The 72089-nt window shown below is 36.3% G+C and overlaps 1 long non-coding RNA gene across 1 annotated transcript; it reads left to right on the top strand.

The window, feature by feature from the left end:
• The first annotated feature begins 29558 nt into the window (after window positions 1–29558).
• LOC128315613 (uncharacterized) lies at window positions 29559–42729 on the top strand. The gene is made up of 3 exons (XR_008298555.1): window positions 29559–31267; window positions 32770–32926; window positions 37162–42729. It is a non-coding gene; the product is annotated as an uncharacterized LOC128315613 (long non-coding RNA).
• Window positions 42730–72089: the final 29360 nt, after the last annotated feature.

Here is a 72089-nt window from a genome sequence, read left to right as displayed (position 1 = left end):
TATGAGAACTGAATTTTCTCTTCCAAAGTGTCAAATATGTGAAGAGAAGAGAAACCCAACTTTCATTGAGTTCTGAATTAACAACTTTTTCCTCCAATAGAAAGAACACTATGAATATTGAAGAGGAAAGTACCGGACAGGAATGCTTTAAATGAATGATGGATTTGCAGCATATGTGATGGAATGCTCTATTGTTTTTTATATTTTTGAATAGAGGGCTACTTATCAAAGCTTGCTTTTTATGGTCCAATGAGTTCATTGCAGAAAAAGTGGAGAAAAGTGATTTAATAATTCTGGAATCAATTATTTTTTTCCCTTTGAATTTGTTTTACCCCTTTTGGAATTCTTTGGATATTTTCATCTAACTCCTCGCTATTTTATGCTGTGATAAAAAAGAACCTCTAAGCATTTAATCCTACTGGATAGAAAAAAAAGTAATGAACAAAGACGGAAAGACAGTGATGATTTCAATAGGCAAGCCATGAAGGAAGAATAAGAAAGTAGGAAATTGCTTCAAGAGAAGATAAGTTTACGTAATGCTCAGGCATCGAGTGCAATGCAGTTTTTGAGAACAGTGTTGAAGAATGAAGCATGAGGAACTACTCAGTTCGGTTATCTGACCTGGCAGCAGGGGAGTTACAGAACTTTGACTCTGGAAGGTGTGGTAAAGACAGTTGGGTCAGAGGCTGCAAACTAGCTGTTCACAGGTGTGCTGAATTTGATCTGCAGCAGACTCTGGAGTCCTTCTGGATGTGAATGCCTCTAGACAGAGTGAGTGTGTTCCAGTCCTCCCAGCCTCACCAGCTCCAACTACAGTCTCACATCCAGCTGCTGCTTCCCTCAATTTTATAACCTGCCCTCTGAACATACTTGAGTTTGCAATTCCCGATCTAGCCCAACTCTCCTATTTTTTAATTGTAGCAACCAAGGCCTAGAGAGAACAAGTGTTTTTCAAGATTACCCAAATGGAGGCAAAATGACAGATAAAAACAAGTGAGCTGTCACTCCTCAGTTGGAGTTTAATATGTATAGGTCCACAGTATCTTTTCAGCAGTTCTGAAAACTGAATTTTTCATAATTCATTTAAATGCAAAACCTCTTGTGAGTTGATGCAGCCTATTAGTGAAAATATTATGTTTCATTGCAAAACATACGTACTTACAATACTATATAGGTATGTTTATAATATGCGACATGCATTGTATTTTTACCTTTCTAAAATCTAAAAAAAGCACAATTTTGAAATAGATCTCTAGCAACAAAGGTTTAAGAAAAGGGCTTAGCACAACCCACTCAGATAAAGAGAGTCCTCAACAAAATGTAATTTGTGTGTGTGTGTGTGTGTGTGTGTGTGTATAATCTCCCGAAGCATTAACAGTAATTAGTGGGAATTAGTTTCCTCTTAGCTTAGACTATCTAACCCATGCAGATCCTATCTTGGCAATGGAGATCCTTCACTCTTCTTTGTTAAATTCCCTTTAAGATGGCCCCAGGTTGGTTCAGAATGGCTCATGTCTGCTCCATAGGAATCCAAAGAACAAGTGTTCTTTACCTGGACAAACACTGGGAGTACACACTGGTTCCAATGTAGTCACCTCATCTAGCCACGTGGTAGAGAACTCTAGCTCTCTCATTGTTCCCCACCCCCCACCCCCAGTATGTGCCTGATATTAGTACCCTGTGCCCCCAAGTCCATATGTCAAATCCTCTAAATTCTCTTCCCTCTCCCATTGTGTTTGAGCTTAGCAAGCAGTTGCCCTGCCCTTCCCCTAAGAAAGAAGATCCAACATGCCTAAGACACTGGCAACTGTCTCCAAAAGATTCCTTCACTTTCCCACAATTCCAGGCTTTTGTACTGTCAAGATGGATAAGGTTGAAAAGAATGACTTTAACATAATTCTCAGCAAGTATTGCATAGATGCTTAACATTTTGCTTATATGGAACTGTTAGCACCTATTATATTGAGACTCAACCATACATGAGACAGAAGAGTTTCTTTTTAGCATCCAATTACATGAAAATACTCTTCTCTCCCTCTTTCTGTATATATGCATGCATGGACACACATAATCTTATTTACAAAAAAAATCCTAGTCTTTCATTTACTCAAGTTAAGAGCAAATATCTTTATCTTTCTAATGGAAAATATCCACTGTATCTGTTAGTCAATCAGAGCAAGTAGGAATGAAAGGTTTTTATGTTTCTAGGATATTGGTTTATTTCAAGTGGATATAGTTGTTAGCTTGCTGGACAATTAATTTATTCATTCATCGACCCCCAAAATAGTCATATCTGTGAAAGGCATTTAGGGAATATGAAAACTAAGAAGACACAGTCCCTGTTCTCCCCTATGTCATAATGTTGTTACACAAATGTGTGTAATCATATTAACAAGGAATCCGTACTATGACAGCAACCTGAATGAAGTAATAAAGAAAGGATGAAAGGGAGACCTGGAGGAGCAAAAGAAATTAGAAGACAGCCTGCCAAAGCAGTATATCTGAGTGTGGATATTCCAGGCAGGGAGCTTGAGCCTGCCATGCAGAGGCACGAGGGTGTGGTATGCCCAAGGGAAATCGGAGCATGATACATATTTGCTGTATGCACCGAATTCCAAACTGGCCATGTGTTACCTTTCTTTATCCTCATTTAACAGACCAGAAAATTGAGAGTCAAAGGGATTAGTTCAATCTTTTTTTTAACTCTAAGCATAAATTCAGCACCTACTATATATCGTACCTTCTGCTAGATTCTAGACTGAGTCCAGAATGCATTTGTAGTTAACTTTTGTTGGCTTTGAAGTTAATGAAGTCCATAATCTGAAATAAAGGAGTAATGATGGATCAAACTTTTCTTTTTTTTAACTTTATTTACTTATTTTGAGAGAAAGAGGGAGAGAGAGAGAGGGAGACAAAAATCCCAAGCAGGCTCCTTGCTGTCAGCACAGAGCCCCACATGGGGCTCAAACTCATGAACCATGAAATCGTGACATGAACCGAAACCAAGAGTCAACACTTAACCAACTGAACCACCCAGGCACCCCTTGATCACGCTTTTCACCTGTAGTTGTGTAAAATATAAAATGTGAGTTTTGAAATTTTTCCCATCGCTGTTTTTTCTCAGAAAAATAAAAATTGGAAAAGCCACTGAGTACAATGTAACATTAGATGGCACATACAAAAGTAATTATTAGCTACCAAGATCCCCCATAGATATAAGATGATTGCTACAACAAGTAGAAGTCATAAAATATAACCAGATGTTTACGTGTCACATAATTATTATACTTCCATTTCTCCTGTGAAATATATTCAAAAGAAGAAGTAAGCACGGATAAAACACAAACTCTGGAAGAGATATGGATATGAGGAGGGCTTTCATATTTCTAGTAGTACCTTCTGGGACTGAACCAGAGCCCCAGTTGTTAGAGGGGATACTCTTGAGGCAGCTTGAAAATACAGATATAATGTACCACCAATAAATGACCTCTGAGACTAGAGACAGCAGATACCTAAAAGGGGGGGGACTGTTGTAGCAGAGTGGGGTGAGAGAGAGTGGGTTGTAGAAAACTATCCCCTTCCTTGGCCACATGGAAGCATTCATTAAATTTTTGCAGCTTCTGAAATTAAAAAAAAAAAAAAAAAAGATACACAATCAGGGTAGCGAAAAGAGTGTGATTGGTTTCATCATTGACAGCCCTGAGAGAAGGTTTAGTTCCAGGGATTGGCAGCATTTCATACATGGTTGAAATCGTCACAGTCCTCTGATATCTCCAATGAGAAATAAGAAATAGAGCAGAGTTGATAATTCAATCATTCAGTGTGTGTGTGTGTGTGTGTGTGTGTGTGTGTGTGTGTGGTACCTATTATGGGCCAGGCCAGCATGGACACTTCATTGCCATCCTGTTCCCTGTCAGCTGTAGATTTCAATTTCAGACCAGAGATATTTAGATGAAGCACGAAAGATTGTGGCAGTGAACATCAAGTTATTAATCTTCTTTTATAGCAATTAATTATGCATGGCATATGCATTTCCCAGAAGCCAGAGTGCTATATGTCATTTCATAGAAAATATTTTTAAATTAGAAACTCAATATAGCTTTAATTCATATTGTGAAAACTTTAATATTAAAATGGTTATTGAGATTCTTATGAAGGAACAATGGGTAGTTTTCCTTAAGTAAGCAAAGGAGTATAATTTTCCTTCCTAATGAATTCTTCAAGAAGTAGAACTTTAAGGCATTCATAAAAGTCTTTAGAGACATACTTTGTAAGTTAAAAATAAAGGAAAGAAAAGAAACTGATGCCATTAGGATGCTGATTATTTTATCAGCAATGCTATAAATTCTGCCCTCCTGAGGAAGATTAAAATATTCATTCCAGATTGCTCTATTAGGAAATCATACTATATGCTCCCATGGAGATGGGGGGAAGATGGAAATTCCCATGAAAACCCCCTAGTATTACAAAAATGCACACACACATTTTTTTCTTAGGGGCATATTGTGTTTAATATGTTGTGACATGTTCACTGGAGTAGCATACATATTTTTCTTTTCTTGTTGCTGTTGTTGCTGCTGCTGCTAGATAACAATGTATCTTAAGGGAAAGAAAGAATTAAAATATGATCCACCATTCACAGAAACAATACTAACTGAAATTTCAAAGCATATTTTCTTTAGAAAGGAACTTAATGTTGACCCTTGAAAGTGTTCTGAAAATAAATAATAAAGAGCCCCAGTTTTGCACAGTTCTGGCTGTCAGGGCATGGAGGCAGTGAGGGGAGACTCATTTCACTTCATGTAATCATGTCCTCTCCAGGTTTGTAGTAGTCATTTGCGATCAGAAAGAGCAGTAACATTTTATATCCAATAATTATAAAAGGTAATCCTGGCTGGAATTAATGTGATTCCATTGGGAGAAACTTGTGTCAAATTATTGATACAAACAGCAGTTAAATTTTCCAGTGTTGCTAGTTAGAAGCATGTGATTGGAAAATCTCTAACCCAGCCATTTTACTCACGCAGAATTTCCTTCCACTCCATTCCTCCCAGACAGTGGTGCAGAATTGGTAGTTCATTCAACATAGTCATGGATGCTTTTCTGTTTTGGGGGTGGGAGGAGGCGGGGAGGGGGAAAACATGCTGTTGAGTCCCAGGAAGTTCTTCCTTATATTGAACTGAAATGTTCCCTATAACATGTTTCCTTTCCTTCTAGTTCTGGAAGATAGTAGAACAAGTCATGCTTTCTGAGAATACTTGAAAATAGCGATCATGTAAACCTTAAATCTTTCCTTCCTTAGACTAACCTGCCTCAAGGATGTCTCATCTTTCCTTATACCATGTTGGTCTCAGATATTCCTCACTTTCCTGGTTGTCATCTTCTATTTCATTCAGTTCTTGTTCTTTAATTTCTCAGTGTGTCATCTAAATCATTTGGTTTCCCCTAAATTTCAAAATACTGTCAGCACTGACATAAGATCCTCCTGTATGTACACATGTGTATGCACATACCTGCATATTTTCTAATGTCTTTAAATAAATGCATATGACTAAATAGATAAAAAGGTATATAAATAGATATAAACACACATTCCATTAGCATGATGTATATCTTCAGAAGATGATTTGAATCCCAAAGGGATCAAAGTTTACATGTAACATTGATATATTATAACATGAGCTAAGGACTAATTTAAAATGCATTTTAGACTATCATTTTAAAAGTAAAAATACATATTCTTTAATTCTTGACTGTTGTGCATAGCCTTGAAATATTATTATGTAAAATAAGTGCTTTTTAGGACTGTATCCCCATACTGATCTTGAATAAGAAGATCATATGCATTTGAAGTCTTAGCTTTCATAAGGAAGGCATTGATTCTATACTCGCTATTAAACCTGTTGAAAGAATTACAAGTATATGTAATTACAAGTATACGTGGTCACCTTCCATCACTCATCTCATGGTGACCCTGTTTGGGGAGAGCCATGTGCCCAGTGGTTGGCATTCATTGATATGACAGTATGTCTCAACTGTAACAGTCAGATGCCAACTTTTGCAATGCCCTCATTGTTACCCTAAAATGAGAGTCACTTACCCATTTAGAAGAAAACTGAATATAATATTTTATCATATAAATAATAAATTAATATAATTTTAGTGCTATAATATGGGTTTCAATATGTACATGCTCAGTCACAAGTACCCTGGAAACATATTCAAATAAATTCTTAAATTTCTTTATTATGAATGAGTTCAGGTTTCAGAGAAGTCAAAACGAAAAGCTCTTCCATACAAGAAGTATAGGAGTAAAGGAAAGCAGATGCATTAGAACTTAATACAAAAATATTGTTTTAGAATGAGCGATAATGGACTAGTCTCAATTTCAACTGCATTTGATTTTCTGTGCGGTCGTCAACTGGGACATTAGTATCTCATAGAACACCAGGAAACTCTTCCTTATGAGGAACTGTCCCCTGCATGACTTCTAGTCTCCTCCTACCCTCACTCACTAAATCTCTTTAATTCTCTCTAATCATTAGAATGGTTTTTATGTTTATGTTTGTTTGTTAGTTCATTTTTAAGTCTTTATTTAAATCCCAGTTAGTTAACATACGATGTAATATTAGTTTCAGGTGTACAATTTAGTGAACTGTCATTTACATACAATACCCAGTGCTCATCACAAGTGCCTTCCTTAATACCCATCACCCACTTAACCTATCCTCCACCTGCCTCCCCTCGTGTAATCTTCAATTCTCCCTGGAACATTTTTTAAAGCTGCGTCAGATTTGTAAAATCTCCTCAGGGTTGTTCTGCTTTTGCAAAAATTCAGTAATCTAAGTTAGTCAAGGTTGACTTTATCCTCCTTAACAAGGAATATTGAGTCAAGTATCCTAAATTAAGTCCATTGGCATATGGAATTCCTCCAGCCACATGTGCCTCTCCTAATCCATTTATGTGGTTCTACCATGCTACTTTTGTTTTGCATTTGAGAGAAAGAACTCAGCTGAAGATGGCACAGTATGAGATGATAGTAAAGCAAAGGCCTGTTGAGTTAGTTCTTGTGGGACAATTCTCTCTCTTATAACCATAATTCCCCTGTTAATAAGACGATATTACTACTTCATAGTCTACTTTTCCAATGCACAAAATATCTTCTCATCAGAAATAGATGTTACAGATGCCTAATGTTTGGTAAAAGACAGAATAAGCAAAAAGACAAGCATGTGAGAAGCAGGAGGTCTAGGTTATATGTTTGATTCTTTCACCAACTGATGGTGGCTTCTTGGCCAGCTCATCCAATATTGCCATGATTAAGTTTTCCTAGATGAAAACTGGAAAGGTTGGGTGACATATTTTCATATCAGTGTCAGAGGCCTCTGGAGAGGATTAATGGTTCTGAAAGGTAGCATGTTGGCAATAAAAGTGAAGTGGGAAAAAGAATTCCCAATTTGAAAGAACTCCAAGATGCCTTTAGTTATAATTCTTTTTAAAAATCCAACTTAAAAAAATAAAATAAAAATCCAACTTTTATGGATATATGCATTTAACCATTTAGTGAGTCAAGTCTAAATATTTTACCATGTGTTTTTTTTAGCAGGAATTAGAATGCATCCTGTAAGCATCCACACAGAGCTTTCCTAATAGAATGATGTTAGTACTACGCAAAATATTTGACCACAGGAAATCAAAGAACATTTAAAAACACAAGATAAGTGCATTTGATATGAAAATTAATGCCCAATAAGTAAGTTTAATTAAGATGTAACATCTCTAAATATAGTTAAAATATAATTCCATTAAATATAAATATTTAAATGTAGCACCACTAAGTAACACGATGGATATTAAAGAAACACAGTGCATGAGTAAAATCAATACAATAAGATAGCATTGCAGTTGATTAAATACATGACTTAACAGCTCAGAAGCTACAGAAAAGAGTCCTAAATTAGAAATAGACCCTCATTCCAATATGCCTCTATAGCTCATATTGCCCAAATCATCTGTGACTCTAACATTGTTATTCTAGGATCACAAATTAATAGGTAGTGTCAAAACCTGTGTAATTGAAATTGGGTAGGAATGCCAAATTAGAGCACTTTGGATGCCAAATACATTTTATCATCAGTCAGTGTTGTTAGCTGTGGAAAGAAAAACGTTGACACTGTATTCAAGATAATTGCTTCAATTGTTAATATCAACCTAATTAGAAATAAACAAGATCCAAGTAAGGCAATCCGGAGATAAAGAATGACGGGGTTGCTGAAGTGAAGAAGAATGGTAAAGAACCATGAGTTCAAATCAATGCATAGTGTATCTAAAAATCTGATTAGCTAAAATATGCAAATTACAGGGAAGCCGCAGCAAGCAATGAATTATAGAAACAATTTGGATAGCTGGATCTAGAAAATATGAATGATCCCTGCTGAGTGTGTTCTCACTTACCTGAGGAGGCAGCTTGCTAAAAGAATGAACATGGAATTTACAGTCACTGGTTATGAATATGGACATTTCCACCTACTCTCTGTGTGACCTTGGAAAGATGATCTCAACTCATAAGGCACACTTTGCTTAATTTTATATTGGCCATAGTGACACCAGCTGGCATAGGGTGGCTCAGATGAAATCACATGTGTCAAAGCAGTTCAAAATCTGTAAGATGACACTCCAATGCTGGTTTATTCCTTTTTCTTTGTAAGTGCTTCACATGATTCTTTCAGACATTACCTTTTCCCTAACCGGAGGAAGTGTTGGTTAAGGGTATAGTCAGTAACCAATACTGCTGGGCAGGATTACAATCTCTACTCAGCTTCTCAGCCACTGTACGATATGCATGTCAACTTTTCTGCCTTCCTTAGACCCAGAGGGGATCTTGGGAATTGTAAATCACTCTTTTATAATTTGATCACTAGCAGACTTCTATTTTGATATAATAAAAAAAAATTGAAGTAGCTATTTTCTCCACAATGTGGAGGCATAATCTCCAGGTCAGTTCATTCAATGCATATGATTATTATGCCTGCTACACAGAAACTAATATGGCAGGGAAGGGATTCATTGTTTGAGATTAGTGCATTTAGATCCCAAGAGTAAATAGGTGAAGATGGGCTTAAAGAACATATTTTTAATGGTTTATTTTTTTTCAAAACATGAATTGTGAAATGGCCAGATAAATCCTGAAAGTGTTCTACCATCAGCTTACTTAATATTTCTTCTATTTTTTTTCAGAGAATAATGTTTTACTTATTCTTATAAATTATAAAAGTCATTCTGTAGGAATACTTTTTTTACATACTCTAGCATATAGAATTTTTTTTAAGTAACTCCTGTTACTCTAAGAATTATAATGGCAGTTCACTCATGCAAATTACTGTCACAAATTATTCCATATAACATATTTCTATATTGAATTCCATTAAAGGTTATTTAGTCAATTAAATTACTGGAGTTAAATAATGAAGTCCTACCAATAAAATGATCCAAGAGAAAATTTTAAGCAGAATAGATAGCATAGAAAATTTATACTCATTTATATTAATCAATCACAGGATTTTCTGACATTTATTGTTTAGAGACAATAGAAAATTTCAGTTTAAAAACCAATTGGTACTTTTACCATCTGACTGGAAAATTTTCACAAAAAATAAAATTTCTCTTCACTTTTCCTAATTGTTCAGTTTGGATTATTTTTTATGCGATCAACAAATATTTATGAGTGCTTGTGTGTGACATTAAAATAGAAATTTTGGGGAACACACTCTTGTCTTCGGGTCACTAATACTCTGCCTGGGGAAGTATGATGTAGATGGATGGAAATGTCTATAAAAATTAAGTATATTCATAACATAATACCTTTGCACAGTGCTTGATAATTCTCAAAGAACTTTTATGAATATAATCATTTTATTTGATCATTTTAGGCAGGAGATTACCAACAGATAAATGTTCAGTACTAGTAAAGAAATGCCATGATTCAAAAGAATTTATTGCCAAATGAGCGATTTTGGCAAATAGTGCTCTGAGTTGAAGGAAGGGATAAAAATGATGGTACCTATCACAGAAATGGAGAAGTAAATTGGGTCAACTGATTTGTGGGGAGATGAACTCATATTCAGACACAGTGAGATAGAGTTGGCAATGGTGGCCTTTGAATGTACATTAGAAAACTTCCAAGAAGTAATATGCATTCATAAGCTAGACAAATGAACACAGAGTAAAGAACATAAATAGGCAATTCACAGAAAAGAAACTCATTTGAGTTTGGCCAAGAACACAGTTTTTGTTTTTTCCGAGGAAGAAAATAAAAGATCTAGGAGACTGATGAAATTATAAGACAGAAAACAAGTTAAGGGTCAGATATGCAGATTTTTTTTGAAGTCATGCACAGAGTAGAGCTATCTGTATAAATCACTACAAATAGGTATGTAGTGGTGCCAGTTGAAATAATAGTTACAAAAACATTGCAACAATGGCTATCGCACTATCAAATTAGAATAGTCATTACAAACAGTCCAATAATAATCTAGAAGTGGAAAATTTGCCCAGAGATCAGCATGTTAAATAATTCGATGAAAGCTGGGGGAAAAGAGTCAGTTACAAGAGGAAGAGAGCAGAAATGTGATAATTTATTAAAAATAATCGCAGTGAAGAAGAATCTAGAAAACTAAAGGATTCTACCATTTTGCCAATAACATTTTAAAGCTAAAACCATGACCATGTTTGATGAGAACCATCCTACTGAGACTTGTTATGCTCTGGAGAGACCTGAAGCTAAATACTGCCCAAAATAAGTAGAAAATTGAAACTTTGGAGGACAGCCCATGGACAAGACCATCAAAGCAGCTGCCATGTTTCTGTGGCCAGAGTTGGCTGTTATGAATAAATAATTCTCTTAAACTGCAGACTAGTAGGAAGATGTATGGGTGTTGCAGAAATAGATGTAAGTTAATCTTGTTGATTAATATTTGAATTCCATATCTGCTATGAAATAAGTCCTTACTCCAGATCTTAAAAGTCACTTTTAATTTAAAAAAGTTGTTGGAGCTATGAAATTATATGGATTCTCCAAGAAAGGCAGGGGGAGATAAAAAAAAAAAAAAAGTTTTACTATGTAGAGAAATGGGAGAAAGAAATGGCCATGAAAGAACATAAGAAAAATTAAATCAGTTAGCAGGAGGAGAAGACTAGAGTAGCAAACAACAATAACAAAACCCAAGAGCTTCTGAAGTTATTTGCAAGCAGCAAACACATGAAAAGTTACAGAGTAGCCAGACAGAAAAAGGTGTGACCAAGCATGCCAGTAGGTTACCTCAAATAGACATGGCTGAATGAGTTGGGTCAGTATTTGTTGCTTTTCCTGCTATAATACATTTCCATTCCTGACAGTGTTGAAATATGTGAAATATATTTTAAATGTTTAAACTGTTGTTACAGTCTCTTAGTTTTCAGAATTAACTTTGTCTCGCAAAATTGAGTGAAACAGGTTCCTAACAATTTAAAATAGCAATAAGAATGCAGAAAAGGTTCATATTCAATGGCTAGAGTACTGTTGTTTCATAAGCAAATAGACAAAGCCCATTCCCAGAATTCTATGCGCTTTTATTTGGAATTGCTTTTATTATTTTACCCATAATAATGATTGTTGAAAACAAGTTCATTGGCATAATAGTTTGATCTGATTATCTGTCTAAAAGCCGAATTCAGAGCAGGGATGGGGAGTCTACTGTTAAAAGCCCTAATTACTTTAAACTACTCCATTGACAAAAGCACATCTATTCTTGCATTTAGAATTCATGCAGTGCTCAAATCCTTTGAAAAATATTTTATTCACTGCAATGTTAGTGTTGTTAAAATTCTAGTATTTCCTCAAAGATTCTTATATTTGTCCTTAAACATTTTAAGATGTGTTAATTGAATGCTGTTGTATAAAATGTAAAACCTGCATATAAACGTTATGTTAGAATTGCACAAATTTTTGACCAAGAAATCTAGGTTCTACACATACCTTCAAAGCTTAGTAGTTCTGTTTGTTTGTTTTCCAAACCTATTTTTTAAAATTTATGTATTGTTTAATTTACATCCAAGTTAGCATATAGTGCAACAGTGATTTCAGGAGTAGATTCCTTAATGCTCCTTGCCCATTTAGACCATCCTCCCTCCCACAACCCCCCCAAACCCCTTTGTTCCCTTCCCTATTTTTATATTATTTTTACTTCTCTTCCATTATGTTCATATGTTTTGTATCTTAAATTCCTCATGTGAGTGAAGTCATATGATATTTGTCTTTCTCTGACTAATTTTGCTTAGCATAATACCCTCCAATTCCATCCATGTAGTTGCAAATGTCAGGATTTCATTATTTAAAAAAATTTTTTTTTAACATTTATTTAATTTTTGAGAGACAGATTGTGATCAGGGGAGGGGCAGAGAGAGAGAGAGAGAGAGAGATACACGGAATCTGAAGGAAGTTCCAGGCTCTGAGCTGTCAGCACAGAGCCCAATGTGGGGCTTGAACTCACGAACTGTGAGATCATGACCTGAGCTGAAGTCAGATGTTTAACCACTGAGCCACCCAGGTGTCCCTGGATTCCATTCTTTTTGATTGCTGAGTAATACTTCATTGTATATACAAACCATATCTTCTTTATCCATCATCCATCGATGGACATTCAGGCCCTTTCCATACTTTGGCTATTGTTGATAGTGCTGCTATAAACATGGGGTGCATGTGCCCCTTTGAAACAGCATACCTGTATCCCTTGGATAAATACCTAGTAGTGCAGTTGCTGGGTCACAGGGTAGTTCTATTTTTAGTTTTTTGAGAAACCTCCATACTGTTTTCCAGAGGGGCTGCACCAGTTTGCATTCCCACCAGCAGTGCAAAAGTGTTACCGTTTCTCCACATTATCACCAACATCTGTTGTTGCCTGAGTCGTTAATGTTAGCCATTCTGACAGGTGTGAGGTGGTATCTCATTGTGGTTTTGATTTGTATTTCCCTGATGATGCGTGATGTTGAGCATTTTTTCATGTGTCTGTTTGCCATCTAGTTGTCTTCTTTGGACAAGTGTCTATTCATGTCTTTGGCCCATTTCTTCACTGGATTATTTTTTTTGGGGGGGTTGAGTTTGTTTTTTTTTATTATTATTATTTTTTTTAATATATGAAATTTATTGTCAAATTGGTTTCCATACAACACCCAGTGCTCATCCCAAAAGGTGCCCTCCTCAATTCCCATCACCCACCCTCTCCTCCCTCCCACCCCCCATCAACCCTCAGTTTGTTCTCAGTTTTTAACAGTCTCTTATGGGGTTGAGTTTGATAAGTTCTTTATAGATGTTGGATACTAACCGTTTATCTGATATGTCTTTTGCAAATATCTTCTCCCATTCTGTCGGCTGCCTTTTAGTTTTGCTGATTGTTTCCTTTGCTATGCAGAAGATTTTTATTTTGATAAGGTCCCAGCAGTTCATTTTTGCTTGTTTCCCTTGCCTCTGGAGACTTGTTGAGTAAATTGCTGCAGTCAAGGTCAAAGAGGTTTTTGCCTGCTTTTTCCTCGAGGATTTTAATGGCTTCCTGTCTTACATTTAGGTCTTTCATCCATTTTGAGGTTATTTTTGTGTATGGTGTTAAGAAAGTGGTCCAGGTTCATTTTTCTGCATGTCACTGTCCAGTTTTCCCAGCAGCACCACTTGCTAAAGAGACTGTCTTTATTCCATTGGATAGTTTGTCCTGCTTTGTCAGAGATTAGTTGGCCATACATTTGTCGGTCAATTTCTGGGTTTTCTCTTCTGTTCCATTGATCTATGTGTCTGTTTTTATGGCAGTACCATACTGACTTGATAATTACAGCTTTGAATAATATAGCTTGAAGTCTGGGAGTGTGATGCCTCCAGCTTCGGTTTTCCTTTTCAAGATTGCTTTGGCTATTCTGGGTGCTTTCTGGTTCCATACAGAAATGTTAGGGTCATTCATTCTAGCTCTGTGAAGAATACTGGTGTTATTTTGATAGGTATTGCATTGAATATATAGATTGCTTTGGGTAGTGTTGACATTTTAACAACATTTGTTCTTCCTATTGAGGAGCATGAAATACTTTTCCATTTTTTTGTGTGTCTTCTTCGATTTCTTTCATAAGCTTTCTATAGTTTTCAGTGTATAGAGTTTTTACCTCTTTGGTTATGTTTATTCCTAGGTATTTTACGGGTTTTGATGCAATTGTAAATGGGATCAATTCCTTGATTTCTTTCTGTTTCTTCATTATTGGTGTATAGGAATGCAACTGATTTCTGTATATTTATTTTATATCCTATGACTTTGCTGAACTCGTAGATCAGTTCTAGCAGTTTTTTGATGGAATGTTTTGGGTTTTCCATATGGAGTATCATGTCATCTGTGAAGAGTGAAAGTTTGACTTCCTCCTGGATGATTTAGATGCCTTTTATTCCTTTGTGTCATCTGATTGCTGAGGCTAAGACTTCCAATACTATGTTGAATAACAGTGGTGAGAGGGGATATCCCTGTTGTGTTCCTGACCTTAGGGGGAAAGCTATCAGTTTTTCCCCCAGTGAGAATGATATTAGCAGTGGGTCTTTCATATATGGCTTTTATAATCTTGAGGTATGATCCTTCTATCCCTAGTTTCTTGAGTCCAAACCTATTTTTTTTTATTTTTATTTTTTTTTTATTTTTGAGAGAGACAGACAGTGTGATTGCGGAAGGGGCAGAGGGAGAGGGAGACACAGCATCCAAAGCAGGATCCAGGTTCTGAGCTGTCAGCACAGAGCTCCACATGAGGCTCAAACTCACTAATCCATGAGATCATGACCTGAGCTGAAGTCAGACACTCAACCACTGAACCACCCAAGTGCCTCTGTTTTCCAAACCTATTTCAAAAGGTGGGAGAAAGAGCTTGCATTTCGGTTGTTTGGGGAACTATAGAGAACTATTCACAATCTTAGTTACATCTTTATTATAATGTCTTTTTTTTTTAAGAGAGAGAATGTGTTTGCAGGGGAGGGGCAGAGAGGGGGAGAGAGAGAATCTCAAGTAGGCTCCATGCTCAGCGTGGAGCCCAACATTGGGCTCAATCTCACAACTATGAGATCATGACCTGAGCCAAAATCCAGAGTCCAGTGCTTAACCAACTGACCCACCCAGGTGTCCCTTTATCATATAATTTCTAATCATGCTTTTTTAGGAGGAAATATGATACAATATCGTTTTAGTAATGTCAGTAAACACCAATTGGTATTTGGAGAAAAAAAACAGATTACTCTCCACAATCTCTTCATTTCTAGGTAGGGAATAGCCCACTGCAGTGAAATTAGAAGTTGCTCTCTCTCCATTCTCCAAGGATTTTTAAGATTTCTCATACGTAAACTTAATGTGATGAGTAGAATGTGTACTTTAAACAAATGAGTCATTTTTGCTATTGAAAACATCACAAACTTCATTAGAAAATCATGGTGAATTTGTGGAGGAAAGAACTTATTTGTGAAAGCTGAGTATTGTCAGAGGAAGAATGACAGAGTGAAAATCTCCTATTCCCCATCAAGTCTGTATTGAGTTAAAAAGTGACAGGACTACAAATCTCTAAGGTCCTTTGCAAATCTAATCATTTGGTATAGTTCCTCAGAGGGAATTCATATATTTTTAATTTTAGAATTCCTTTTTCATTTCTTTGGTTTAATTCTTTCAAACTTGAAAAGTCTCTATACAAAGCTGTATTTGTTGAGAATTAAGTGAATGGCAATATAAAAAGCCTTCTGGAATGTGCCTAGCAAATGGCAAATACTGTGGTGGTGTTTATTGTCAGTATAAGGACTTTATTTTACATAATCACTGTGTTCCTGAATCTAGAACAGTACTTCATACTGAAGTACATGAATTGGACCCAAAGACATGTTTTCCTTTCTACTCAATTTCTATTGCTTCATTCACATACTGTAATGCAGTATAAAAACTCAAAATGACAATCTTTTAACAAAGAGTATTAGAATTGAGGACTTAGTCACTTAGCTGAATTGTCCAGGAGATTTTTCAAGTCACTCAGCAGACCCAAGATTCAGTTTACTTGTGTGTAAAATGGGTTCATTGGATTGGATAATCCGTAATATCTCTCTCAATTCTACATATGCTTTGAGATGTCAGTTGCATTTTCAAAGAGATATTTTAGTGAAGACTGGCAGCATCCTAGAAATTTCTCACATAAAGAGGTCTCACACTGCAAGTACCTGTACTGTGTCTACGTCACAATTTTTTTTATGAGCTTAACATATCCTGCAAGATATTAGTTCATCTTCAGGACTTGATTTTAAAAAGACCTCATTCTTTGATGTCAGAGAAGTCCAGGCAACTGCCACAAAGTGTGACTAACTTTGGGTGGCAAAAACCAACCCTTACCTCTTTATTTTTAGGTCTCGGTTGCCTTTTGATTCATCTTTAGTGACTGAATTTCCTGTGAGCATTAAGGGGGTTTAGAAAGATACTGGTGTCATATCCAAGGTGGTCATAAGGATAACAAGCTGATAGATTCCCAGAAGTACAGTCACTCCCTAAATTCTTGGCACACTTGTGATTTCAGTTAAAGATTTTATTTTCCATTATGATCCAGTCTAATGTGTCTGTCTGAGAGCTTCACAGAGTTAGTCGAAAAACCCAAGTGGGAATTATGAGGCGATAAAAAGGAAAATCAAGCTGTTAGATTCCTTTAAGCAAAATTTTAACAATCAATTTGTAAGACTCTAAGCAAAAATAAAAAAAAAAAGTATAAATTAAACCCTGCATATCTGTGTGTTTCTTGAATGCTTTTCTAAACCAAATCTGTGTCTAGCAATAAATTGGGCAGAGAAAGATAGCTTGTTAGCTAAGAGAAGGTGTCAGCAAATGATAGCCTGTGGGTCAAATACATCCTGTCACATGGTTCTGTAAATGAACTTTCTTTGAAACACAACCGTGTATTGTCTATGGCTCTTTTTTGGCCTCAACAGCAGTATTGGGTGGTTACCATAGAGACTGGCCCATAAAACCTAAAATACTTATTCTATGGCCCTTTGTAGGAGTTTGCTGATCCCTGGCTCAGACCCTTGCTGTTATTTTATGAGATGAGTCTGAGGGCTCAGTGTTATATCCAGAGATAGATACAAAATCCAGGGAAAACTTATCTCTTCCAAAGCAGTTAATATTATTGATAAGATTATTTTCAACTGCTAGTGAAAGAAATATTAACTTAAAAAAATTTTAATTCCAACTTGTAAACAAATCATTTTCATAACAAATAGTACATTAATTAAGATATGAATGCATTAGTCAAAATCCCACCCTGAAAAACAGGTGTCACAGTATACTAGTTTAAAGTATTAATTGATTGGTTTTTCCTAATATTTCTTTTTATTCTATGATCTTTCCCTTCACTCAATCTACCAGGGTATTCTATTAGCTAATTGCATGCATTATCTTTATTTTCTGACCTTCTAAATAAGCTTCAATCCTCCTGTGTTTTCGCTCATACAGGCATTACTTTCTTTCCAATCAAGAGAGAAATCTCAGCTTCAATCTTACTCTCCTTTACCCTCATCTTCTAACACTTTACAATATAATTCCCTCTTAATTGTGTTTCTTGATTTCCCTTAAATCCACTGTCTTAACCTTTTCACTGCCTTCACTCTAGTCAGATTTATGGAATTATTGCAGTGTCTTAAACAGTGACTCTATTCCAGGCTTGGCCCATGCTAAATTCCCTTTTCCTAAACTGCCAAAATTTTCTTTCCAATGTTTAGTTCTCATCATTTTCTTGTCTATTTAGAAATTTCAATGGCTCTCATTGGTTAGGAAATGAAATCCATGTGTTTTAGTGCGATGTTTCAGGTCATAAATAAGCGAATCTCTGTCTGAAACGTTCTTCCTCTTCAGATTGCTAACTCCTTTTTACTCTTAAAAGACATCTGTCAGGTGTGATTGTGCCCAGGGAATTTTTCCTGGCCACCTGTCCTCCTCCAAACCTAGGTCGGCCTTCCTCATTCCTTGTTTCCAGGACATGCCACATCACTCTGCGGTTGCCGCCCATTGTTATGGGATCACTCAGCTACCAGGCAGGAGAACAGCAGGAAACAAATCACTCTCAGGAACAGAGGATTTTTCATCTGCAGAGTCCTCATGTGACAACACTAACAGCTAACAGGCACAACCAATTTCTGAGCAGTGTAGGACATGTCCTCCGGACTCCACAGCTGTTTAGAGAAGAATGTGGGAGTAATGATCCAGAGAGGAGGCACTAGAGACCCACATTTGGATTTTGATACTAATATAATATCATTTGTACCTATGGAGTTACCAAGTTGGAGGAACCAAAAGTCATTGAGATTACCTTTACATCCCACACCTCCTACCTTGTCAGGTAATTGCTGTAATAAATTTAAGTTATCATTCTGTCCCAAACTACCATTCAGCCTCACTTTTCAGCAATCCTTTTATTTCTCCCTCTTCTCCTGGCATTTACACACACACACACACACACACACACACACACACACACCACGTTGCATTATTTTCCTGATGCACACACTTTCAATGCTCTGTGCTTTTGATCCTATTTTACCCATTGCTGGAACACTTGATCTCATTTTTTTACCTCTGAAAATCATAGTCACTCTGAGGCTTAACTAACTCAAATGCCATCTGTTCTCTTATTTCTCAAATGGCCTCTTCCTATGCACTTGATGGTTACTTAATTCTTCCTGCTAGCATATAAATTATCATGTGGTATTTGGTATCTCTGTATCTCTCTTTTTGCTGTATGGTGATGTGTTACTTACCTTTTATTACCTCAGTGACTGGCTTTGTGCTTCATATAGAAGAGAAGCCATATATATATATACACACACATACACATATGTATACACACACACATACACACACACATATATATATACATACACACACACACACACACATACAGACACACACACACACATACACATTATTGAACTGAGCTCTGGAACAAAGCATGAGTTTTAAGTAGCTCCCAAAATACTTTTAGGGGTGATGGCATTTTGCTCAACCACTTGAAATCATTGGTGTTTTTTGTTTTTAACTGGGAGAAGATTGTAAATTCACTCTAGTTTTCCAAAATATACTTCTCAATTACCTTTCACAGCTTTTCTGGGCATTATCATTCAGATGAGTCTCTTTAGAGCAGCCCTGACAGGTGGTCTTGAGAGACTCAGATTATATGGGTATTTTCATGGGCTCACGGGGAACTGCTTAGCTTTGGCTCATTACTGACACTAAATCCATTCAAAGCTATTGAAAAATTGACTCTTCCATTTTATATCTCAGTGAGTTATCTTCCTTTCAGAAACATTTATGACAAGTTTGAAAAAAGATTAGTGTATGTGGTATATGGCTTATTTTTATATATATTTTATAAGCTATTTGCTTATACTGGAAAACAGTGATGCTGACATTTAATTTTACATCTTTAATATGAAGAATAGCCTCATTGGCCCAATCAGAAATAAGTTGGATATGATCTCAATGAGTGTCCCTTGCTCTGGGAACTGATGACATAGAATGCACCAGTGGTCTAAACTCACCTTGCTCTTCTTATGATTTATTGCTTATGTGGTATGGTTTTGCTTATAGGATGCTATGAGCATCTCTACAGAGCAGCTGCAAGTGATTATCAAATGAAATGCAATGCAGACTGACAAGATCACTCCTGAATTCTCTAGCTTTCTTACATCGCCAAGACTGATCTTTGACATTTATTCAATTGCCTTTTTAAATCTGGGTCTTCATTTGTACTTTTTCAATTCCCAATAAATAAAGTCACACAAATCTGTCAGAAATTAGCCTTTGTGAAGCTTCTGTTAACAGCTGCTAGAAGTAGCTGGACCCACAAACAGTTGAGAATATGACAAGTCAACCTACTACTTTGCCATTGGAGGTTGGCTGGGCTTAAAAACTTTCCACTTCCATGATCAGAGTTAAAATAGACATGTATTGAGTTGAGTTTTTTAAATGTGGAATTTCTCCATTCATTTTACCATTTATTCATTTAGCACATCTATAATACAGAATAGTATCAGATGCCAAATATAAATATTATGGTACTACAATGAAGAAGAAACTACTATCAGTTTAGATAATTGCCAAATGGAAGACTGCATTAAGGAGCTGAATCTTAAAAATTGACCAATTTTAATTCTTTCAAAACCGAAATAATTAAACATTTATTTAGTGCTATGTACTTCACCAGTCAGGGAACAGTTACACATGAGTAATGCATGCCCCTTGCTTTTTACATATATACTGTTTTATGTGTTTTAAGCTACAATACTCATATATTTATTATTTAAGCTGAATGAATATTTAAGACATTATTGTTCCTCTCTATAAACTGAAGTCTATTTTACATTGTAAATGCATTATGGAAGGAAGAAACACTTTCTTTATAGGGGTTTCCAAAGAATTGTTTAAGAAATTAAATATTTTAGATTAAATCCATATGGGTCCAGGAAGGGAATTTGTCTTTAATATTGACCAAGGCTAAGTAACCACTTGCAGAGTTAATGAAGAGTGTTCTGCCCTGATATTAATACTAAGATTGATAATATCATTTTAAAAAGGCATATCAGTATTATAAATGATTTATTAGAAAGTTAATGGAGTCAATTCCATAAAAACAACCACTCAATTTTCAGCTATCCAAGAGGCGTATTATTTACAAATATTGAGCTTGGGAGAGGGCATATTAGTTTGACATGGAAACAAAGCACACTAAAATGCAGAATACTTACTTTTCTAGTCTCATTCTAAAGGTTATACAACCTTTTATCTTAACAAGTTTGTAGAAAGCTTCGTAGAACCCAGAGAAATTACAGATAATGAAAATGATGTCTCAGGCATCATACTGTATGGATCATGATTGGTAAGATGAAAATCTAAACAGATTAATTAGAATGAATCGGAATAAGTGTTATAATGGCAGTGCTGGATAGACAGAGGGTGTATTTAGAGAAATGAAGAGGAAAGAAAATTAGAACACATGTGGATCAAATCCCAAAGTTCACAAGGGAGCATGGTGTTTTTGAAGATCAGCAAGGGGGACTTGGGCTGGAGCTGAGGTATTCTGTTGATGTGCAATACACGGAAGACCAAGTGAGCCTGATAGTGTTGTATCAAAATATGGTCACTCTTTTGTTTCATAGTTCTTAAAAAACAAATGGTAAATTTCAAACAGGAATGGCTAGAAGATTGTGAAGATCAGTTAGGGGAGCAGAAATGTTGACAGTAAGTAAAAAGAAATGAGAACGAAATGCAAGCAAAACACCACATTAGTGCACCATTGCAGAATTTAGGCACAAGGTAAGGCTGTGGCTGTTTTAATGAAAAAATTAGAAGCAAGAAGTGAGAGGGAACAATTGAAAACTTTGTGGCAGATTTAGAGAAGACCTATTTCAAAAATGACTCTGAGATTCTGAGTTTGGGTGTTGGGAAGAAGTACATTTATTGGCAGAAATGAAGAAATCAATTTGGATAGGAGATAAGATATTAAACATGATTTTTTAACTTGATTTTTAAATGCATTTCATTCGAGGTGATGGTGAAATATCCAAGTAGTGGTACCATGGAGAAAGTAGGTGCAAGGATATACACAAGTTAACAATATGAAACTTAATTCTCTTTGTTAAAACTAAGGGAAGAGATATCCCTCCCCTCCTGCTTCTCAGAGCATTTACCTTAGAAAATTTCCAATTGTAGGTACTTTTCATCTGCTCAGCCCTTTGAAGGCTAGATATAATTTTTGTCAGCTTTTTGACCCAAAAATGTCCTTCTCTTGAACCTGTAAGCTTTTGAAATGCAAACGTCAAGTGAGATAGCACCCCTATCTCCCAGTTTGTACGGAGAGGGTAGGAGCCTAACTGGGAGCTCCAAGTTGCAAAACTGTTTCCAGTCATAAAGACAGAAGAGGAATGATTTTCTTCTGGATAAAGCTAAATAGTTAGCACAGATGGTGTCCACAATCTCCAGGTAAAGTTGGGATGAATTGTGTACGACAATTGGTATTTCAAGTCCTCTGACTTGAGGACTGGTTATTGTTAATGGTTTACTGGTTACTGGTTTACTTGTAATGGGATGTATCTGCTTGGAAGGGTGAGATTTATTTTTGTCTCTGCAGTCCCTTAGCCAATTGCCTGTAATGCACATCCCATTCTGGCTTAATGCTCATTCAATAAGAAAATTGTTGCTCTCCTACCTTTGTGGAAGGATTTCCTGGATTAGGGGAAGATTTTGTTTTTCACTGTATTTTCCCCAATACATGATACTGTGGATGAAGGGTCAAGGTTGCAAATGGACATTTCAAAATTATCATCATAGAACAATTGAAATGACAAGAGTAAGAACATTTAACTGAGAAAGACGGCATGAAAAGAGGTGGAGACCAGGGTCTAAATTTAATACAGCATTGAAGCTTCAGGGCTGGAAGTAGAAGGGGAATGAGACGGCGGAATGGAAACCTTGTTCAGTGAAATGATAGTAGAACCAGTCTTCAGAATAACATTGAAGCTGAGGAAGAAAGGGGCGCGTTTTACAGAAGGAATGTTCTACTGTCCAAAGTCCCCCATGACATGTCTGTCTCCCTAGCCGCTCCTTTACTCTCGACATTCACCTCTCGTGGAAACTATACACTCAGAGTCTGCTTGTTTATTTTCATCTCAATGAGGATCCCTTGCCCAGAATCCCCTTATCCTCCTTGCTTAACCAAAATGAGCTTGCCTCAGTCCTTAAAGTTAAGCTTTTGCTTCTCATCCTCCTGGAAGCTCAAGCTAACCACCGCCCCCCCCCCTCCCCCCCCCCCCCCCCCCCCCCGACTAGCGCTCTCCCAGGTGCTCCTTTAATGGCCTGTATTTCCTTTACAATGTTTCACGTGCTTTTATAATGTCCTGTTTTTCTGTGGATACACTTATCAATGCCGCTTGCTCCTTGGAGGGGTGAGGGGGAGTAATGTTGGCTTATCTCTCTGTGCATTTTCAGTACTGATCACAGGGCCTATCATTTTAAAATGGTTGTTTATTCAATTAAACATGCAAAGGCAGGAGGGCTTCAGGAAAGACTTACTCTGCAGAATGATTTAGTCTAAATCAGTTTAATATGGATGCTATAGCTACATGTTACTAATCCAAAGTGAGAGATACTGCAAGTGTAAAACACACACTAAATTGCTGAGTCTAAAAACTTAAATATCCCATTGATGATTTTCTACTCATCACTTGTTGACCAATATGGCACAAAACGATATTTTGAATATACTGGATAACAGAAAATATAGTATTAAAATTCCCTTTTTTCCCTTTTTAAATGTGTTTCCTAGAAAACGCAAATTATATATGTGGCTCACAATATTTCAATCAAACACTCTAGTGTAAATAAAAATATTTCCAGCAATATGTCCAAATATGAAATCACTAAAATCAATATCCTTAAGTTTCAGAGAAATCTAAGATTTTCTGACATCTCCGATTTTATAGATAATGGCTCCTGGGTTAAAACTCAGGCCTTCATTAGATTTTTAGGATGATAGGCCTGGGAAAACAACTTGCTTCCTGGAAAAATTAGATAGAAACCATGTAGTAGAATAGCAAGCTAACCTTTTTCCCTTGTCAGAGATGAGTTCCCAGCATATTCATTGTGTGGGTCTTAGAATATCTTTGTCCCAACACCCCCACTGATAACCTCCTATGTGCAATAAGAATATTTAAACCACACTTAAGTTTATTCATTTACATTCACTTATTATTCATTCATTTAGGACACATTCACTGACTGTTTTCTATGTAACAGGCACTGTTACACATACATAGGATACCACACTGAAAAAACAAAAACAGAAACAAAGACAAAAAAAACAAGATGCCTACTTTGACACATCTTACAGTTTCAAAAGCAGAATATAGTGCACCTGAGTGGCTCAATCTATTAAGCGGCCGACTTCAGTTCAGGTCATGATCTCGCAGTTCGTGGGTCTGAGTCCTGCATCGGGCTCTGTGCTGACAGCTCAGAACCTGGAGTCTGCTTTGGGTTCTGTGTCTTCCTTTCTCTCTGCTCCTCCCCACCCCTTGTACTCACTCTTTCTCTCTCTCTCAAAAATAAATAAACATTTTTTAAAAATTTAATAAAATAAATAATAAGCATAATATAAACAAGAATCAAGTAAGTAAATGAATAAATAAGATCATTTCATGTTTCTTTGAGAATTTCTTTTGGCCACAATAACAGAATACACAAACAAAGGTGGTTTAAACTGTAAAGTCGCCAAGTATTTACAGAACAAAAAAATCTGGAGGGAAGCGGCATCAGGTATGGTCAGGCAACCATTGACCTCAGAGCTACAGGTTTGTTCCTCTTTCCACATCACAGTGCTCATTGCGATAGCTCTTACTTGTTATGGTTTTTACCTTCAAGTGTTTTAGAGGGATGTTACAGCTCCAAGCATCTCATCTGAGATCAAGTAAGCTCTTTTCTTGTACCTTTTCCCTTTAACAGGAAGTCAAATCTCTTTCCTAGGATTCCTCCACTGACTAATAAGGGGAAGGACTCAATTGGGTCACATGGACATGTCCAGCTGCACAGGAGTCTGGGAAAACAAGCATTTACTTTCCAGGCTCTGTGGGCCCAGCAAAACATAATAGCCACAGTTCTGTTTTTATTTTTCTTTTCATTGCATTCAGATGGGTCTAATAAACAAAATAAAACAGGGTAATGGGATAGAAACAACTTGCATGTGGGCGGAATTTTTGAAGCTAATCTGAAAGGGCATTTAGAAGAGACATAACCAATAAGAAGGAGATACCAAGTAAAGATTTGGGGAAAAGGGATCCTGTCATACTCGTGGAGAAAATGTCAGGCTAATAGCAAATTCAAAACTTCTTGTTGACAAAGGAAATACTGTATTATTTTATGACCAGCCTCTGCATCAGTCAGGGTTTTCCAAAGAAACCAAACATGTAGAGTATAAAATTATAAATGTATATATAAATATAAATGTATGTAAAAAATATATATATAAATGTATATACAAATATAAATGTATATAAAATAAAAATAAAATGTATATAAAAGTATAAATGTATATACATATATATTAAATTATTATTAAATTATAATTTAATTATCTTGTAATGCTCACTCATATTTTCTGGCAAGATACTATACTATCTCATTTTTCTAAAACAAGAACATTTCAAACTTTACCAGTATTTAAAAATGAATAATCTAAAGAATCACTTGTTTCAACACCACTCCAGCTAATATAGAAAGATGAGTACAGTGAATAATCCTGAATTAGATTAAATTGGTATAAGCCTAAAACAGAATAAAGTAACTGACACTTTATTTTCAAAGCATGTTGCTAATAAAAAGAGGTGAATCATAGGTACAAATATTGTCAGTCACGAGATGACAGTTTCCCATCATCATAATGACAACACTGAAAAGAATATTTGGTAAGCTGAATTATATATATATATATATATATATATATATATATATATATATATATATACACACACACACACACACACACACACCACACACATATATGTATATACATATATATGTAAATGAAATGGAAAAGAATAGAAGTGAAAAATTATCAGCTTTGCAAATTTCTGGCTAAAAAATATCTTCATCCTTTCCCTACTTCCTTTTCCCCTTTCCAGAACTGCTCACTCATTTCTATTTCTCTCCATCAAGAAATTCCAAGCATCTGCCTATAGCAATAGCATTCAGAAACCCATTCCTATTAAAGGTGGTAGAGAAGCCACAGACATTACATTTCTTAGATCACAGACAGTGAGTGCCCGATTTGCTGCCTGATGGCTGTAGGCTGGAAGGAGTGGTTGTATCAAAAAGACAAAAGCAGCTGTGATGAGAACAGGAAAATAGAATCAAATACAAAATTAACAGAAGTATCACAGCAGCGACAAATCGAAAGAAGGGCCATAGCAGACTCTAGTTTCAAATAATTTACTCATTGCTTCAGTTAGAGTTAAAATATTGTATGGGGCTCCTGGGTGGCTCAGTTCAGCGACGGAATTCAGCTCAGCTCATGATCGCACAGTTTGTGGGTTCTGTACTGACAGCTCAGAGCCCGGAGCCTGCTTCAGATTTGATATCTCTCTCTCTCTCTCTGCCACTCCCCTTCTTGCACTCTGCCTCTCTCTTTCTCTTTCAAAAAAAAAAAATAATAAACATTTTTTAAAAATGTTAAATAAAGTTAAAATATTGTCTAGATCTGAATAGTCAAAATAGTAACAAAGACTAGTAGCTATAATTAGAATTCAGATGCTTATCATCCAGTATTCAATTTTACTTTCAAAATTTCATATATAACATTTGTGTATAAATGTGAAAAATGTTTATAAGAATACATTTAAAATATTGAATCTATATGTCTGTGTATCTACATGTATTTTTGTCATAAAAATAACCCCGATGAGTTACAAGTCAGTGATGGACTTAATACGGGTTGCAGTTAAGAAGACCATAATCTAATTAGGATTTGAAGATAGGACCATGATGATGGACACCTAAACAAAAACTACAGTGTAATACACGCTCTAACTTAGTTCTTCAAAGTGCCACATCTGTACACATAAAGAAGCAGGTAAATATTTTATACAGCGTGTGTCATTTCCATTGGAGTTTTGAGGATGAAGTTATTAAATGTACTGTAGGTTGATTCACTCAGTACCCATTTCCACACCTTTCTCGTATGCCACTTTCTCCGAATCTCTTTTACGTTGGTGTGACAAGTAACACAACTACAACCAATGAGACGTAAGGGGAAGTCTGTTGGGGACTTACGGGAAATAAATTTGCTCTCGTGATTCAGGCCATGCCCTCTATTCCATTTTGGTTTCTTTATTCATCTTCTGGTCTGAACTGCAAAAAGGATGGCCAAGTTGCACCAACCATACTGTGCAACATTAGAAAAGTTAGAGAAATTTCCCTTGATATCTCAAGTCTCTAGACCACACCAGAATCTAACTATCTGACTTAACCTTGTTGCAGATGAAGAAATAAACCCCTATTTATTTAAACCCTTGTAGATGTTTTTATCTTGCAGCTGAACACTTCTAACTAATCTATAGGAGGAAATGAGATCACTTCTAAAGGATAAGTTGTGGATGTAAAAAAAATACGAAAAAAGCTGGAGTGGTGCCTCCGAATGCCACAGATGGATTGAAAGAAGTCAATGGCAATGGTTTTGTGAACAAGAGATGGTTTCTCACAGAATAAATGATCAAATCTATCAGTGCTGTGAAATGTGGGTAAACGCCAAAACAGACTGTTAAATTGGACCATGAGGGGGTATCATCATTTGGACAGAGTTGATTAAGTCATGTGTTGAGGCAAAGCAGATTGCCATAGACAAAGTAGCAAGTGGGAGATGTGAAAACGAGGATGAAATAATAAGGGTGCATCATTTAAAAGGGCAGAAAGAGGACAGTGGTTTCGAGAGAAAAGAAATGCTGAAACAGTTTTCTTTAGCTTTCAGCTATGCCAAACACCAGAAGAAAGGTTCAGTAGAGAGAATAGCAGTAGGGATGGGAAGTCAGGGAGGAATGGAAGATAAACCGTGACCATGGGTCGCACGGAGGGACCAGAAGCCCATCCCTGTGAAAGGAGCAGTATCCATGTCCTTTGGAGAGGACAAGATGAATGTAAATATGGGAGGGAAAGACACAGTGAGAAAACACTATTACCCATGCTTTATGTTCTTTGTTAAAAGATTTTTTTGGCTTCTTAGGGTAAGCTGCTAAAGCTGATAAAGGTGAGGTATAGGGCTTCAGGGATTGGTAATGGTTTGCAACACCCAACTGAAGGAATGGGATTGGATAAGGAATTCTGGAGGGCCCAGTAAAGGGTTGCCAGTGTGGACTGGCAACCAGTGAGGCTGTCAGCTGTTCATTCTTCAATGATGCCTAGACTCCAGACACCGACAGCTGCCTGTTCCTGCTCAAGTGTGGGCCTAGGGCAGATCACTGCTTCTGGCTTCTTCTCTTCTGCACCCAACTCACATCTGTAGAAAAGTTACAGTAGCATCAGTGGAATTTGGAAAAGGTGAAGGGATGATAGATCCTGAGTGTATTGGAGGGAGGGGGGGCATGGGAGAGTGGTGTGGTATGTGGGAGTAGAGATAAGCATTCCTTTCTGTTTGCTATCAAGGGACTTGCTTAGGGCAGATGGTATGGGTCTTCCAGGTCACTGGCCCTACCTCTTGCTGTTCTTAGGCTCCTCCTATGTTGTGAGTCGCTCAATTCAGCGACTTCAATACTTCAATAGTAACAGCGTCCCCAGGAACATATCCCACAGCGTAGCTTCATATTTTCTCTCTTAGGCATTTGTAAATGTTTACAAAATGTTCTGGATTCTAAATAAATAGTACATCAACCCCATCTGCTTTTAATATATGTGACATGCATATCTATGCATGTGTTATATATTTTTTTCTCATTTAGAATTTTTCTCTCATTGCAGAAAGAAGTCCAGAGTGAGATTAGCATTGAATAAGAGCATGTTAATGTTCAAAGGAAATTATCTGCATGTTTAATTATATTAAAATATGATTAGTATGTTTTTGAAGTGTTATCAAAACATAGAATTTAAAAATATATTTCAGGCTCAGAAGGACATTCAGAGTCTATGGCAAGTAAAGCAATTCTCTTTCTATTTAAATATGTTATCAGAATGCTTGGTCATCACAGCTTTCGAATCCCCTCATACGTTTCCCGGGGGCAGATGATTATTCTAGGGATACAGAGCATTTGCATTTTTTTGTTGTGGTTTTTCCCTTAGTGAATAACAGGGGACTTTTTTCAAAGACAAAGCAGCTTGTCTGAACACTATTCCTAAATCTGTGATTCCATCAGACATGGGTAAGGCAGGAATTTCCTTTCCTCAACTCAGTATTAGTGAGGCAGCTGTCAGACCTGCTGTACTTGTCTACATTCTCATGCTTAGGGCGTTCTCCTTACCTCATCCTTACACCCTCTTTAAAAAAATCATCTGAGAAAGCAAGAGTGTGACTAAAGCCATATTCAGTACCACTAGAGATTTTGCTAGAAGCCCAGGTAGAAATTATTACAAACAAAGTCCTTGACATGTCTGAGCAACGAACTGGTAGTTCAGAAATACTGACCTCAAATAATGCCTCATCTTGCCACATAAGGTCCTCGCATGTGTCAGGTTTTAGGTCACCTTGGAGGAGTGACTTTTCAAATGATTGAAAGATGTTAAAAGCAGGACAATTCAGGCACAGAGCAATAAAGAACTTTCCTTCTTATAACTAGGGCTTTCAAGCAGTGGAAGGAACATATCTTTACATGTCTTTGGAAGTAATAGCTGAAGAACCCTCAGCGAAGGACTTCTAAATTTCTTTCTTTTTTTTTTAAATGTTTATTTTTTGAGACAGCGCAAGCAGGGGCGGGGGCAGAGAGAGAAGGGGACAGAGGATCGATCAGAAGCAAGCTATGCGGTGACAGCAGAGAGCCCGGTGCTCACAAACCACAAGATCATGACCTGAGCTGAAGCTGGACGCTTAACTAACTGAGCCACCCAGGTGCCCCAGAACTTGTAAATTTCTATCCAGTTTCGAGTTAATAAGTAAATATGCTGTCCAACATTTTTCAAGTTTTATTCTCTGTGAGAAGTTAATGTGCCTTAAAAAAATGGCTTCCAGGTTAATTTATATTTGGGAAATACAGCAGGCCATGTTCCCTTTTTCAGACATATGGTACACATTAGGATATTTAATCTTTGAGTAGGCTTGTACTTTAACTAAGTGGTTTGCAAATGTTTCTCACCATAGAACTGGCTTTTTGATTTGTTTGTTTGTTTGTTTGTTTTCAAGGATTTAGGAGAAAGTTTTTGTTTTGTTTTGCCCTGTGTTTTGCAAAATTCTTGCCCTTAACTTGGTAACACCAGACTTATAATATAAAAGTTTTAGAATGATATATTGCCCTAATAATGTATATTTTCTAAGCAAGATGCTAAATTCCAATGGTCAGAAAACACAAGACCAGCTCTTAAAATGTGTGTGTGTGTATTTATCAAGTTACCCTGACTTAGTTCTAGAACGAGATTCCATATATTGTTTATCTTCTAACCTATGATACATAATTCAAAATCTCTTACTGTAAAGCCCATAACTTCCTGAAAGCTGGCATGTAGCTCAACTAAGCGCTTTGCTCAGAGGGAGGGTGATGTTGTTGCCTGCCCCAAATCATTGCACCTCGGAGAAGGGAGGGGTAGTTATTTCAAGGTAGCCCCACACCCTGTTATTGTAAATGCCACTCATGAGTGATGGTCATTAAGCAGAAATACTGGTGAAATTCATTTTAAGGATCTTCTGCAGACGTGTATTTCATGAATCATCTGCTTCCTTAAAAAATGACTCTCTAAAAACAGTATGGTATCCTGAATTGGGTCCTAGAATAGATCAAAGACATTAGTTAGGAAAAAAAAAAGGTAAACATCCAAATTAAAGTATATAGTTTAGTTAATAGCATTATAACAATTTTATTTTCTTAGTTTTTATAAATATACCATGGTTAGGTAAGATGTTAACATCAGGGGAAGATAAAGGGTATTCATGAATTCTAAGATCTTTGCAAATTTTCTGTTAATTAAAATTATTCCAAAATTAAAAAAAAATAAATCTAATATGAGGAAAGTAGTATTAAGTTGGCTTGTTTATTTTAGTGATCTTGGGAATCGTGTTTTTGCTTTTCAATGGATTAAATATGAGCAAACAGTATATAAAGAAATCTAAACACAAAACAAAACCAAAACCCCCGATGAACTGTAAGCTCTTAAACATTAAACGTTTTATTCTTGGCACCAGAATTCCTCTTATAAAAATCATTCTCATTTTCTCTCTTTTTTAACTTAAAAAAATTTTTAGTAATATGCCTTAATAAGCCTCATAAAACAGAGCCTAAGAACATGTAAGAACATGGCAAAGCAAGCAAGCAAGCAAGAAAGAAAGAAAGAAAGAAAGAAAGAAAGAAAAAGAGAAAAGAAAGAAAAAGCAAAAGAAAAAAGAAAAACAGTTAAGGAAGGCTGCATGACATTAAAAGAGTTTTGGTTTTTTACAGGAAGGGGAATAACAGAGATACTAAACAGAGAAGGGAAAGAGAGAAGAGATGGAAAGATTCAGTGACACCATTTGGGCAGCAGCACTACTCAGGGTGAGGCCATCAGTGGAAAATGCCCAGCAACAAATGGCCAGAAGCCTTTAAGGACCAAGAATGTCAACTATTTCACACACTTTGTATTGCTACTCCATAAATCTCTCCTTTATCTCAACTTTCAACACAGTAGTTTGTGTGTTTGGGTATTTGGATGTTTGTGTTTGAGGGGAATGGGTTGGGAGGTCTGGGTGGGAAGTAAGGAAAAAGACCCATTCTTTGTGCAGTTTTCATGGCGTGGAACAGAGCCAACAATTAAGTTAATTGTGAACAGTACAATTGAACATTTAGTGTTCACAAACTCAGACAAAAACTTTAAAACCAAGGATGACCATGGCTGGTCGAATTTTAAGGATAACCTTAGAAATACAAAAAACACTAACAAGGGGAAAAAATCAATCTTATCAAACATTTAAGGGACAAGAAAATTGCAAATAGCCATTTAGGCTTTTTCATGTTCACGGTAAAATATACTATGCTAAATTAATATGGCCTTGACTGCTAATCTCAGGAATCTTTTTTTTTTTTTAAACAATTGGGCTTGATGAATCAGAGTAAGGCATTTTGTACATATCATTCACAGAGGATACAAAATAGCCAATCAGATGTGACCAAAAAACACCATGTTTGGTTTCTACAGTGTTATTAGATATTTTGAACTGGTTTCCAAACTTGACAGATAGTAGTTTTTTACCATAAAAATATTAATCTCTGACTCCCTTTAAAAAAATCATATTAGGCAGCATTGAGCCCACAATTCCAAATGCTAAAATAGGTGGGGGTTGCACAGAGGATTCTGTCATAGGACCAAGTAGGTGCTTTCTGGTTCTTAACCATCTCTGCCATTCCCTGTGGCCTTGCACTGAGGCCCACTTCTGTCACTGTCCTGTGTAGCCCTGTGGCATTTAAACTGGCAACCACAGCTGTATTATAAAACTCCCCTGATGAAACAAACTTTAATGTTACTTATTTGCACACAGCACCCTTCTCAGGATACACTGCATCATATTGATTTGGTATAGTTATAAATTATAAAATAATTACTTTGTAGCATTAGCCAACGCCTGTCATGTCACACAATGACCACCTTTAAAAACAAAATTATTAAGTAATCTCTATGCCCAACATGTGGCTTGAACTCACAACCCTGAGATCAAGAGTCGCATGCTCTAGTGATGTTTGAGAAGCACTGCCCTAGATCTGATAGCTAGTGTATAAAATTCCCAGATCTAACATCACTTATCCACGTGCTTGCCTTCAGTGCCAGCACCTTGAAGAGAGGCTATGTAGTGAGGTAAAAAGAGGACTGGATCAGTTGATGTTGATCAGAAGGAGTTTTCCCCATTCCTGATGTTTCTTCCCACATGAAGATGTGACTCTTCTGGCTTCTCTTTTCTCCTTCACTCACTCTTTCCCCAGAGTGGAAGAATGTCATTGGTTAGCTTTGATAGAAAAGCTAGGAATGCTTAGTTTGTTTTCTGTCTTCTTTCTTTTGATAATAGCTGACCAAACCCAGCAGGCACTCTTTGCTGTCCTCAAGAAGCTCACCCTTCTCTCCTGGAGAAGATGTGCTCTGGTCCAACATTGTTTCTACCTCTGACTGGCTGCTTGAGCCTGCCTAATTCTGGCTTAAGTTATGAGGTCTATCCATTGATCTAGGTAAGCCATATTCCCCAACTACGCCATTATTGGTAGCAAAGGTGATTATCCATTGTCTTGCTTTATATTGTGTTCAGAATCTGGATGTGGAGAAGATGATGCTGTTATTTAGATGTCCTCAGTAATCACAAAAGTTATCAACAAACCTGAATCTTGGTTTAAGTGTTCAGTAGTCATTAAATCTTTTCATTGGCTGGAACTACATTTCCTCCTCTGTCAAGTGAGGTGTTTGGGTGAAATCAGTAGCTTCCAAACCTGAATTGGCCTTAGAAGTATCCATGTAGTTGAGAGGATAGTATCTCAAACAAAATATATAGCACTGGAGCTCACAAATGTGCATTGTGAAAAGGAGACTCAGGTGATGCAAATCTGGAGATGGGCTGTCTGGATCTCCTTGTATTTGTACTCAAAGTGTGGTCTATTTTCCAGCTGCATAGGCAGCTGGATACCTGGGAGCTTGCTAGAAATGCAGAATACTTGGTCCTGATCCAGAAGTACTGAGTCAGGATCTGCATTTTAACAAGATTGCTGGGGTTTTTTTGTATGCACATTAAAGATTGAGAAGTCCTGCCTTGAACTGTATTATCTCAATAGCCCTTCCCATGCTGGAGCTGCTATGATTCTATTTCTTTTTCATTGCTCTATCTCCGGTTCCTGGCATATGGTAAGGTGCTCAATAAATATTTATTGAACAAATTAATCCATTCTCTGTTGTGTTCAGTGGAATGTGACAACAGCTTAAACTTTTGGTCAGGATCCCATGCATTTATCCCTTAATAAACACAGCAAACAGAGGCACCAATCTATCTCTCTGGTCACTGATGGTTAGACTAACCATGGATCCAAAATCTTGCTCATTATACGCTCCCTACCCTTTTCTGAATTCCAGTAATAACTTGATGAGAAAAATCTTCTAGGAAGTTATGTGGTCCACCTTATAATTCTTTCCCTTCCCATTCTCTTGCCAAATTCAAAGAGCTCTCAGATTTATACTCCTTGACCTCACTTTGGTGTTTAACAGTATTTATTACTTTCTCCTTCTGGAAGTTTCCTTCACTTAGCTTTCATGATATAAGATTTCATAGTTTTCTTGTTTTTGATAGCTACTTCTTTAGCTTTTTAAAATAGTCTTCTCAATCTATTCTTTATATATTATATATTTACATATATACTATCCATCCTTTATAAAGATATCTTAGTTATCCCATCCAGAATGAAGTTCTGAGGTCGGTATCATTTATAAGTAAATTAGAAAAACATCATTTAAGCTTTATATATTTATTTTATATGTGTTAGAAAAGATCAAAATGAAAACATCTTAAATTCAACAACTGAATTTTACAGGTATGGTAAAATTTTACAGACATAGTAAATGGTTAATAAGTACATTTTTACATAATTGGAGCCAACCTTTTTATATAGGAGGACGAATTGGCGACTAGAGGTGATCCAGGGCAGAGAATTATCCTACTGGGGTCTTTAAAGAAATTCCAGATTCCTGAGACTTGCTCCTGCTGCTGATATTAATTTAGGAGGACTGAAAAGGGAACCTAGAATCTGTGCTTAAAAATAAAATGTTCCCCAGCCCCAGATAACAGTAAAGTGTAACTGTGGTTAGTATCTACTGAAATCTCCAGTTCTATAGATAAGATGTCCTTTTAGGACAGATTCAAAAAGCTAAGGACCATTATCAAGAGGCTCTTCCATTTCATCCTGTTAGCCAACCATTAAACAATCAAATATAGTATCTGATATTTTGCCAAAAAAGTAGGAGAAGTTAGATACATATATACAGCTGACAAAAAAAAAATTATAGTGGCACAGTCCAACTATTGCTTAATGCCACATGTATGGTCTGGCTTTTGCTCAGTGAATGAAATTTTGTTTATAAAGTGGTCTGGTCTAAAATAAGGGATTTAACCATATTTCTATCATTTTAAAAATAAATATTGTCCTGTGGTAGTATCTAAAAGGTAGTATTGTTAAAAATAAAATTTCTTTTCATGTAAAAAGGGAAAAGAAAAATACCTTAAAATAATCTATTCTTCATTTGGCTTATTAGGCATTATTCCTGAAATAATGTCAAACCATATCATTAATTCACAATGAGACTCAGATCATCCTAAAACGTTACTTCCATGAAGTAACTGGGACTTAATTCTGCCATCTAAACTTGTCCCTGGTGTCCAGTGAATTTATGGGGCTCAAGCCAGATGTTCTAATGAATTTCAACAGGTGTTCTCAAACTTCCTTTCACAAATTCATTATCTGATAAGATTTCTCTGCCATGTCAATTTGAATACAATAACAGATATTAACAGATTCTAGTAATAGATACTAACATATTCCTCTTGTCTAAAGAAAAGGCAATGTGTACAACTGCTTGGGGGGGGAGGGGGCAGGGTATGCAATGTTTTGTGACACTTGCTGAAGATCGGGTTGTACCTCTTTACTGAAAGACCAGTGGAACATCCTAGCATTCAATCAATACTTGTTGACTGTCTTCCTCGCTGTTTGTTCAACAGATCACTACTGAGCTTCATTATACAAAAACTGTGCCTCCCTGTGACTTTCTGTTCATGCCAACCTGTGTTTGCTCCACTTCTGCCCTTAATTCAATACTCTGTTCGTTAACCTTATGTCACGTCAATACAATACATCTGGGAGAAAAAAAAACCCTGAGCCTGTGTCCTACCTATGATGAGACTTTAACTCAGCTAACTATAGTATGATGGTAAAAAGGTAAAAGATTGACCCTTCTCCAGCCAATTAGCATTGCATCAAGCAGGGGTTCTCAGAAGTGTGCTCTTGAACCAGGGACACCAGCGTCACTTGGGCACTCGCTAGAAATGCACATCTTGACCTTAGATATATTGAATCAGAAATTCTGAGGGTGGGGCTCAGATCTCAGCAGTCTGTGGTTCAACAGGCCCTTCAGGTGATTCTGATGAACACTCAAATGTGGAAACTGACAGAGGAGCATTTATTAACTCATTTTTGGGTCGTTTCTTGATAAACATTTATTATTTCCTACTATGAGCCCGACATTGCCAGGGATACCAAGGTGCTGGAGGCAGAAAGAAAGTAAAACTAGACCCCTTGTTGTTCTGGGGCTCAAAACTACAACGTTGTTTCTAATACTGCTGCCTGGATCAGAGCTGTGACCATAAGAGCCTGAACACCTGATTTGTTTGTTTGGCTCAACACAAATTAACCACAGAACTATAGCATTGCACCAAAAGACATTCTTTTCCAAGAAGGAAGACAAAACACTGACTTCTCTGACTTATAGTGAAAGGAAGTAACCTCCAAGCACTTACATGTGGGATTGCACTGAACAGAGTTCCATCCATGAGAATATGGCAGTAAATATTTTTAAGAGGACCATCTTCTCTTGTGTGACGTCTAACATTTTATAACAGTTTTATTATATATATATTAATTTATGTGTATACATACTCACACAAATCTATTTTTAAGTAGTAGGCACCGTCAGGGTCAGAGGCAGGCTGCTTTGGGTCACATGTTTAGTTGATGACAGATCAGGATCTAGAACAGAGGTACTACAGTTTAGCAATTATTCCTTGAGGATTAGTACTTTACAAACATATGCCTGTCTGTCCTAACACCCGTCCATGGGCATCCACAGACAAAGAAATATGTCATGCTTCTGAAATCAAGATATTAATTGCCTAGGGAACTCAAACCAGTTTTATCAATTAAAGTTCTGAAGCAATACCTTACCTGATATTTTTTTTTCCAATCAAAGGTGTATTTTTTAAATTTTTATTAATGTTTATTTATTTTTGAGAGAGAGACACACACACACAGTGCAAACAAGGGAGGGACAGAAGGAGGGGGAGACACAGAATCTGAAGCAGGCTCCAGCCTCTGAGCTGTGAGCACAAAGCCCGACACAGGGCTTGAACTCATGAACCACAAGATCATGACCTGAACTGAAGTCGGATGCTTAACTGAATGAGTCACCCAGGCGCCCCCTCTCCCCCCCCAGCCCTGATCAAAAATTTAAAAACCACACTGCTATGTTGCCTTGATTAAGGGAGATTACTACGTGCCCTTGACTGAAATTAATTTTGGCTTAGAGCTTGAAAAAAAATAATGGCCAACATACATTCACACGTGTGAGTCTGTACATAAAAGCAGCTACTTAAAATGGGACTGGAAGAGGGGAGCTACTATTCTGCCTCTTCTTTTCAGTGCCTATGTCCTCTCAGCTTTCTAGATGCCCTGGAATGTTCTGGAAGTCTGGCCTCTCTGCTGTCACACACCCATCTGTGAATGATGTTCTCCTCTACAGTAGTATGACTGAAGGGGGCAGAAAAAGGGAAGGCCGTTGACTGAACGGTAATAGTTCAGGTCAGAATCAACCTTTACTTTCTGTCTGTAGACACGCGGTTGCAGAAAACAATTTGTATGATCAGCACAAATTATAGGTCTTTTTTTGACTCACCCCAAGCACCGAGAATGGGTAAATAGGCTTTACCTATGAAAAAATGTGAACTGACTTTTGGAACAAATTATGCTGTGGTTGTTTCCAGTGCTATTCACACAGCTTTCAAAACAAGTTACAGTAACTATTAAACATAGCCTTTTATGTTTTGCTTTAAGTGTTAAGCCTTTGAATATTTAAGTGGCTACATTGGCCCTAAGTAAATCCCAGTCTTCAGAAGTCTTCTTATAACTTTTCCACGTTTTGTAAGTCTGCTTGGAACATTTACAGTGGTTTCCATTGACTTAGCTCTCAATTCATAATGAATGCATGTCTGTGGGAGGTTCTGTTTGTGTGGCAGTGTAGGGCCTGCTGACTCAGGAATAACAGCCCTATATTTAGTGGGCACAAGACAGGCATAAACTCCCTACCAGCAGTCTCACCCCTCTTAACAACACTACAGTAGCTGAAACCTTGGTTTATACATTTTGCTGATAAGCCAATCAAAATTCTTCCAACTAACTGGTAAAACATATAGTATGTGACTATGCTTTCTGAAGCCAACTCTGTGCAGTGCAAATTCTCTGTACTTAACAATTGTTATAATACCCATCCCGGATGTTGAGAGGTATAGCTGAAAGACCAAAAATCTAGGAAATAATAAGAGCAAGTGACAGTTTTTCCATAATTCATTTTATAGTGTAAGCCGCATGTCTCAGGCACTTACTATAAACAAATAACTGGGAGATTCAAGAATGAACAAAGGCTTATCCTTCACTATGCTTCTAAGCTGGTGCTATACTGTCCAATATAACTACTAGTCACCTTTGACTATTCAAATTTAAGTGTAAATTAATTGAAATTAAATAAAAGTTAATTCCTCCACCATAGTAGATGCATTTAAGAGTTCAGTAGTGATATGTGGCTGAGGGCTACCATATTAGACAGCACAAATAGAGAACATTTCCATCCTAACAAAGTTCTGTTAGCACTGATCAGTTGGAACTCTGTGTAATTAACTACTTGAATACAACTGGCAAGCTAAGACGATGGTTTTTTTGTGTGTGTTTTGTTTTGCAATAGTTGAGGAGAGATACTTTTTGCTGTATTAAAATTTTACCGTATTTGTTAATTAAGCCTTCAAAGTCAACACTGTGGTAAAGAATAACATGATTAAGTGTTCTCCATTCAAAAGAAGCTGTACATACCTACTAGAATTCAGGGTAGGCAGTACTTGTATTGCATTACAAATCTTCTTATTAAAATTATGGTGAAGCACAAAAGTAATCCCTGGTATACATTGCAACGTGTGTGTGTGTGTGTGTGTGTTTGTGTGTGCGAGTGCGCAATCTTCTTTGTAAAAGTTGATAAAAATAAAAAGTTCATCTCAAATTATTCTAAGCTAAGAACATTGCTCTAAACTGGTCTCATACAGCCGTACAGGGATAAAAAACAGCCATGAGCTAACAACTGCAACAATTCCTTACTTGGGAAACCAAAGGGCATAAAATCAAACTCAAATGTGTCATCTCTGCTGTCTCAGTTCCTAGTACTATACTTTCTGGAACTTTCTTCTCTAAACTTGACTTTCTCTTGTTCTTTGTTGCATGATGGCCAGTTCATTTGCTCAGAAGTTGATTTTTCAGGCATTATTTTGAAACTTGGATTTTATTTATATCTTTATTTTCCCCGATCAGCATATGAAATGGAAAAACGAATGTGCTACAGAGAGCAGATAGCTCTATTATAATGAGAGGTCATTTAGTCTTGATGGTTATTTTTTGCTACTAATAAACTTGATGTCGCAGTTCCATGAAATGAGAATGAAAAGGTTACAGCCCGAGAATGTTAGTGGAATTAGAGGTGCCATGTTCATCTTTATTTAGTTTTTTTTAACAGGCTACCAAGTAGATGCTTGGAAGAGAAGTCTCAATTCTGCATTCAAATGTGTACATATAAGTGAAATAAGTTTGCCTAAACACGCTTGTGATTTCAGCTTATGTTTGGGCATGCCTGGAAGCATGGAAGGTGCTCTAACACTGTTTCTTCCTGGTCAGGTTGCCAATTCACCTCAACACCTCTGCACCAGGTAGGTAGGGTTACTGATAAACTAGGTCAGCATTGGTGGTGCTCAGCAAACAGAGCAATGTAGGCTTGAACATGCAGGAGTCAGGTCAGAGCAGGGGGTTACTGGAGGGCAGTTCACTAGCCAAGCAGGCTGCTCTTCCGGTTTGTTTGGCCAGCACAGTGGGTTTTTGTTGCTGCCATTTTGTTTGTAGAAATCTGTTTTCAATTCATACGAGTACCTTTAGCAGGGAGTCAACTCTTCAGTTAGATACACACCCCTATCTTGCCAACATTTTTACCCCAGCCACTTCATGCCATTGCACAGCCTACCTCACCCCTGGGGCATTTGAGTTTTCAATACTTGAAGTCTGACAGAGAGAGTTATAAGGGGGAAAAAAAAGTATTTGTTTGAAAAGAACAATTATTTAAGCGCACATCCTAAACAATTGTGGTAAAAAATTTTAAGAACTGAAAACATCCCATATAAATGTATTTATATAATCATCACAACATATTAAACATCAAAAGTTTTAGTAAATTTAAAACCGACCAAATTCATGTGAACTAGATTTAAGCCAGAAATCCTTCAGAGAGCGAGCCACATCTCTGCATGGGGATGATTAAGTGTCTTCATTTACTGCTTCCATCACTTACTGTCATTCCTTGTCTATCGTCCTTTGAAAGGATGCCTTGGGAGACATTAGACTCTTCCCCATGACTCAGCATCAAATAGTGATCATTTCTAGTAAGGCTTTGCTCTCCCCTTTACATATTGTTGTCATTTCCCCTCTCTGAGCCCTTCCCTGGGTTCTTTTCTTGGAGGCATATGGCTCGCATTCCTTCATACTTCCCCTTCTCTGGCTGGCTGCTCTCACTGCTTCTTCAGTCAAGCGGCTTTCTCTTCTCATCCTGCTCACACTTCTGTCTTCACGTACCTTTTCTGCTGTGTCTGTCACTTCCTGTCCCTGAGTTCACTCTCCGCAGCTACCCTCTAGCTGTGTGGACTGGCGCTAAGGCCCTCATCTTCACTCTCTACACCACGGAAAGGCTCTTTATCCATCTCTCTAGCTGGACAGCCTGTTCCCTCCTCTTTCAGCCTCTAGGAATACAAAACAAGCTGATGTTTTCAGTCCTAGAAGCGGTCCTGTGACTGGGAAGAACAGAAGAGCAAATACAATGCATAGGGGTAATGGAGTGAATAGCAACATATAGCCTCTGTGTACAAGGAGCCTCGTGTATCACAGTCCAGTTGAAAATTCGGAAAATTTCCAGTTCCATGTATTTCATAAACTTAGTTGCCATTTTACAGGAAAAAGTAATGTGACTAAGTGGAGGACAAAATATCTCTTGATTCTTGTACGTAAACAGTCTGCATTTCCTGGTTCCTTGGTTCTACAGTGCTCATAGTTTGTAATAGATAATGCACTATTCCTAAATTGTTAAGAAGAGATGCTTGCTCAAGATTATAATCATTTCATTAGCTGAAATATTTTTAAGCCTTGACTGTTCCTTTTATTTATTAATTTCTTTCGCATTGAGATCACATTGGTTCATCCGGTACAGTCATAGTTTCCACATTTTTTTTTCACTAGACTACAGCACAAAACTACATTAGCGTTAAAAGAATTTCAGATTGTGTTTATAATTCTGAGAATAAATAAAGAATACACATTGGCTAGTATCTACGACCCTCAGATGAATGACTTAGAACATGTTTATGTCTTCATCTAATTTTTATACTTTTGTTTATTTCTGGGTGGCTGTGTCTCAACCCAGAATCATCTGTAGCTTAACATAGTAACCAAGAGAGAAGTAAAGAAATTGCTCTGCAAATCCCAGGCAACATCATTTATCCTGAATAACCCCCCACCACCACCAAAGCACACCCCATTGTGTGTAACCTTATATTTATAACCTTCCCACAATTGTTCCCTTGGGTTAGCTCAGTGGCTCAATGTAGGAGGGTGTGCAGAGAACCTGCCACACCCTCCACACATGCCACACATGGCTGCAGTGTCAACATTCTAACACCAGATGGCACTCTTAGTAATTTATAGCTGGTCAGTCTTGGCCACATAAGGTCCCTAGAAGAAACTCCAAAACAGGAATATCTGACTGGCTCAGTTGGTAGAGTGTGTGACCCTGGATCTCAGAGTCATGAGTTTGAGCCCCATGTTGGGGGTAGAGCCTATTTATGGTAAAAGAGAATTAAAAGAAAAAAGAAATCCTGAAACATCCTGTTATCCTACTATTCCTTTAAAAAACAAATCACAAAACATATACATTTATAATTGCTTTATGGTATTAAATATCCGTCAAAAACTACCTATTCATTTGGAATAGAACACCATGTTCTACAACCACCATATTTATCAGTTTCTCCTTAGGTACTGTTTTAACCAATGATGTTGTCCCCATGAATTCTTTTGTAACTTACATTATCCACTCACATCTCCCACATTTCCCTTTGGATGTCTGTATCTCTCTGTATCCCTCTGTTATGCTTTCCAGCATTATACCATATTACATAGTAGGAACACTGCTAGAAATGCTTTTAAGTTGACAGAATTGAGCTATCTTCTCACATTCCTTGAGGTAATGCATTTCCTCTAAACTCTTTCTTTCTTACAACTCTGCTGTCTCCCTCTACCTTCAGTCCACAGCTAATATTTAATTAAACTGAGCCCAACTGATTATAAAACAATCATTCCTTTCCTCTTTCTACACTTGAATGGTCCAATCAGCAGAATGTTTTCAGGGAGATTCCCAACTGACTAGGACAAGCCTGGGCCGTTTAATGGCCTTATTGAGAGCACAATGAGATAATTGTTTAATAAGCCTACCACTGGGCAATCAAAAGCTGTCAATCAACTTGGCTTTCATAGACAATATTGAAATCTACTTTCTTAAACTCTCTAAATATTAACCAATATAAATGACCTACTCTAAAATAATGTCATCTCCAAGAGGCCAAGCTGTGAGAGTAACACCAGACTTTCCCAGGCCTTACACATCCAGGAAACATATGATAATGAACACAGAGCAGTAGAGGGGAATGGCTATTTACATTCATACCATTACTATATACTCAAAGATTAATTGCTCTGATGGTGGTTCATAGCACTTGAATACAAAGGTCAAGTTGTAGCAAACAAACATGGACATTGGTAGCTGAAGACACACATTGACTTGTGCCTTTGCATGAAGACTGACTTGTTCTTTACACACAGGTTGAAAGGAGAAGAAAGATGCACAGACATAAACAATAAACTAATGAAGAAAAGTCAGTTTTAAGAGGTTGTAAGATTGCCTCTTTCTTTCATCCCCTCTCTGTTTCAGGGTTGTCAGAAGAAGAATAACCTCAAATATTCAATTTATTGGATAGGGTGTTCTTAGATCTCAGGGGATGTCACTGTTTGTTTTGGCTGACACTCAGTAGCTAATTGGTCTTATACAATTTGGTAAGGGCATAAACAGAGACCTTCTTTCCTTGACATTTCCTCTGAGGCTCCATAGGACCCAAACTTTCTGAAAATTTTTGAAAAAATTGACACCAGTTTTAGATTCTAAGATCTGAGTGCTGAATTTCTTCTTTTTTTCCTATTTGCATTGATCTGTGCTTAAAAATTGTATCTGGGGCACCTGGGTGGCTCAGTTGGTTGAGTGTCTGACTTTGGCTCAGGCCATGATCTCGTGGTGTATGGGTATGAGCCCCGCGTCAGGCTCTGTGCTGACAGCTCAGAGCCTGGAGACTGCTTTGGATTCTGTCTCCCTCGCTCTCTGCCCCTCCCCCACTCACTCTATCACTCTCTGTCTCTCAAAAATAAACAAAAAAATTTAATTGTATCTGACTTATGTTTTTGAATGCGATAATAATAATAATGGCTGACAATTATTGGTGGCTTCCTTATGCTAAACATTTATCCTCAGTATTTTAAGTAAGTTATCTCATTGAATCTTTACAAAAACCTTGACTTGATGATCTCTGTTTTACAGTTGACAAAACTGAGACTGACATAGTTAAGTGAATAATAGATTAAACATAGTATGTCTCAACATTTTCTAATAAGTTAGATGAAATACCTTCAGGATGGAGAGTTTAAGCTCTGATGGATTTACAAAGACAAAGAAGAACACAAGCCTAATTTGGGAGAGAAAATACAGAAGGCTGATTCTCTGAAAAGATAACTTTCACAGAAACAGACACTCTGAACCCACAGCATACAGAAGGCCATTTTAATTTTCTGAAATGTAGAGAAGTAACTTTCTTTTGTTTCATTTTGATAACCATGGATCTAAGCTAAAAATTAAAATACATTTCATCATGGCCAAATAGTCACACAAATGCATGCATATTCATGAAAATATTCTCATTACGGAATACACATTCTTACTACATGTGATAAAGTCTGATATTTCTTGTTTATTCTGTTTTTTTTTCCAGTGCTGCTAGAGGCCTTTAAATTGATTTCACAAACTATCAATTGGTTATAACCTGCATTTGAGAAACAAGCTGGTTTTGCACCAAAAGGTAAATAACATCAAGATCCAAATAGCTATAACGAGTTACATTACACTTCACTACACTCTGATATCCTCTCCTACATGTGATTTATTTGTGATAGAAATGAAGAAAATTCTCTATCATGTTTGTTGACTACACTTCTGAACTGGTTGTGAATTTCCCTGTGGAAATATTGGAATGTCATCATGCGTTTCTTTTGGTAATGAGCAGCATTGCACTACAAAGTCTGGCTGCTGACAACTGAATGATAGATTCAAGAGACAGACAGAATTCAAACATTAGAATAGCAAGAGAAAGAGGAGAATAGAAAATAAAAAAAAAAGTGGAGGTGTAGGTTGAGGAAAACAGCATCAAGAGTTACACATGAGTTTCAAACTTGGACCCACAGAGGCTTTGATGGTATAGACGAATGAGAAGAAAGGAGAAGGCAGCACTAGCCCAGGAGGGACAGTGGGTGACAGGAGGGACAGTGGGAGGGACAGGTGAACAATAGATTACTCAGAGGTATGGTTAATTTGGGATTGATTCTGATGAGTATCCAGAAATGGAATCCAAGGGATCACTGCTGACAGACCCCAGCAGAGGGAGACTCTAGATAGTGGCCATGTTCAATGTTAGACAAACAATGAAATTGTGGATCTGAAATAGTGTTTCAAGGTATAGTACACATAAGAATTACCTGGGTGAATTTGTTTAAATTCATATTCCCGGGTGGTGTTCCCATAAACTCTGATTATGTAGAAGATTCCTTGCATTTTAACAAGGCCCTAGCCCATCCTGCCTGGAGAAATGCTGTATTCAGAACAGGATCTAAGTGGAAAAAGGAAAATGATGACAGTAGACCCAAAATAAGAATTTGGAAGATTCTGTAAGTTTTTGAAAAGACTAAATTTCAGTGGAATCTCATTTTCTCAAGGCTTACGAGGCAAATAGGATACCAAATCTTGAGTTGCAAGCCTGATCTTACAGAATGATGCCTCAAAGCCCAAGAATACCTTACCTGCTATGAAGATAAAACTGGCTCAGAAACTCAAACTACTGTGCTAGGTGATAGATATGATTGTATGGGACTGGATCCTGTAGAAACATAAATCTTATGAGAACCAAAAAGAATGACTTCTTGGGGCACGGTATAAAACTTAGGGAAAATTCTAGACTATGACTGAGTAGAAGTAGGACAAAAGCAGGTCTCTCTGAGGCCGGAAGAGGAGGACATCAGACAGAACAAGGGTTTTCTAGGATAACAAAAGTGCCATGATAGACTGTTACTCATATTGTCATTTCTCACCTCTCTATGATTTGCCTCTTTTAATCTTCATTTCAAAATTATCAACGATCACCATCAACAAATGCACACTGAATTCTTGGTTTTACTCTATTACTTAGTGGGGCTAGGTAGCTAAAATTTAGCATGCATCTTGGGTTGCACTTAACCACAAAGCCCTTATAGGATTACTAGTAGATAGCATGAGATTTGGAGTCAGACTTGGGTTTGAATTCTCACTCATCTGTTTTCAATTATTTGACCATGGACAAATTACTTGACCTGGACAGGTCCTAATTTTTAAGTACGTAAATTTGGAATAATAATATCACATATTCAGGCCATATGGCAAGAATTAAATGAGACAAAGCATGTATTTTGTACATTGCTCTTCTTACATGAAGAGCTCAATAAAGATTGTCCATGATCATTACGTATTATCTGTGAGAATATTTTTACAAGCAATCTGAGACTAAAGTAGAAAGTAATCACAATTTACTGAATACCTGTTCTGTGTCTGGCACTATATTTGGTACTCAATATATATGTCTACTTCTCACAGTAACACGGCAAGGCAAATGTATTAATTCCATCTTTCAGATGAAGAAATAAAGGCTTAAAAGGTTAGTAACAGAAAGCCACAGCACTAATAGTGAGTTGTCCTAAGATGCTTTACCTTCAACATCTACCTTTAAGTTTGACATTTTCTTATTAAGTCATACTGTTGCCTTTACTGCTTTTCCAATATGATGCCATCTCCTTTGTCTTGGTCCTTACTCAGATATCTACATGCTCTGAGGCACTAGTAGAGAAAAATTCACTATCATTCCTGTCTGTAAGTGGGATAAGGTATAAAGGGAGAAAGTGCCTTCTCTTTTTCTGGCTTCCCCAAAGGTAAATCCAGAATACAGATCAGGCATTTTGTAAGAATGAGAATGAGTCAACAAAAACCTGCTAAATGGTTAAGAATTGAAAGTCATTTCCGTAAATTCGATACTGCATTACTTAAGCATGGAAGTGTGGGCAACAGTGATACAATTGGAAAGGATCTCTGCAGGTGGATGAATTTCTGAGAGTTATAATCTGAATTGCCCCACCTACTCTACCCGGGTTTTGTTGGCATTACTGCCAAAACAAAAACGAAAGCAAACAAAAACAGCAACACCTTATCTGTCTCCTTGTGGGAAAGAGGGGTCAGAACTTCAAATCCAGTCTTAGGAAAGTTTGGTCTCCCTGATGGAGAGTATGTGGAGTTCGTGTGATCATAACGTACTTAAGTGGGATTTGGGAATCCACTCTCCTGGTCATTGGAGCACGACATGGGAGCCAAGATTTTCTTTTCTCTTTTCAAGTTCTTCTCTACATGACTGAACAAGTGACCTGGGTGTGGTTTTGATGATTATTTCTAGAGTCTGAAGCCAAGAGAGACATGTAGCATTGCAGCTTGCCTTTCTGGCCTGCTTCAAAAGAAATGAGGGAGACGTGCCAATTTCATTGAGTTTTAGTTCAAGGATTCTTGCACAACAACCCATTACAAATGTCTGCCTCTTTTTAAAAGACCATCATTTATAGAATATGGCTTCATGTTAATGTCAGTAGTTCCATAAACTTAGGAAAACTAAACGTATTTTCTCCAAAGTGTTTTGGAAATTTAGGAATGGGAATTTTTAAAGGACAACATTTTTAGGTCATGTAGAGTTCTAAACATTTTTTAAGGAAGAAGATTCTCCACCGTTGAACATTCTTATCTCCTATGTATCTTTGCTTTGAATTGATATTTGTCAGATATTTTCATCACGGGATTGTCTGCCAATCTAACACTAGGAACAAGTAACTTTCATATGTGGATGACAAAGGGTCCTATTATTCTTTTATGAGTAAGTGAAACTATAGCAGGTTATCAATTCACCATACAATTGTGCCTTTTCTCCTTTCCTCTCAGTACCAAACTGAACTTAGCACACTAATAGAAAGCAGTGACTACATTAAACTCCTTCAAAGCTTTTTTGCATCCCTTGAATCAAAACTCTGCTTTTCACAAGCTGAGTAGGGTGATTGTGGCTGGCACAAAATTGATGTATTGAAGGCTGAAGTTCTTTATCCATAACACAAACCCAGCATGTATAGCTGTGGCTGAGCTTCCATTACTCTCCCTGCTGAGGTGTCTTCAACCAAATTCATAGGGGACCTCCTTCAGCACTTTTGAGTTTCCACATGCATATGATTTTTAAACTTTCATCCCTGATTGTCAGAAAAGTATTTCTACCAGTTATGGACACTTGCCCTTCAAACACACAAACAGAATGAGCTGTAGCATTTTGCCTGAGGAAAACGTTCTGCTGAAAAAACATCTGCTGAACTGTAACACTTTTCATTCCCACTGACTTAAGTCAGAACACACATTGTCCACCTACCTCAGGCTTAATAGTTGTGAGCTGTCTTAGCAGTGTTCGCCAATCCCAACATACCACTTATGATGAACAGTGACCTCAGGAGAGAATTACATGACACCGAACAAATAATGCCTATTTGTAAAATGGTTTAAACAAGTATTTACATGAGAGATTCTTGACCCAGAGGCTTTTGGACTATGTGGACTCATTCCTTTCAGGGCAAGTAATTACTTTTCAAGATGAGCGTTATTAGAGGAGATCTGCAAAGGCATGTTAAGAGTTTTATCTCCAATTCATCAGGACCGGTCCTTCCTCAGTTGCATCAAGTGATTCTTCTCTCCTGGAATGCTTTATCCAGTTCACAGGGAGCTTACTTTCCTTGTCCAGATGCTGCCAGGCAGTTGTATATGTACTTGAAAATATGCTCCAAGGACAACACGTGAGAAAAATGGAAATCCTTGGTTCAATAGTGTATTCAGTTAATACACTGTAAGTTGTGGCCTTTTGATTAGCTAATGTTTCTAAAGCGGGTAGAAGGTATCATATTTTATGTAAGTGCATTGATAGAAAACTGCAAAGTGGAATAGATTGGGATTTTTAGAGTTAGAAATATGTGTTAGAAATCTCCGGTTTTGCCCTGGGTCTCCATTTATCAGTTGCGTGGCCTTGGATAGCCACATAACGTCTCGAAGTTTAATGTTTCTTTTCTGTCAAGTGCAATTTATAATAAATTTCATTTACCTCATAGAATTATTACGGATAACCCATGATATAATGTTTCTAAAACAATTAGAAACAGCAAGCTTCCATAATTATTGGTAGGGTCAAACTCTTCATTTTAGACATGAGAAAAATAAAGCCCAGAAAACTTGGTGGCAGAACGGGGACTAATATCTGAGACTCTTAACGAAATTGATGTAACAGATGAATATATGTTTCCTAATCTAGACTTCAAGGTGATTATACGCTATTAGATTTTTCTCTCAATAAATAATTCACTGAATATATTATTATATATTACCAACATAAAAGAGAATGTGGTCCCATGGTTGTCCCCTGAAGGGACGACCAAGTGTGAATGACAGATCTGCAGAACTGGGGTGTGGGTTATAAGAACATATAGCTGCTCATATAGCTCATATAGCTGCTCATATAGCTGAATGATATTACCAGAGAGTGATAGTTTTCATTAATCTGAGAATGACTACCCAGCCAATTCTTTGGGTTGGGGGAGTCTACAGATCCCTGGAAGTTCCCTCTCACACAGGACTTATTGGTTAGCCTGCCAGAGGAAGAGAATCACTCAGTGTTATATCTGAGGAGACAGGGTAGAGAAAGCTTACACAACTTTAAGGATCGCAGGTAGTATTTTTAATGTTTGGGGAGTATCTATAAATAATCCTTCCTAGTGAAGTGTAATCTGCCACTAAGTGACCGTCTGGCACTTGAAAATTAGTTAAACATTTCCTAACTTCATTTTCCTCAGCTGCAAAGTGAGGACAATAATTTTCCTACCTGCCTTCTAGGGTTTCTTGAGACTTGAATGAAATAATAATTGTGAAAGTGCTTTAGACACTATAATGTGCTATAAATTTCAGGAGAATTTTTATACTGAAGTACTTTTGTTGTTAGGAAATTTCACCTTCTCGCTTAATGTCTTATTTTTCACTAAAAATAGCCAAAATATCTCTGCTGGGATATTTTCTTTTAATATCCTTTCCGAACAGTTTCTCTACTTTTGTAGAAGAGTTTCTCTACTTTTCTTAAAATAACTTTCAATTTCAATGGAAAGTTTTCATATTACCGAGAGGAGAGGCCTCCAGAATGAAAGATTATGATGTTAATATTTCTATTGATTTTATCCTACTAACAGGAAGGATTACAGTCTCTAGGGAATACTTGTGAGATGACCTAAACTGTAAATTATTTTTAATAGTCTATATTAAAAGTTACTTATTGAAATACTAGTGGCAAGGTGTGGAGAGCTGTGTTTCTGCATGAATATATCTGAGGAAGTGGAAAATGTCCATGGAAAGTGAAAAAAATGATTAAAATTACTGGCCATGCTTAGAGAACATATTTCCTTTTGTAAAGTTTATATAGATAGGGGTTCCTGCCAAGGCCAGTAGACACTCACCAACCACACCCTCCACCTTGTGCTCCATGGCAGTAAGCATGATGTCCATGTACCAAATGTCAAATTGGTGTTTCATCAAAAATGATTATCAAGCCACCTGATTATTTTATTCCCTTCTTTCTTTAACACAATGAATTCCAACTCTAAGGGTTGTTTCATTTACTCATTCAACAAATATCTACCACACAAACACTGTATATCTATTTTCTCAAGAAGCTTAGAATTTAATAGAGGAGCCATCTAAAACCTTATATGTGGATTAAACAAATATCAGAAAAGAATTACAAAGTAATGAAATGGGTTAAAATAAGTAGAAGTATTTAGAGGTGGTAGCACTTGAGTTGAGCCTTTAAAGGTTGAAGACAACCCTAATTAGTAAAGAAAAAGGAAAATAATACAGATGTCTGGCAAAACAAATATAAAGGTATAAAAAGGGAGGAGGATATTGTGTCATTCATGAGCAAATACTAATCTTGTTTACCTAGAGCACAAAATAATATGGAACAGAATAAGGGCCTAATTAGGTGTGGAAGATTTTTAATATAAACCTATATCAATTTGCACTTGAACTGGAATAAATTGGAGAGCCACTATTAAACCATAATGTTAAGATAACTAAATGATAGCATTTGCAAAGATCAGAGGGATTCATCTATCAGTACTGATAGGCTTGGTCCTGATCTCTATTTCCACAGTGGAGAGATATTACGTGACTGTGAGTGGGACGGAAAAATAGACAATTTTACAATGAGGAGCCTAATCCGCACCCTATGTGTTTGATGGAAGCCCTGAGCTCCCCATTGTCATCTGGGGAAAGTGAATTGAAAGACAGTGAAGCAATAGCCTGCTTCAGCTCAATGTATTTGTCAGATAAGGGACATGAAAATAACCCAGAAGGAGAAAAAAATCCTTTATTTCAAAAACAGGTATTCTCAAAGAGAAGGAAGTAGAAGTGGGGGTATAGAAGGAGGTCATATTTATAACAAGTTTTTTAGAAAATAAAAACCATACCCTGCTGTTTCTCTCACTCCCACCCTACTTCCATTTGAGAATAACTGATATAAACAAAAGCTTTTATACCAGAAAGCTCCATGCAGCTCCAGTCACAATACCAGAAAGATATATCAAAGCGGAAAGAAGATAACTTCTAGAGAAGGACAAATAATATGAGCTAAGGGGACCAAAAGGATCAGAAAGCTTCAATCTCAAAAAACGAAGGGTCAAAAAATGTACTAGTTAATGCTAAAATTCTAAAGGGCACGGATAATCTGCCTGAATACCAGAATCAATACCTGGAGTACTCTTTTTTTTTTTATTAAAATTGTTTTTAATGTTTTATTTATTTTTGAGACAGAGGCAGAGCATGAGCAGGGGAGGGGCAGATAGAGAGCAAGACACAGAATCGGAAGCAGGCTCCAGGCTCTGAGCTGTCAGCACAGAGCCCAACATGGGGCTCGAACTCATGAACAGCAAATCATGACCTGAGCCAAGTTAGACTCTCAACCGACTGAGCCACCCAGATGCCCCAATACCTGGTTTAAAAAGGAAGGATTAGGGGGGCACCCAGGTGGGTCAGTTAGGCATCCGACTTTAGCTCAGGTCATGATCTCATGGTTCGGGAGGTCAAGCCCCACATTGGGCTCTCTGCTGTCAGCACAGAGCCCGCTTTGGATCTTCTGTCCCCCTATCTTTCTGCCTTTCCCCTGCGTTCACTCTCTCTCAAAAATAAACATTAAAAAAAAGGAAGGATTAGGATAATTTTAAAAAGGATTATTCCAGACAGTTCTCTACACCCTCATAGTTGCACAGACTGACAACATTAAGAGGCTTAGGAAGAATATTAAATAAAAATGTGTAGTTGACACAGCTATAAACCACTATTAATCAAAGCTAAGATGTTTTTGGTGAGAAATGGAGCCATAACCTTCACTGTTAATAGAAGGAGGTTACGAAAGATTTTTTTTTCAGTAAGAAGAAGAAGAAAAAAAAGATTATTATGTGCTTACTGAATATTAGGCACTCAGTTCTGCCAGGAGTCATTTCATTTATTCTTCATAGTAACTCTGTTGCAGATGTGAAATACAGATGTGAAAATAAATTTATTCAAGTCAACTTGGGCATGTAGAAACATATCCAGGGTCTGTCTACAGATGTCAGTGCTCATATTTTTCTGCGATGTCACAAGTACTTAGCCAACAAATATTTACTGAGTGCCTACTACATGTCAGGCACTGGAAACACACTGCTGAACAAGGCAACAGTCTCCCTCTCATCATGAGGTCTAGACAGACAAGCAAATCTATAATAAAGCAGGAGAGAAAACTGCTGTGAAGAAAAATAAAGGAAACAGAGCAACAAGGTTAAGGGCAGGTATTCTATAAAAGAGCTAATCAAGCAAGGCATCAATGAGCAAGTGCTATTGTAGAGAATATTTGAGTGAAATGAGACAGGGGCACCTGGGTGGCTCTGCCAGTTAAGTGTCCAACCTTGGTTCTGGTCATGATATCCCGGTTCATGACGTTGAGCCCTGCATGGGGGTCTTTGCTGTCAGTACAGAGCCCCCTTCACAATCTCTATCTCCTTCTCTCTCTGCCTCTCCCCTGCTCCTTTGCACTCTCTCTCTCTTTCTCTCAAATTAGTAAACATTAAAAAAAAGAAAGAAAGAAAAAAGAAATGAGGCAGTGCAATGAGGACTCTGCTAAAAGTGAATCCCAGACAGAGAATCACAAAGTGCAAAGGCAGGGAAGCAAGAAAGAGATTGACATCTTTAAAAAACAACAAGACAGGGTGACTAGAGCAGAGGGTTGTAAGAAGTAAAAATTTTTTCCACAGCATCAGTATTCAGATGGTAGTTGAAGCCACGTGTTTGATCATGTAGAGAGGGAGAAACTCAATATTTAAAGAACAAGCAAAGGAAGGTAAACTGGAAACAGGTTGAAAAAATAGAGACGTCCGAGTAAAATCTACAGAGGGTGACAGGACTAATGGAAGAAAAAGGGACAGAGTATTGCAGGAAGGACAAGACGAATCCTGTCAAATGCAGCTGAAAGGTAGTTGAAGATCAAAAGATGTCCATTGTATTGATCAACATGGAAATCATTATTTTGGTGATTTTATAGCAATCCAATGGAGGAAACATAGTATTTTCAATAAATCGTGATGGGGTAATTGGACATTTCTAGGCAAAATGATGGAATTGACCTAAACTCACATCTTCTAAAAAAAATTAACTCAAAATGGATCATGAACTTACATATAAAACACAAAACTATGAAACTTTTAGAAAAACTAACAGAAGGAACTTGGGAAGATCTAGGGAAGCAGAGTTGTCAGACTGTAAAATTAATACAGAAAAGGAAAAAGTGATAAAGTAGACATTACTGAAATTAAGCACTTTTGATATGTGAAAGATCCTATTAACAGGATGAAAAGACAAACTACACACTGGAAGAAAATATTAGCATATAACACATCTGACAAAGTTCTTTGCTGAAGAAGGTCATCGCGAGGATGTAACTACCCATTTACCCAGGAGCTGGACCCAAGCAATTGGAAGTTCCTCTCTCTCTCCCCTGTCCTCAGAAAGTACATTCTGCCCACATTTTGGCAATGGGAGCCATTCTAAGGACCACAGTCTTGAGAGAGCAATGTGTTGTTGAGGCTATCTGGATGACATATGTGACTAAATGCTGTTAACGTCTCTATTTAAATTTCTAAGATTCGGGCAGGCAGGTATGGAGATACACTTGTCTCCCAACCACCCAAGACACACCTCCTACGTAAGTTCCCTTGTTTATTAAAACTGCCATTTGCCAATACCAAACAGAGATGGTCTGCCTCTTTGGTCTCTCCTTGCCTTCCATGTACGAGGGACTGTTTTCAAATCCACAGTCTTGTGTTAGTACATAAAGAACTCTCAAAACTCAACCGTAAAAAAATACGTATGTATAAAATTCCAATTTAAAAACGATCAAAAACCCATTTTACCGAAAAAGAGCTATGGGTAGTAGACAAGCAAATAAGCACACAGAAAGACGTTCAGTATCATTAGCTATCCAGAAAATGCAGATCAAACCACAGTATATCGCTACTCACCTAATAGAGCAGCTAAAATAAAAACAAATAGAAAAACATACTTTGATTTTTATCAAGTATTTCTTAAGCACGAAGTATTTATTGACATCAGTATTTATTGGCAGGTACTGTGTTAAGATATTAATACAGTTTTAAAAATAAACTTTTATCTGAAACCACTTTGTATACATTACATTGAGTATTACTTTAAAAAAAAGGCATTTGATATAATTAAATTGTCTTCTTTTCAAAATAACCATTATCTGGAAATATGTTATAAACATAATGTACCTAGCTAGAAAATAAGAAAAGCAAGCATTAAAATCAATCAGTAGAATCTAGTATAATTTAGCTCTTCTAAAGTATTCTATCATCGTTATTTTTTTGCCAAAGCCTCCTGTTCCAGAAAGACAATGGTAAACTATTATGACAGGGTATACTCCGTCATGCACCCCACCACAATGTGAATAGAAGTGGGTTTTTTTTGTAATTTTAAAATTCAAACATTTAATACATTGTGTTAAAATGCCCTGTGACATTGCATTACTACTAAGTGTAGAGAAGACATCTAAAATAATTCTATATGCAAACTCACTTTCAATTTTGTAGTTTGGCAATGGATTTGGAGAAGCATGAAAATGAAGTTTTTAAAAATTACTTTAAAAATATTTACAAATTTCAGTAGTCTTTTTTATTGTTTTATCCCATTGTTAAGTATTTTAATTTTTTATTATGATAATGGCAAAGCATGGTTAAGTATAAGGAATAATATAATAAATATACATGTACCTACCAATTAGTTTTGATACTTGTTATCTATGTATCAAATTTATTTCACCTATTTTAATTTTGAAAGAAGGATTAGAGATTCATTTGGAGCCCACTATGTATATCTTCCCAATTTCATTACCCTACCTCCTTCTCTCTATAGACATAATCACTGTCCTATGTTTGAGGTTTATCATCCCTATGCATGTTCTTATAAATGTAATTTACATTTATATTTCTATAAACTAAATATAGTCATTTTTAGCAATGGTTTACATGCTTTTGAACTTTATATAGAGTACTAACACAAGTTGTTTTTCACTCACAATTATGTTTGCAATATATAAATTGTCATAAAAGTAACTCTAACTCATTTTTTTTTTTTTAGCTGTCAGGGTAGTCTTTAGTCTGAATATATTACCATTTATTTATTTTCCCACTAATAGAAACTTAGATTGTTTCCAATCTAGGGCAGGTCAGCAATGCTACATAACTACAGATGAATTTGAAGGAGCAGTTCCCTAAAGTATATAAATTTGGGGTTTACAAATCTTCAAATTTAAAAGATACCTCTTTACAGTGGTTATCTCAATTCATAGCCGACCTAGTAGTATTTGGGAGTTGTCATTTCTCCATATTATCACCAAGATTAGTATTGGATAACCATTTAAGTTTTTTCCTAATCTGATGAGTGCATAATGGTACTTTGTTATTACTTTTATTTGCATTTCCCTAATAACTTCCTATATCAATATATTTCATATATTTATATATTTTATATCTCAATATCTTTCATATGGTAATGGCCATTCATATTTCCTTTTTTCTGAATTGTCTGCCCATATCTTTTTCTCTCATTTTCTTACTGCACTATTTCTTTTTCCTATTCAGTTTTTGGACTTATTTATATTTCTTGAACATAATGCTTTCATTAATTACATAAAGAAACCTGGCTTATACATTATTTATAATGTTTTAGGTATATTAGGTATATACCTATTTAACATATATGCCTAACATTATTATATATATATATATATATATACATATATATATATACCTAATGTGATATACCTATCACTGACATGATACCTAATGTTCTAACATTATAATATATACCTAATATATTTATATATAATATTATATATATAATATTATATATAATAATATAGGTATATATATAATATAGGTATATATATAATATATACCTAATATATATATAATATTATATATATAATATATACCTAATATATATATAATATTATATATATAATATAATATTATAATGTTTTAGGTATTTATAATGTATAAAACTTGGCTTTATGCATTATTTATAATGTTTTAGGTATCTAGGACATGGTCTTAATTGTAATTATTCTAAATTTAATTTTTTTAAAAATATGGTATAATTTGTATTAAGAAAACCTTTGTTATCTCAAGGTCATAGATACTGTGTAATTTCAAGTTTCCAAAATTGTGCCTTTTACATTTAAGTCTTGGTTCCACATGGAATTGATTTTGTTTGGTATAGTGTAATGCTGGAATCAATTTTATATTTTTCCCTCTAGATAACATATTTTCTTAATACCGTTTTTAAAATAGTGTCTCCATTACTCAGTTTTACCATACATTAAGCTTTCAAAAATTGCAAATATTAGAAAAATTCTGCAGGATCAGTGGAGATTGTAGCATGTCATGAGGAGGAGGGGTTTCCTCTTATATCCTGTTGTCGATACCATGCACTACACTAACTATGATAACTTTAAAATCAGAGCTTATTCTCTGATTGTTCAACCCCTGCCATCTGCTTCCTTTATTCAGATTGTTTTGGCTTTGGCTCTTCCTGATGAATTTTACCATCTGCTCATTATAACCTCATTAGTCATTCAGGGGCAAGGGTGTGGAAGGGATAGTTCCAGTTCCCTACATGGTCTCCACACCCACCACAGTGGGGGTGCCCTCGTTATCACAGGACTATGGTACAAGTCCTCACTCTCCAATGGGCCAGTGTGGAGGGGAAGGGGTGCCTCATTCTGGGCAGGTAGCGATGGAAGTTCAGATTCCCCATGTGGTCTCCATGGACATAGCAGGGATAGTGAGCCTTTTTATTACCAGTAGGCAGGGATGAAAGTCCTGGTTCAATACATGGTCCTCACTGACATGATACCAGCAAGAATGTTGAGTCACTTTGTTACTACCTTGCAAAGACGTAACTCTAGACTCCCTACCCAGTCATTGCTGGCGTAGGTGGAGTTGAAGCCACAGTTTTTTCTGATATTTAGCTGGGGTTGAGCAGTCATTGAAAAGCTTTCTGTCATGCAAGGTTGCTCCTTTCATGGTCTTTTAGCCAGAGAGAGAAAATTTTTTCTTGGAATTTTTTGTCTGCACCTGTTGGCATTTCCAGAAGTTTGGTTTCTTAAAGTCTAGGATAAATGAGGCCAAAAGAAATTCCAGGGAAATCAACACCGTGTTATCCTTTAGGTCATGATATGCCAAGTCAGTCTGACTTCCCTCCATCTTTCAGTGTCTTCTTAAGGTTGTTTTATATATAATATCCAGAACTGTTCATTGTACTTAGTGGGAGGAGCAGTTGTATGTTGCAGAAAAGTACATTTATGTCATCTTCTTGGACTCCATTTTTAAAATAATTCTAGTTGGTATAAAGAAAGATATGTGTTTTTATACAATGTTCTTATATCTACTAATATTAATGAATGCTCTTTATGGTCCTTATAAATTGTTAATTCAGTTGAACTGTTTTTTCAGTGGACAATTATATCATCTGCAAATACAAAGAGATTTATATATCATTTTCTTGTTTATTTCACTAGCTGTGGCACATGATAGTAGCTTGAATAGAAGTGATTTTATTTGACTTCTTTGTCTTATTCCTTAATTTAATAAAAAATGGTGCTAAAATTTTTACTATTGAGGTTGGTGAGTACTTAAGTTTTTCATCAGTAGAGTTATTCAGTTAAGTTTCATAATAAGATATTTTTATGACAAATGAGTGTGGACTTTATTTTTGTTGATGCGTTATATTAGTAGACATCCTGGAATAAAACCGATAAAACTGTTTATATTGTGCTGAAGCCTCTATGAGTACACTAGTTAATTTTCACACATATAGAAGATCCATCTTCAGTTTTCCTTGTGTTCCAAATAATAAGACATTTTCCTTTGTTCCAAATAATAAGAAATTTTTAAAAAATATTGGTTAGCCTGGAGGTTTGTAAAAATTTACTTTGAAGGTCTCTAGACATGTTGCCTTTCGTCAGAGGAGTTTGATCACACTTTGATAACTTTAGTAATGTGTGGTTTTCTATGTGTTTTTTCCATGTCCTTGGCTATGTATCCATTCACCAACATTATTGATTACATTATTCAGATACTCTTCTGCGGCTCTCTTATGATTAAAAGACTGATGGAACTTGTTACAGTCTCCTATATTCACTCTGTTTCTTTCAGTTTTTCTTAAGATGATTTCTCACAGCTCCTGCTCTATATGCTTATTGAAGATTATATTAGTCTGTGCCTATAGCTCTACTCTGTTTTCTTTTGGCATTGTCCGCCTTATTTATTTAAAAGTACTCTCTTAGTCCTTTTAATTATTTATGTATCCTGAGGGTAATTTACCTTTATGTTAAAGATTTTTGTCTGTCCTTTCCTGTTCTATTATTCTGTTTCATGTGTGATTCTGTTTATGTTTCGTCGGTAGAGAATGAATTAAGAATTTTTATTTTTTATAAGCTCCAAATATCTTTAAATGTATAGACAGACTCTATGTATAGCAGTCACTGTCTTAGCAGACATAGTTGCCTTAGTTGCCCCTTTACACTTTCATACTTTGTCCTGGGTTGTTTTCTGCTATTGGTAACAATGATTTTGTTTTTTCTCTCTGTTCTCATCCCAACCACTCACCCTTTTATTTTTTCCTTTCAGCGTTTTTTATTTTTATTTCTCTTTTAGCTTTCTATTTTAATATGAAAAGTGTTTTTCCATTGTTGTTTGTTTTTATCTTTCCTAATAATTCATTATGGACACTTGTGTTTGACAGTTCTACAAAATGCTGCATGTTCTTTAGAAGCATCCATTAGTCCATAATAACCAGTTAAACATTTAGTAGCCGCTTTGACCTCACCTCATCCACACACTCACATGATGTATAGGGTAAGGAATTTTACAAGTAGAATATTTTGCATTTCTCCTTTATGACTAACTAAATTATCATGTCTTGGGTTAATACCACTGAGTACTTGAATCCCACACTGTAATTAAGTTGTTAAATTCTTAACACAAAATATTGCGTGACGATAGGACTCTGGCTATTTCTGCTTGCAGGTAAATCTACACTTCTAAGCAGCTTGTGTCCTTTACGCATCTCAGTTTCTATTGTATCCTATGCCATTCTGGAATTGTAAGTTTTGTTTTATATCCTTAGCTAAATTTTATTCTTGTACCAGTTTTGAACTATTTTAAGTAAAATATATGTACATAAAAGCACAGAATGCATCAGTGCACAGCTCACAGAGCTAACACACATGTAAACGCTATCCAGGTCAACAAATAAAATACTGCCAGTCCCTCCAAAACCCCATCTCATTACTGCTCACTCTCCTCACCCAAAGGAATCAGTCTCTTGACTTTCAAAGCAATAGATGGTTTCATTTTTTTTTAATTTAATTTGTACAAGTGGAAGCATACAGCATATCTTCTTTTGAGTCAGTCTTATACTCCATATTATCCATAAAATATATCCTGTTTGTTGCATACACCTGTAGTTCATTTGTTTTTTTCTGTATGAATATATGCACCTTAAATATACCACAAATTATTTATCCATTCTATTAATGGACACAAAAGTTGCTTTTAATTTGGTGTTATTATGAATAATGCTGCTAGGATTATTCCCATATATTCTTTTTGTGTTTTATTTGCATATGTCATTTATGGATGCTGTCACACATTTATATGTAAAATGTGTGTGTGTGTGTGTGTGTGTGTGTGTGTGTGTGTGTGGTATATATATACCACACACACCCATATATATATATATATATATATATATATACACACACATATATATATATATACACACACACCCAGAAATAAAATCGCTTCCACAAGATTTTGAGATTTCTACTTGTTCCACATCCTCAGCAATATTTGATTTTATCAGCTTTTAACATTTTGGCCTTACTGACAGGAATGTAGTGCTGTTTCATTGTGGTTTTAATTTGCATCTTCATGATGACTAACGAAGTTGGTCAGCTTTTGGTACGTTTATTGTCCACATGATATCCTCTTTTGAAAAGTGCCTATTGAAAACTGTTACTCAATTTCCTAAATTATTTACACTTTTTTATTGGCTTGTGTAATCTTTAAATATTCCAGACATGGCTGTTTTATCAATTACATATGTTGAAAATATTTTCTTCTCACACTTTGGCTTCCCTTATCTATTGTCTTGATGACATCTTTTGATCAACAGAAATTCTTCATTTTGATGTACTTCAATTGAATTGTTTATGGTTAAGACTTAGAAGAATTTTAAAAAACATAGAGTGGCCATTGCCATTAGAAATTTAATTTCAAATTGAAGAAGCTTAATTATATATTTGCAAGAATATGATATATAGGTAAGTACTGCATGGTGTTAGGGTTTAGATTCTGTTTAAGCTAAATGGGAAAACCCAGTGTGTTGAGATGTGGTGAAAGAGATGAGTTTTGAGCCAACATTTAAGAAAATATAAATTTTGGATTTATAAAAAGAGAAGGCAGATTATTCAGGAATATTCAAAGAAAAAATGTGACAGAGCACATAGAATAATTGGATATAGAAAAAGGGAACAATATAAATAGTAATTAAGCATGCAGACTTTGGGACCACACCGACTGGACTCAAATTTTTGGTCTGCTATTTCTTTTCTGTCACTTTGGGCAAGATACATAACCTTTCTTCAGTTCAGTTTCCTAGTGTATAAAATTGGAAGACAAAAGTAACTACTAACTACCTTTTGACAGGGTTAAAATCAAAACTAAATTTTCGTGTATGTTGCATTGTCAATAAGTGTCTATTCTTATAAGTAGAAAACAAATACATGTACAAGGGTCATAATGAATAATTAGAATAACTATTGAGTGAAACTCACTACATCCCAGACACCAGTAATGAATGTTCCACATACAGTATCTCATTAGATCTTCAAGGCATCATGTGAGAATAAGTATTATTTTTAAGCTAAGGCCATCAGCCATATTGAGGAACTCTACAGAGAATAGCATCATGAGTAAGGCTGGCTGTTTATGAAGGGCCATTTGAGGGCAGACTTTGAATGCCAGAATGAAGAATCTGGAGATGGTCAATGCATGGCTAAGATTCACTAGAGGTAATATAATGATTAATGAAAATGATATGTTAGGAAAATTTAATCTAGCGGTAGTTTATAGGATGACCAGGAGTAAAGAGATGCTGAATGCGGATATAAAAGTTAGGAAATCTGATATGACAAGCAGGAAACAAGCCTGAGTTTACCTATGGCTTTGGGGTTGGTGAGAAAATAATTTGGTAATGTTAAAGATAACGTATGTGACCTGAATTTCCTGGGTAACTATTTTTTTATACAGTAGGGCTTTGGCCACATAAGCAAAGCTAAACTGAAAAATGTAATGCCTCTTCAGTGCAGTATTTGGTCAGTGTTTTAGTCTTCTTGGGCTGCTATAGGAAAATACCATAGACTGGGTGGCTTAAACAACAGACATTTATCTTTTTACTGTTCTAGAAGTCTAAGCTCAAGGTGCCGGAACTTTTGGTTCCTGGTAAGAACTATGTTCCTGGCCAGTTATGATGAATGGCTTAATGTTAATTGAGAATCCATGTTATACTAAACATAGCAAAGAATAGATGATGCCTTTCATTAAAAATAATAAGAAAATGTGAATATGTATTTTTACATGACCCTTTTCTTCACTACAGAATGGAGGTCTCTACAGTCAATAAAAACAGAGTTCTGGGTAATTTCCACATGGTTGTCATACTAATACACTGAATCATTTCCTATCTAAGTCTATCATGTTACTCCTTTTTCATTAAAAAAAAAAAGTTTATTTGAGAGAGAGGGGCTGGGGAGAGGCAGAGAAAGGGAGAGAGAGAGAATCCCAAGCAGACTCCATGCTCAGCACAGAGCAAGATGCAGGGCTCAGTCTCATGAGCCAAAGACCTGAGCCGAAATCAAGAGTTGGACGTTCAGCTGACTGAGCCACCCAGGAGCCCCCCTCTCTTTTTTCATTTTTAAGACATCTTAATATTATTTTACTACAAGATTTTCCAGTTTAGCTCCCAGGAAAGTAAATCTAAACGAAGGTTATATGAAATCCAAAAGAAAGAAAGCATCTTCACTTTCTTTGAGCCCGCAACTTTTTGTGCAGGTGCAAGTTGAATTTTTCCTTACTTTTATCCTTTACTTTTTAGCTAATTAAGACTCATCAATTCTCAGACTATTGACGTGTCAATATATCGAATATGCAACAAAGATTTTATGATGGGGACATCACCAACAGATAAAATGATCTAAATTATTTTACCTTATGCAAAATATCTCCATCAGATGTATTCCCCTAAGTCAGTAGTTTGCAAACACTAATACGCTTCAAAATAGTTTTATTAAATGAGATCTTAACTATAAGTTCAACATATAAAGGAAATAAAGCTACTCTGATTGGATGAAGGGGACTGGATACTGCCCCACTGGTTGCTGTCCTACACGCCTCCCACAGGGGTTCCTAAAGCTGAGAAGAGGTCCTTTCAAGCAACACAAAGTGAAAAGCCTCTGCTCCAACTTGACGCTGATTGCCAATATTCTTGGTAAACTGGCAATGCCTCCATAGATATAATGTCTTAGGACATCGCTGTTTATTGAGAAAGGAAACTGATTGTCCCCTGAATTGATCATTGAATTGGAAGTCAGAGGATTTGGGCTCAAGTATATTTCCTTCTCTGCCAATAGTTTGTCCTATGGTCTTAACTTCTCTGTTCCTCTTTATATACAACCCCTAATCTATAAATAAAGAAGTTGATAGCAGAAGAATACTGTACTTGAAGCAGGAAGCCCACATTATGTGAAGTTAATCAATTACTGTCAAATTTTCTTGAACAAAATGTTTCTTGATTTCAATTTTTCATTATGCCTAATGATGTCATCAAATATCTCAGAGGTTACTTATTTATGTCGTGTGTGTGTGTGTGTGTGTATACACACATGTATAGAAGTGTATACACACACACACACACACACACACACACACACGTAGAGAGAGACAGAGACAGAGACAGAGACCGAGTATAAATCTATTAATGAGTTAAGCTTATGAGAATTATGTAATTATAACACCAATATAAATGTATATGTAAAAACAAAAAGATCTAGAAAAGTTCAAATTTACAACGCTGATTTAATACAATAGAAGTTGCTTTCCTGAATTTGCTTAAGTGTTCACAATGTACTTTGGTCCTGACTCCTAGAGTGCCACTTCTGTTTTACCTGCTATGCTTCATGTGCTTGAGTATGCCTCAGGGCCCATCTGTTATTCTCCATTTGACTTCCGATGAAACCTTCATTTCTACAAAGCACCTTAATGCCATTTGGTCTTCATTTAGTAGTAATACATTATTTATACTTCTTTAATTTCTCTGGGGCTATTACAAAAGAACTAATCGGTGACATTACAGTCATAACCAGCAACACAAAGACAGTAATTTGTGTAAGGCTAGCATAGAACTCATCCAGAACAGGTTCATTTGTTTTCCGCTAAAATCAAATTCTCTTGGAAAACATTTGTACCGAATAATTTCCACATTCAAGCTTAGAAAATATTGAGATAAGTTGACCGAGTTATGTAATGTGCTTATCAAATCTCAAATGCTGTTAGAACACTGTACTCTGAGCCAGAGTGTCAGGGCTCCAGTCCCCAGCTCAGCTCTTCCTCATCGCCAACATCCTGAGACAGAAACTGAATCATTAATTGCCCCTAGGAAAGATTAAATTGTTCCTTTGTTTCCTCTTTTATAAAATGAGAATAATTATCTCTTCGTGGGTTGTCATGAAGATGAAAAGGGATAATGCATGTGAAGGTATGGTATAAACTGTAAAGAGCACAATAAAATACACAGTATCGCTGGTTCCTACATTCTATCTACATCTTATTCTATCATTCGCTGACCACATTCAAAAGAAAACGCTAAGAGAAAAGGAGAGAGAAACTGCAGAGGTAAGTTTTAGTTTCAAAAGAACTGCGTATTATAGGAATACGTTCAGAATTTTTTTCCCTTTGTTTCTTTCATTTTTACTTAAGTAAAATATTTTTACCTACTTGTTGCATTAATGCCATGGAAAGCATTCAAAACCTTAGGTAGCAGAGATTGTGTTTTAAAGTAGTTTCAAAAATTAACTAAAACAAAGTGAATTCATTACAACTTTCTTTTATTTATACCTATACAAATAACCATTTAGATTTCTTTTTTCTTCTTTTTTCAGGAACAAATGTAATTACAATTTTAAGTTAAAAAAAAGGATTTGAAACGTAATTTACCAAGAGTATTTAATAGAAAAAAAATCATATCCCAAGCTTTTTAAATATTTTTTAATTAAAAAAAAATTTTTAAACGTTTATTTATTTTTGAGAGAGAGACAAACAGAGCATGAACAGGGGAGGGTCAGAGAAAGAAGGAGACACAGAATCCGGAACAGGCTCCAGGCTCTGAGCTGTCAGCACATAGCCCAATGCGGGGCTCAAACGCACAAACGGTGAAGATCATAACCTGAGCTGAAGTCGGACGCTTAACCAACTGAGCCACCCAGGCGCCCCTAAATATTTTTGATGAAATACCAACAAATCTATGGGTCACTACATATTAAAATTTTTTTCTGTAAATAATCACTTACACTACTGTATAATTTTGTTCTTTCTCTTAAGAGTAAAATCATTCAGGGTCATACTTTAAAATTTTGCTTTATTTGGGGCACCTGGGTGGCTTAGTCGGTTGGGCGTCTGACTTCACGGCTCAGGTCTTGATCTCGCAGTCATGGATTTGAGCCCTGTCTTGGGCTCTGTGCTGGCAGCTGGGAGCCTGGATCCTTTTTTGGATTCTGTGCCTTTCTCTCTCTCTCCCTCTCTCTCTCTCTCTGTCCCTCCCCCACTCATACTCTGTCTCTCTTTCAAAAATAAACATTAAAAAATTTTTAAATTGTACTTTATTATAACATTTACAATAACTTCCTTTTTCCTTTTGAAACTTACATTCACAAAATTTTGTGTTTAAAAATAAATATATAATTCTAATCACTACTTTGATGATATGCCAAAACAGTTAATTAAAAATATATTGACTATTATTTGTCCATAAAATAAATTAGGTGAAAATCCAAATAAATCTTCTACTCCCTAGCCAGTGGCTTTCAGGTCAAGCAATATCCTTTTAGACCTCTTGCCAGATGGAAGGTCATTGTACTCCATTTAGAAAATGAATCATGGGATAAAAAATATTCCATTTATTATGCTGAGTTAATATAATTGTTCAGAACAACATATTGCAGTTAGAGTTTTTATATGGTGTCCTAAGACAACAGTCTCAAATTATCTCAAATTTTACTTACAAAATGAATTGTATTAATCTATATATGTATGATATGATGAGTTAATCAAATAAAGGGGGGTGTCTCACATATTTTCTGAACTGTCTCAGGACTTAATCCTATTCACAGCACACTCAAAAGACAGTGTCCTGTGCAAATCAGAATAAATATTTAGATTGCAATAAAATTGCTTTGGGGGGGCATTTCTCAAATGACTGCCGGGAAGTTTTCTGCCTGTCAACACTTGGAATTTCAAAGTCTTCAAGAAAAACATCTCCTTTGATACCATCCCTCTCTCAGAGTCTCCTAGCAAGTAGCAAAGTCCATACAAGCTATGGCTGAACACTCATGCTTCTACTTTGGAGTCAGAGGCTGAGAGAATGATTAATGGTAGGATGAAGTTAAGATTTTCCAGGCTTTTAGTGAGAACTGTTGTTGCTGACGTCAAAGCTTGGTAGAGGAAGAAACCCATTGCACAGTCCTGTTCCCTCAGTTACACAGGCAGGAAAGGTTATACAGAAAAATGTATTCTGAGATTTCATCTTTTCTGTAGGGAATCTAGCTGGCTTACATTTGAGACGGAACTTTTTCTTCTCTGTCGTTAAAGCTACTGCTAGACCTCCGCGTTTCATGTAGAAGAGCCAGCCGTATTGATAAAGATGATGAAATATGTAAGTGCTGTATTCATTAACATTTTCACATTTAAAAAAATGTTTTGGTAACTAAACACAATTTTTAATAACTGACATTTCTAAAACAAATGTCTTACTGCCCACATGCAAAATATTGCCTCAGAAAAAAATAAGCTAAAGGTGGCTGGGTGGCTCAGTTGGTTGAGCTTCCAACTCTTGATTTCAGCTCAGGTCATGATCTCATGGTTCATGGGTTTGAGCCCCATGTCAAACTCTGTGCTGACAGCATGAAACTTTCTTGGAATTCTCTCTCTTCCTCTCTCTCTCTCTCTCTCTCTGCCCCTCTCCTATTTGTATGTGCACTCTCTCTATTCTCAAAATAAATAAGTAAACTTAAAAAAAAATAAACTACATGCATTTTGTGGAATAAAAAATTTCTAGAGCATTTTAATACACAACCCTAGAGAACAGCGAATGGGCATTATTAAGATGATTGTTTATGTTTTTTTTTTAAAGCCCAGACACTTTATAAATTCTAGGCACTTACTTTTGCTATTCCTTGGCTGTTTTCACTAGTCAGAGAAAAATCATGGTGATCCAGGAGTAACAAATCAAAACACATTAAATACACAAAACAGAGTTAAGGTAAACATTCTTAAGTACCTGAAGAAGTCAATTTTTAAAAGTACCGAACATTAAAAATCCACAGGGAGTTTTTAGGTAACGACAACGCAATTATCACATCTCAATTGATTGAGAAAAAAAAGCATCTGACTCTGACTTTTATATGGAGAATTCTTTCAGAGTAAAATAATCCATTCAGACGTCTAGGGGAAAAAAGATGCTCATTAAGGATAGGGCTATAAATCCTATACCTGTAGAATTATATCTGTCAATTATTTGATGAGGAACATTTTATTGTTTGAAGAGTAAAATGGTCTCCTGAGCTTTATTTACACGATCATTTTTTCTTAATCAGCCAATTCTACATTAGAACCAATTAGCTTACCTGGACTTATTAGTCATTATCACCATTCACCATTTTTTCCTCATTTCTCTTCTTTAGTATAAAACACAGAATTGCATTTCTCCTTCCTTTAGAAGTCAGACATGGCTACAGGGCGGGGACTAGGGTGAGGTGAATGAGCCACTCACTTCTTGCCTGAAAGTTAACGGAGGTGGAAAACAAACTCAGTAATCAAGAGAAATAATATTTTAATTCAGTACTTGAAGAAATAAAAATTAATGCAAAAATCCATGATGATAAACATGTGAAAATGAAAATAAAAATAAAACAGTGTTATTAATTTTTCCTTTTGTCTCAAGCTGCAATGTGGTTGGGTTTTGCCCTGTACTGATTCATGAATGAGTTGTATCTAATCATAATACATAAATTTGAAACCATGCTCACTGAGGGGAGTCAATTATTGGCTATGGACATACAACTAAAGTTATTAAAAGAGCAGAATCACACTTAGTGATTAGTCAAACTTATACAAAAATACCCAATTTTTTTTGTTATTCAATGAGCTGAAAATTCAATGAATTGTACATTACTTCTTTATCTTTGTACAACTGTCTGCAAATAGCTTTATAAGGGAAATATATTTAAGAAGCAGGAAGTACTTCCCATATACATATGTGGTCAAGCAGTTATTTATGTAGACTGAGTTAGAGCAGCCTCTAAGATTTCAATCCGACATGACAAGAAGAATGATAGCACCATGAACAGCAAAAGATTGGATGACGTTAGGGGGGAGGTGGGGAGTTCTGATTTGGGCATATTAAGTTGGAAATGATAGTGGTATAACTCATTGAAGATTGATTATGTGCCAGATTTGTTTGTATTGTATGCCTCAGTTTCCTTAACAAATTCTTGGTTGAAAATGGGAATCAGGTTCAAATGAGTATTGTAATTATGTGTTTATTTAATTTTAATTTTTTTTTGAGAGAGAGAGAGAGAGAGAGCAGGGGAGAGAGGCAGAGGGAGAGAGAGAATCTTAAGCAGGCGCCGTGCTGGGCATGGGCATGAAGCTCTATCTCATATCTGTAGACTACAACCTGAGAGGAAATCAAGAGTTGGACACTTAATAGACTGAGCCACCCAGGCATCCTTATTATTGTATTTAATAACATGTGCAGTGTTCCATGGTGGAACAGAGGAGCAAATAACTGTGAGGGTCTCACATACTTCAAAGAGAATATAATATTTGAGTTTTATCTGAAATGATGAGTAGAAATTTGTCAAAGAAACTAGTAGGGAGGAGGGAAAGGCAAAACTATCTAAATAGAGGAAACAGCAAAGCTATAAGTGTTATGAAATCACATAATATATTTGGTTAATTAAAAGTAGTTTGATAAGGAGAAGAAGAAAGGGAATAATAAAAGGTGACTTTGGAGAACATGGTCTGCGGTATCATAGAGATTGTCTGGGCCACAAAATAGAGTTCAGATTTTATTCTCTGAGCATTGTAGAGTCATTACACGTTTTTAAGAAGAGCAGTAATTGATCCAATTTATATTTTAGAAAGATCAATCTGACAAGGCAGTGTGAAGAATGGGTTATGTGAGGACAAGAGAAGATTTAGAGAGAACATTTATGAGGCTTTTGAAATACTTTAGATGAAAAATGATGAGAACCTGAAAATGAGGAGAACCTTATAGTTTTATCAGTAAGGATGAAAAAGAGGGAATAAATACCACAGGTATTTAGATCACAATGCAGTCTACTTTGATCACATCATACATTTCGTGTTCACTAATTGTGCGTTGTTTAGGATTGACTGGCGTAGAAATGGAAGGATGTCGTGTATGAATCAAAGGAAAATATGTATGATGACACTAATTTTCCTGGCTTGGCAGTTCATCTGTTTCACTAGCCATTTACAAAGTGAAAAAGAGTTCCTACTGATTGGTGATATGTTCTGATCGCTACCAGAAACAACAGTCAACCTGCATTCCATGGTTTCTAGTCTGTTCCACTCAGAATTACAGGGGTCTGTTGGAACTTCAGAATTGAGGGGGGCAGGTTAGTTTTCCTGTAACTGACAAACCCAAGAGATCTAAATAATGATGTCGTTGTTGGAAGAAATATCGTTTTGCTTTGTTTTGTTTTGTTTTTTCTTCAATCCATAGTTTTAAAAGTAAGTATAGGGAAGTTGATCTAGGTATTGTTATAGAGAAATTAGGTTCCATCTCCGATGTTTTCTACTGTTTCATAATATGCAACAAAGAGGTACAATTTCTCCTCCAGCTTGTGGATGTCAAAGGACTAAGTCTTAGCCAGTGCATCCTGGTTATTTCCCGTTCTCCTGTATTTCCCCTGCATTGTTGAAAATAAAAGTGATGATACCATTCCATCTTTTCAATAAAAAAAAAAGAGCATTTATTAGGACAACAAAAATTATAGTAAAATAGCAATAAAATACTCATGCATGATGAAAATGAAAGCCCTCACAGTTAGTGGACTGTTGAACTGATTCTCCTTAGAAACCCCTGTGTGAAAGTAAAGAATATGAAGTGCTTTGTTCCCTCAGAGTCCCGGCTTTATTTCTGGGAACATGGTTCAACAAAGAGTATCAATATCTTTGTTAATGCCAGTAGAATAATACTTCAATTCCGATGACCCAGAAGAAAATTTCTGCAAAATTTGATTTGTATGACTAATAATAGAGATCAAAGTTCCCGATGCCCTTAAACATTTTGACTTGTGCAGACATATGGGCTATTTTCCCTTTTGATAACAGCTATGGAGTTTTCTCATGAGGCTCCACAATTACTATAGGCTGTGTCTGCCATCAAGGAGACCATTTTAGAGGGAATAGGGGGAATGGTAGCTGGTCAGAGATCATGAAATTAATAAGAGGAAGATAAAAAATTAAAATGTCCACAGGCATCATGAATGCGGAAGAAATGCCAAGAAGATAGGGAGGCTGATTATGGTTTAAGGTGATAAAAGAATGAGGACCAAAATTCACACATCCTATTAATAAGTTTCAAACAGCCAACTTCCCCCTATATCCAAACTTGTTTTTGCTCAAAAGCAATTTTCATAATAGATATTTTATTCAGGAAGGTGAAAAAGTAAAGTGTGCCAGTGCTGGGACAAGCATTCATAGCAATAAACTGGTGTGTGCCATTTAAAACAAAAGTAAGAAAACAATAGAATTGATTTAAGTTGGGTATATTGTTTTAGGTGTCTGAAATATTAGTGGAAATACCTGCCAGAGTGGTAGATACTAAATTCTGAAGCTTTAACAGTCAGAAACAGAGACTAAGAAGATCATAGAGAAAGAAGTTTGACAAGAAAACTAGGAAAGAGTGAGTTTCAAAAATTATTGAGAACTGGACACTTTGAGTTTCAAAAGAAAGTCTTCATCTCACACCATCCCATTGGCTGTTAGCCAGCCTCTTCTACCAGCACCCAACTCAGCTCTTTTCAGTTCTTCTTATGTAGAAGATGGACCTATCATTTTTTCCATCCTCTAGGATGCCTACTGCTGCATGGCACAGTAAGTACATATATCTGAAACAATGACCATTTCTTACCTGAATCCTAAATATTGTCTATTATTTGGACTCACTTGTCTTTCTAACAACAGTTGGTACCATTAACAATGGCCGTAAACATTAGGAAATAGTTTAACATTTTGTTGGGCATCTGTGACTCATTTACTTTTATTGTAGAATCCCTCTTTATATTCTAAATCTAACCATCTGCCTTTTCTTGAGGAGGTTGATTACAATTATGAGCTGAGATTTTTACCTAACATGTACTATATATCTTTGATAGAGCCTACCTTTATCTTAATCTTTCTTGACCAGTCCGTTATATCTGGCCCAGAAGAACTTTTTCTACTTCTATATTATAGTCCTATCTTAATGTGTACAATACCTTTTCTTCCTGAGTTTTTGATTATTTTTCTGGGTCTTTCTTCATAGTCTTCCCTGCTAATTTATTTGTCTATTTCAGTCATTAACACTCTGAGTTCCTTAAACTTTAATCTCAATTCCCCTTCTTTTGTCACTGTTTCCTTATACTTTTTTTCTCAAGTAATATCAAAGAAGCAGAGGGTATAGTAGGACCAATGACTGTGATTGGAGCGCTCCAATCTAGAACAATTACCTAGTTCACATAACTCCTATCAAACTCAACATCCTCAAGATCAAATCTATGATACTCACTTTCCTGACCTTATCCTTCTCCAGAATCTCCTATCTCACCAAGTGGCACCAGTGTCCATGAAATTACACAAACCAGAAATATTAGAATCTCTAAGCTCTCCTTTCCACAAAACTCGTACCCAATCTATCTCTAAAAGCTGCCATTTTGGGGGCATCTGGGTGGCTCAGTTGATGAAGCGTCCAACTCTTGGTTTTGGTTCAGGTCATGATCTCACAGTTTGTGCGTTAAAGCCCCACATAGGGCTTTGTGCTGACAGAATGGAGCCTGCTTGGGATTCTCTCTCTCTCCCTCTCTTTCTGCCCATCTCCCATTTGCATGAATGTTCTCTCTCTCTCTCTCAAATAAATCAACATTTTTTAAAAAGCTGCCATTTTTATCTCTTAATTGTCTCTCGAATCTGCCCATTTTTTTCCCTCATGTTTACTGCTATCAAATTTCAAACCATAGTCGTGTCTCACCTGGACTATTGTAATAGCCTTTAACTAGTTTTCCTTCATCCTTTCTGCCCTCTCCCAATCTGTGCCCATACCACAATCAGAGTGATCTTTAAAAGAGCAAACATGTCACATCATCACCATTGAAATCCTTTTTAAAAATCTACCATTGCTTCTAAGATTTAAAAGGAAAAAAAATCAACATGACCTACAAGTTCCTAATTCTCCAACCTTATTTCACAATATTCTCTCCCTCCCTCTATGCACTCCAACCACATCTTTCTTGAAGTGTCTTAAACTGGTCACATGATCTTTGTAGATAGGGTTTTATCCATATGCACAAATGTTAAACCCATAGTCTTACCTCCTCTCTGAACTCAAATTAGCTGCTACCTTTCTGCAGTAGATCTCAACACAAGCAGCACTTTATCAGGGACAATGTTCTAGAGCCAGCAGTCTAGGTTAGATTTCTTTGGTGGAAGCTCTCATAGATCTATTCCTATTTGTTTTCATAGCAGTTATAACTGTTTCATACATTAGTGTTATTTTTAAGTTATGTCTATTTCCTCCCTTGAACTGTAAGGTCTATGAAATTAGAGATCA

This window comes from Acinonyx jubatus, chromosome B2 (assembly GCF_027475565.1).
Source record: "Acinonyx jubatus isolate Ajub_Pintada_27869175 chromosome B2, VMU_Ajub_asm_v1.0, whole genome shotgun sequence".
Classification (NCBI taxonomy): domain Eukaryota; kingdom Metazoa; phylum Chordata; class Mammalia; order Carnivora; family Felidae; genus Acinonyx; species Acinonyx jubatus.
The sequence above is the reverse complement of the archived record's forward strand: the minus strand, read 5'-3'. Positions and strand labels throughout refer to the sequence as shown.